The following is a 72089-nucleotide window of genomic DNA, read 5'->3' on the forward strand; positions in this document are numbered from 1 at the left end:
ATCTTCCCCATCTCTGATTTTCTTTTATATTTATGCTGGAATATTTAATTGTAGACAAAAGGTTACTCGAGCTGCATTCACTGCACACAGGCAGAATAATCTGCTTTAAAAGGCTTGACATTTCAGGCTTTTCAAAAAGGCTGAAAAAATTATATCCCTGCTTTTGTTAATCAATGAAGTAGAACTCTCCTGAACAAAAGAATTAAATTGCTCGGTTGGTTTAATAAAACCAACAGAAATAGCTGCTTCCTCTGGGCTTTTTGTGTGGAGACGTAGCACACGCGCCCGCCACTGTAATTCCATATGATTTGGGGGCAAAACTCTCATTTTTTTGGACACTGTTGGCTTTTCAAATCCTATTGAACCTCTAGTCGGCGTGCCAGTAGCTTGCAGGGGATGCATTTGTCATTAAACCTGACTTTTACTGACTGCAGCCCCGTCCATAACAATTTACAATTTCTATACTGCCCTTGCATGTGAACAAACTGTGTAATTATGCAAATGATGGGGGCAATAATTAGGACCTTCAACTGTTCATTGTGTTCCTGGAGTGAAATCTATCCCAATGGGAAGAAGCCAGTATTCTGCCATGTGTTTCCTCTGACTGCACGTTTAGCCCGGCCAAAAACTTGCACCAAAGTCATGCATTTCAAAGACCATTATAAGATATCTATGTATTTATATGATTATTTAATGTACAGTAATTAAATGTATACATATAAATTTAAGGTTGACAGGACATTAACCCAAATTAGAGGAATTGCTATATTTTTTTAATTATTTTATAGATTTACTTTTAGAAACTGCAGAGTCAGAATAGGAGCATAGTTATTAGGAAACAAAAATGGCCCAGATCTGCCTTCATTTACACAGCAATGGAAAAAATAAAACAAATATCAAACCAGTAGAAATGGTATGGTACCTAATAAATCTCTATAAAACTATAATGTACAGTGAGTAGCCTATATATAAAATGTGTATCACTTACCTGAATTGAACAGAGTGTGGGTTGTATTGTGTTCACTCGTTATCTAAGAATTTGTTACAGAAATATAATGTTAGATATTTTGTCTAAATAAAACTTCAATCTTTTGATGTTGAACTTTAAGTTAAAATTAACACACTTTTATATTCAGCCCATTGTAGAAAGCACAGTGTATTATATTCTCATGCAAGCTGATGTTGTTTACAATTTGTCAATTTACTTATAAAACAAATTAATTTCCTCATTAAACATAATTAGACTAGATATCATATTATGGTACAAATTATGCATATTATAAATATAAAAATATGTATATTATATGTACGGGTAGTGTAGCCTATACGTATACCGTGCGACTGATGCCAAATATGTAACTAACTTGCGTCACAAGTCTCTGTACTTTTTTATGTTTTACGACAGTTGGCAACGATTTGCCGGTTTTGCGACAGGTCGCTGTCTGAAGTTCAGAAGTCACCATAACAAAACCACATGATATTGACATTCAGCATGGATTTATGACGAAAGATGTGATTTCAGTCCAAAACACAGATTTGTAGAAGAAAAAATGGTATGTGTCCTTTCTTTCAGTTTAACTCACTGTGTCTTGTTATAACTGTGCTCTGTTAGTAATTTTACAAGCAAAACAGAGCTAGCATTAGCATGTGGCTAACTCACACAGTGACATTTAGTGCAATTTCTGACTGACTGTATTAGGAAATCACGCGTTTACCATTATTAAATTGTCATACGTTTAAAATCTATAATTATTATTATTATTTTAAACTATTGAAACTGAATTAAATGCATCTCATATTCACACTGCATACATTTATAAACAAACTGCAGGTCAAACTCCAGTCTGGAAAACCATGGTTTATAAAATAGTGCCAGATGTTCGTAATTTTACTTTATTAATATTATATTTACAACATCTTATAAAATATCCTCCACAGCATCTGCTCAGAGATTTGCTCAATTCAGTAATGTACTGTTATATACATGTAATCAATGCAGTGGATTAGACAATGTGTGTGTGTGTGTGTGTGTGTAAGACATGTTTTATGATTGACATGTCTGATGTGTAGTTACATTGAATAATGCAAATTGCCTCTCAATTAATGCTAATTGCACAATCAAGGGTTATTGTTTTATTGTGTGTTTTAGGCTAGTTCCATGGTGGCTGTGGGCCTTACCCTGGCAGCAGCAGGGCTTGCAGGTAGGACTCCAGAAGATATGATGGTGATTTAAATCCATAAAGAAACATACATTTTCATTTGATTATTAATTAAGCCTGATTGTTTTTCTTTAATTGACCCATTGTCACAGGGCGCTATGCAATGCAAGCCATGAAACATATGGAGCCACAAGTGAAACAGGCTTTGGAAGCATCCAAATCTGCAAGTGGTATTTTTTATAATAATTACTTTATCTTGATTCAACTATTCAAATAATTTATTTCATAAGTCTTTAATATTTTCATAGGCCTTTGGTAGCGGATATTACAGAGGTGGTTTTGAACCAAAGATGAACAGGAGAGAAGCTTCCCTTATTCTTGGCATCAGGTAGATTGTTTTTTATAAACTATGTAGTCTCTGCTTATTCAATGTCTGGATCATTCTCTGTATTTGGAAAGTCATGTCTCTTTATTTCAGTGGTTCTCACTTTTATTTGGAAAGTCAACTTTTTGGCGTCCCCCAAATTCATGAAATAAAACAATCTCAGACATAGGATTTGAATTAACCAAAACATTAAATTAGAGATGCAGCGATACCGATACTGGTATCGGGTATCGGCCTCGATACCACATTTTCTAAAGTACTCGTACTCGTTAAAAGTCCCCCGATACCAGGGATCGATACCACGGTCTGAGAAATGTCTATGTTTGAGCGGCGTGTAAGGGGTTAATGCCTCTTGTGTTGTCCAAAGAGGCAGAGTTTACAACAAACTGGAAAACGAGTCCCTTGTTTTTTTGTTAAATTATATGACTAAAGCTGTTACCTGTAAATTTAAATCATGTTTTTTATTAAGTACTCGGTATCGGTATCGGCAAGTACTGAAATGCAAGTACTCGTACTCGTACTCGTATTCCAAAAAAGTGGTATCGGCGCATCCCTACATTAAATGATACAATTTAAGTGCTGTTGGTTAGTAGCCGTGTTTTTCTGAGGTTTAATTACACTGAAACAGTGTATATAAATTAGGGGTGGACTGATACAGATATCTGATTACTTGGAGAATAACATCTTCCAATACCAATAGATGCCTATAGTTTTACTTTTATAACTCCTCGATTCAAATTATTATGTTTTGCATTCCTAGTAGTGCAGAGCGTACAAACTGCAGTCTGTTGTCATTTTCACCCATTCAAAATAATAAGTTTAAGTAAGTAATAAGCATAAGTTTTTAATCAATCGGCCAATGTCCAATAGGAAAAATTGCTTTTATATTCCGATACTGGATTTTAAGGCTGATAATGGTGCATCTCTGATATAATGGATATGTGAATTTTATGTTGTTCTTGTCTTTCCACTAGCCCTACTGCTAACAAAAACAAGATCAGAGAGGCACACAGAAAACTAATGATTTTAAACCATCCTGATCGAGGTGAGAGGTGTCTCTAGTGCTTATTTATAATATGACCATGCATATATAAAACAAAGTGTGTGATGTGTTTGCTTCTTGGGCAGGTGGATCACCATATATTGCAGCAAAAATAAACGAGGCTAAAGATTTACTTGATGGACAAACAAGGCAATAGAACTTCATCCGATGTCTGTATGAGTCCTGTCTGATACACTTGAATTCTTGCAAGATTAATAAATACACTATGTTGTTATATTGACCTGATCTCCTTTTGTTTGACAAACGTGGCTAGAATCAGATAATTATTTTGACAAATTATCTTGGGACACTGTAGGATGAACATTATCAGTTTCCTTCACATAACATCTATACTTTATACTAGTGATGCACCGATGTATCGGTCGCCGATATGTATTCAAATAATTCTTCCCAAAATAAAATGTGTACAAATGATAGTTTATCAGATGTGCAATGGGGGATAATAGAAAAACATGTAGTAAATCACGTGAGAGTTGCTCAGTCAAGAGTATTTCGGTCTGGGACTTTCGTTCGAAATCTCGGATAAAGCACAAAATCAGCAAAAATTCTTACTGTGTACCTCTCTTATTATGTTGGTCAGTTGAATGTTAAATAGATCCAATCCATGTTCAGTAAAAAACAAATATCTGATGCAGAAATAAACTAGCTTATAGGCCAACTATAGTATTGTATACTGTTTAATATCGGTATCGGTCAATAGTTGTTTGTTTAAATGGGTATCGGTCCAAAAAAGTCCTATCGGTGCATCCACTGATTATTACATGTGGCTGAAAACTATACAAAATGAGGATTTAAAACAAATGTAAATACTCTCAGGATTACACCTGAGGTTGTTGTCTGTTTTTTTTCAAAGCATAAGTGACAAAGCAGTGGAAAGGTAAAGTTGAAAGATTTTGCATTAACAAACCTTTTAGACAAGAAAAGATTGAAATCTTGAATACAACCATTTTGAAAGGTTGGCTGGAAGATCAAATGTTTATTTATGAACTACCTGCATACAAAACATATTGCACATCAAACAACCAGAATGATCCTTAAAAAACCCATAAGGACTAACAAACAGAGTTTATAGAACAGAACATCTGGAAATTGATCTTTCAGTAGTCCAAATTTGACACCTGCGTGCTATGAAGTTCAGGCAGTTTAGTGTTAAAAATGACTGCAAAGTTAATTTTAAATACTGTACATTTTAAAATAAATAAACAAAATTTTCAAAACAGTTTCTGTTGCCACCATTTCAACCTAACAGGCAAAAGATGAAAAGCCAATTTTATCTTACGGATTCTGAAAGGTAGTGTTTCACATACAGCATTTAAAATGGACAGAGTTAATAGACCAGTTTCCAGACTAAGATTATTTTTAAAGGTCAAGAAATGACTATTCAGTGCAAAACATCCTTTTCCCATAACCCTTCCCCAACGTGAAGTGGTTGCATATTAAAACGTAACAAAAAGCAGCTAAGGATGTCTTGGGAGTCTTTCTGTAATCACTGTTTCAGACCAGTTTGTTTTTATTTTTCTATAGCCAGCCAACATAATGTTGAAACTACGCTCTGAAGGCACAACATCTGATCAGGAACATACTTAGATGTAACTTTTTTGTCTCATAATTTTTTTTTTAATTCTCATTTTAATTCTGTCCCATTGTGAAGGAACTGAAAAGTGCAATTGAGAATGTGGAAGTCCATTTGTCTATCTTTGGCAAGCTCATACAAGCACTATTGTAAAATTGTAAAGGTTATGAGTTTTGAGTAATAAACCGAACTGATTAGGAGACTCCGTTGACAACAGCTGGCTTGGCATTTGGAGTCTTGTCGGTGAAGGCTTGGGAAGCATCGTTCGACTCTTCATCTTTGGTGCTGGGGCCGTTGCTCACAGCTTTAGTGGGGCTGTGCTCAGGAATAAACTCTACTTGACCCTGCAGATAAACCGATACAGATAAATATCAAAGATCTTACACTGTAGATTTACACAACAAAGCATTTTCAAAATCTAGGGTTTTGACACTTTTTGACCAGTTTCTCCTTCTATTACAGTGTTTGTGACAAATTTAGGAAAAGGTTGAAAATTGCTTATCCAAAGATAATACTGCACTTACAAGGAGGAATAATATTTAGCAATGAAATATTTTAGATCACTATTTTCAGATTCCAGTCTGTGAAAACCCAGCTAAAGTCATTTATTTGTGATTTACCATTTTCTACATAAAATCATCTTATATAATGTTAAGAACATATACATACAAAATAAAATCTTGATATCTTTAATACTGACTGAGTAATGTCATGTCAAATATTGAAATCAATGACTGAAATCAAACTATTGTTTTAATTGAATAACTTCAACTTCAACACTTTCCAGATTAAATGCGTGTTCTTCGGCTCAGATTCTGTGAAATAATTTTCTAAACGTGACGTATAGTCCACTGTGACTTATATATGTGACCAGTCACGGAAAGTAGGGACACAAGTCGGATCTGGGGCATTTTGAGTTATTCATATATTCTGAAAGGGCAGTTTCTAAGCTTTCTAACGATGTGTAACACATGGAAATCTGATAAGATTTGGAGAAGTTGTGGCCATTTGAATGTAACACATTCAAGAAAGAGAATGCTGAGAAATTTGAGAAAGAAAAAAGTTAACACTTTTCCTTTTCCCTGGCTGGAGAGACAATAGGGCTCATTTACATCTCATTTAGCTAAGCCATATCCCCTGTAAAGCCGTTTTGAGATACAGATGTTCTAGCATCATATGTAGTATTTTATTACAGAAGTCCGAATGAACAACATGCAAAAATAAACAGGACTTTTACCTTTGTGGGGATCACAAGTCGAATCCAGTCTGTTTCAGATTATTTTAGTCCACAAATGCGTATAATCCGTGAAATATAGATATATAGTCTATTGTTTACATCAGATTTCGCATGAACTTCTGGTAATACAATATAATACACAATCTGAGGACTATTTACATCGTAACATGATTACATTCCAGTATTTATATTTCGTTAAACACATGAACCCGTCTTCAAATTTTGTATTTAGGGAGGTAGTATAATCCAAAAACAGCACCGTCGAAAACGTGACGTCCTTTAGAGATGTTACCAATCGCTCGCTCGTTCCTTCATCAGCCAATGACTTCATGGAAAATATTAAGACAAAACATGTAGCCAATTATATAAAGAGTTTAGCGATCTCTGTGTAACTTATATGTGTTTGACTTCATGCTGTGCTGCAAGAACTGACACACAGATGACGTCAAAGTACAGTACGGAGAGCGAGTCGAAATTAAACTGCTCCGTAAGATTTCTTGAAGAGCTCTCGCGGTGCTTTGACGTCATCCGACTGCGGCGCCCCATAAAGTCAGTACTGACTGTTATTTGTTCCGCCCCAGCTTCTTTTATTTTTCTTTTGTTTTGTGCGCCTGAGCTTCATTTACAGTCTGGGGAGACGCAAGCTATAAGTTTGAAAAAAATAAATAAAACTAAGCAAACATGTCTGAGGAACAGGGCAGCCGCGTCACTACAATCACGTGACTTCACGCTCGAGCCGGAAGAGAAGACAATGCTGAATAAAGTCGTAATTCTTGATATTTTTGGACCAAACTGTATTTCCGATGCTTCAACACAATCTTATCGACCCACTGATGTCCCATGGACTACTTTGATCATGTTTTTAATACCTTTCTGGACATGGAAACCGTACATAGAATTTCAATGGAGGAGACAGAAAGCTCTCGGACTAAATCTAAAGTTAAAACATCTTAAGCTGTGTTCCGAAGATGAACGGAGGTCTTCCGAGTTTAGAACGACATATGGGTAAGTCATTAATGACATAACTTTCAGTTTTGGGCGAACTATCCTTATTCAGTAGTCACGCTGTTCCCTTTGGGGGCGGAGGCGAAAACACAAGCTTATCCAGTATGTAAATATAAACACAGACAATGACGCCCCCCGCTGCACGCTAGAATCTCCGGAAAAACAAGCCTATTTCAACCGCAAAATGTACGCTTTTAAATATATATAAACTGCTATCTCAAACATGGAGAGGCTTCTTTGTGACCTCAACTAACAGATTCTGCAATAAAACGAAAATCACAAATTTTGAAAAAAAAAACGTTGATTCTCATTTTCTCGAAACTTGTGCTGCCGACTTGTGTCCCTGGTTTCCGTGATGGGTCACATTTGTTATTTCGTCTTAATGACACATTTTTGAATGATGCGGCTTATACTCCGGTGTGGTTTATAGTCCGGAAAGTACGGTATTCAAATTATTGTCATCACTAATAAAAAAAAATGAATGTACAATAAACTCAATTGTTTTTGTTAACACTAATAAAGTTTATTAAGTTATCTTGAACTTTTTTTGCAAAATTATTGTTTAAATTACTTAAATAGCATGGAACCTGTTGACACATTTTTTTTAGTAAATCTAACATTTACTAACATTAACTTATAGCCTGAGCAACACATGGTCTTAGTAAAAAAGGAACTTTAGGAGATTTAGGTTGTTGTGTTCACCCTTGTAGTTCAGTTCTCAGTCCGGAACAAAAAATATTTGTTCCCAGCTCGCTTAGTGTTTACACTGGCATTTTTAACAGAGAACCGAACAAGGGCATAATGATGAGGTCAAAACCTGATTGATCAACATTTAACTGTTTTTTCGACCGAGTTTAGCAGACCAGGTAATGAACAATACAGCCTGTGTACTAAATGTGTTTTAGTAAATAGCAAAATGTAAACAGGATCAATTTCAAATTATGCTGATTGATTTCAAAACTGAAAAAGATAGTTACCATGTCCTTTTTATTCTTCCTCAGATCTCTTGGGATTTTCTGCCTGCTTTGAGAGTCGGCACGTGATATGTAGTCAGCAACAGTAACTGCAGCACATAAATGATTTAATTTGCAAATTAACTTTGTAATTCCAGCTAAAAACAACTGATGTGTGCTGTACTTGCTATGACAATGTCAGCATATAAGCTGTGTTATATTAAAAACAAATTGGTATCAAGAAGCTATTTCACCAAAACAAGGGTTAGACAAAAATGTTTTTATTTACTCAACCTGATGTCATTCAAAAACCCATGGCTAACAACATCCACAGCTATATGAAGAAAATGGAAAGATACTTTCCCATTTCAAAACATTTCCAAATATAAAAAATATGTATAATAATTGTGATGTTGCATGTGATTTTAAACTGATACTCAATAAGGAAACTTCCCTTTTGTTATAGATCTAAAATATTGGGCACACATTGCCAACAGTCCCATTCAGTTCATCTCAGTGAATTTAATTACTATGAAGGTGGAAGATTTTTAGGAAAAAAGCTTAATCAATCTGTTGACATTTAAGAAAGTCAGTCACATGGGTTTAAATTGAGTGACAGAAATTTCACTATAATCTGTACCTCTGAAGTAAGACAATGTCATGCGATTACAAAAACATGCAAAACTGGACAGCTTTATAAAACTGCTGTTAATGCTAATAATTTGCACTAATGTGCAACTAATTAGAATTGAATGTCAAAGTTCAGATCCACTTTCCTAAATAAAAAACCTGTTCAGATTGCCTGGAAATATATTTTTCATTTATTAATCCATTGTGACTCTTCTGTAATGATCCATTTGAAGGCCTGATTTTAGTCAAAACAGGCAGAAAGTGCCATGCAGCTTGGATTAACACCCGGTGTTAATTCATACTTGTTACCTGGCTGCCTCTCTTCAGGAGGGTGAAAACGACGGCGGCGGCTACGATTACGCCGCTGTGGTTTAACTTCAGCATCATCTATAAAAGATTGGTGGAAAACCTAACCTTAAATATGAATGAAAAGCCATTTCTGATTTGTTGTTGCTGAATGTGTGAATTATTTTTTATCAGTAAAATTTAGTTTTGTCCAGATTTTTTTCTGTCTCTACTGTTCTGTGCTATAGAAATAAAACTAAATTTAATTCAGAACTTATTTTCCTCACGCAGGCTTACCAAGACCGTTCTCGCTGAGAGAGGCGTTGTCCGACTCACTCATGCCATCTATAACTGTGGTGTCTTCGTCAGTGCGACGGCGACGAGAGCGTCTGCGACGGTTGGTGTTCATCTGAGAGTCGCTGGCGTCAGTGTCTGCTGTCTGATCCGTCTCGGTGTTGTCCAGCAGACTGTATGGGTTTCCATCCGGATCTTTCAGAACTGACAAAAAAGTCTGAATGCTTAGAAAAGAAGTAACACAACAGTAGTCTATCCACAGAATCTGACAACTGTAGCACAAACACCCTTTAAAACTTTTTTAAATAATAAAAAATTATTATCAAACTTCTCTTTCTTCAGCTGAACAAAAAGATGATTTTATCAGACGCACACGCATTGTCACGGTTATATAATAATGTCATATAATATTATGTCATGAGACACAAGATCATCGATTCTGTATTCATCTTACCTCATACATCTGGGATGGATTGAAGGTCAGTGAAATATAAAAGTATTTTAATTGTTGTTTAAACTATTGTTTTAATGTTATAGAAGAGATTCCGACATACTTGATCCTGCTTACAGTAATCACACATCCAAACAAAGCTTTACAGTTACATTACCTTGAAAACCTGGATTATTTTAAGGCCTATTACAGCTTATTACGACTTTATGTTTTACATTAAATGTGTTTACTTTTATTTCTTTAATAAATGTGTTATTGCTTAAAGGGTGGATGCTCTTTTAGTTTACCTGAGCTAATAGAGTTGGACAGCCCTCTTCCTGAGCCACGGCCTCTGCCCCCGGGTCCTCCACGTCCCCGGCCCCTTCCCTCTCCAGGCCTCCTCCTGCTGTCTCTCTGCTGTCTGGGGCCCCGGTCAGACTCCTCTCCTGCCTGGGACCAGTCGCTTAATTCTTCTTTACGCTCAGAATCGGTCCCAGAGGCATACGAGTGCTCAGAGTTAGTGCCTGTCAACCACATAAAAACAAAGCTACTTTACTAACCCTTACACCAACCATAATTTAGGACCATTAAGATTTTAGTTTTGTAACAATTTACATTAAATTAAGCAAATTATCAGATCTATTTTGATAAAAAAAACTTGAGACTAAGACCTCTACCGTAGCCAGATGTGTATGCAGGACCCCGCCGGCCACGGCCCCTGCCGGTGTACGAGCGGTTTACATGGAGCGAGGTGTTAGACGTGCTCTCATCAGTGGTGTAGCCCTTGTCCTTGTCGGTGGGTCGGTTCGAGACAGGCCTGTAACCCATCCCGATTTGACGTAGCTGCTCGTCAATCTGTAGTCGTTCCAAACGCAGCTGTTCAACTTCCTATGCACACACATAAGTGCTTCAGTTTCTCAAAACAATCACAGGTCTATTACTACACCACAGCTGGTGTGTATAGTTTCTAATACTCACATTCAGGTAGGCAATATGGTATTCTAGTAGGACTTGTACATTTCCAATATTCTCTTTTGTTCCAACAAATGTAAATGGAACCATTCCCTATAAAAACGAAAGATAATACATTACTGTGTGTAGGATGTTCTGGTAAGTTGAAAGTAGGGGAGGGCGGTATGACCAAAAATCAATTTCTTGGAATGAGACATTTTATTTCTCGGTAACAGTATATTTCACGGTACATATGTTTTTCAGTTTATATTGTTTTGAAACATCAAAATTTGCCACTCACTATTGCTTTTAACTTAATGCTCACCACGGTTTTAAAATATGGGCAAGTTAACGTTAGTTTTAAAATAAAAAAAGTCCCAGAAGATAACATAACATATGAAATTGCAAAATAACTCTTTCCTTGTTATGAGTGGATTATTTTATATTACCTTCACTCTCAGTTTAACATGAGGGAGTGCCGAGTTAGCCACAGCCACTTATTTACATTCCGCAAAAAATATGTTACGTCTGACATTTTTTTTTCACGAATATACCATCATAACGCCCACCCCTAGTTAAAAGTGTCAAAAATTTTCTTACTTCTTGTCGAGGAAGTTTGTTGTCATTGTCGCCTTCAATGCGCACTCTTACCACTCCAGATTTGTCAACAATCTCCTGGATAACTTTGCCATTTTTGCCGATAACCTTTCCTACAAAGAGAAGATTTATGATTAAATTATTTCATAATCAGAAAATTCCAGCAATATAGGCATGGCATTAATGGCCGGTTTCCCAGACAGGGTTTATGGCCCAATCCCATTTCTCTGTTTTAACCCTTAGTTTTGCATGTTCACATGAAAGTAGGGCCCAGCTAAGGTGTATGGGTAAGGGGTAAAACAGAGAAATGGGATTGGGCATAAATCTAGTCCCAGACTACAATGTATGTTTGAGCTGTCTTAACTGAAAACAGCTTGCACTGACATATCTTAAATAAATATCACTGCCATTGTCTTAAAAGGGACATTTCACAAGACTTATTTAAGATGTCAAATAAATCTTTGGTGTCCCAGAGTACATATGTGAAGTTTTAGCTCAAAATATAATATAGATAATTTATTATAGCAAGTTAAAATTATCACTTTGTAGGTGTGTGCAAAAATGTGCCGTTTTGGGTGTGTCATTTAACATGCAAATGAGTTGATTTCTGTAATAAATGGCAGTAGCATGGTTGGATAGTGCAGATTAAGGGGCTGTATTATCCTTGACATCACAAGGGGAGCCAAATTACAATTACAATGATTTTTTCACATGCTTGTGGATAATGGTTTACCATTTTTCTAGGTTGATAAAAGCATGGGGGACACAATTATAGCACATGAACATGGAAAAAGTCTTATTGTCATGGTATGTCATCTTTAATATGCACACCGGTACGTTTTTTTGCAAGGTATGTCTTTAAAAACTTAAATGTCCTAATATAACTAAAGCCTAGTCCTGGCTTTATCTAAACCCTGTCCAGCAAACCGCCCCTAACATTTTAAACATGATATGTAAATTCTCAGAGATGTTCAAAGTGCTATACATTTGTACAATTTCTTTAATCTAATCGTAGACAAAAGACAGCAGCAAATTTTAGAAGTTTAATTTCAGTTTAAATCAGGAAATATACTTAATTATGGAGGTAAAATAAATTATTTTACTTTCTAAATCTAAAAAGTTTAGATAGCAAATGTAAGTATAGTATGAAAAAACACCCTTATAACTCACTTTCTTCGAAATTAAGTAATATTTACTAATAATTTGCTGATCAACGTAACAGACAAAAATTAGTTCTGATTTCAGTTATTGATTTGACATCATTTTAATCTTTGACATGACCTTACTCAAAGATATCAAGGTTATGTTCACAGAATGTTCTTTACGTTACGTAAGATGATTTAATGTAGAAAATTGTAAATCACAAAATGACTTTAAACTGGATCACATATTATGCACACTTGGGTATAGTTCAACCAAAATTTTTTCAATCCATGATTTTCCAAATTAGTATGATTTTTTTTCATTTTATTTTTTATAATAAAATTTGTTTCAAAGACATGAAACAGAATCCAGAAGCACTGTGCAATTAACAGACGCAACAGAAAAGTGATCTGAATGATCCTTGGTAATGGCAGCAAGCATAATTTTACTGGGTTTTTACTGAATTGTTTATCTTGGTAATCTTTCAATAAAATTTAGCAACTTCCTTCTTAAAGCATTTCCATTTTAAACTCCTCCCTTCTAACCACTTCTCACCAATCAAAATAGATCAGATTGAAAAAATATATCAATATTTAACAGAAATATCTTTTTGATGTTGACCTGAAGCATGACTGGCAAATAAAGAGGAAATAAAATAACATACCAACAAGATTCCGAGGAATTTGAACAGAATCTTCCAGAAACTCAAGATAATTTCTTGCTTTCTGTACCGCCTCAACTGTCTGAAAGGCAAAGTTTAAGAATGCAATTTCATTTGACTTATAAAAAAATAATCACTGCAATTAACATTAAGGATTGAAAGCTGACGTACTTCTCCATAAACCCTAAAGGTTCCAGTCTCCTCATCCAATTCGATGGCAGTCACTCCAGGCACCTTCCTGGCCTGCTGGATGTTACTGCCGTGACTTCCGATTGCGAGTCCCATGAGGTCTTCTCTAACAGTAAACTCCTCTTGAAATGCAGAGGCCAACTGCTTTGTACTCTAAATTAAACACCAACAATTTATTAACCTCTATTGAAGCATAATATTGAAAATGCATTGCAGAAATACAAAAAAATGCATTGCAATCAGTATTTTATTAAAATGTGCCAAAATATGGCGAATATATAGAGGACCACATTTATAAAGGGTCTCAAATGAATAACGCTTCATTAAATCAAAGAAACAGATCATGAGTTGATATGAGAGCTGTTTTACCTCGAGATGTTTGTTGGCCTCCTCATTTCTGGACATAAGCATGAGTTTTGTGCGAATGCTGCGTAAATGCATGTCACTTAGCAGGGAGACACGCTTGACAGTGGCTTCGCTCATGGACTAGAGGTGTTAAGAAAGTACAATAAGTTTTTGTCAAAATCAGACCTACTTACAACAAGTGTTAAGGAAACAAGGGACTTACCAGAACAATCAGTTGGTTTTGCTCTGTGCTGTAGACAATCCGAATGGCTCCGACTGCTTTTTTGAAATCCTTGTGAGCTTGTTCGTTCTCACATCTAACAGTGTAAAAAAGGAATTCTGTGAAATCTTTCACCAGTACCATTGTAACAGAGCAGTATTAGAATTTGTATAGGTAAAGCTCATGAAACTTGTCCACGCCACATCACACCAAAATCTAAGAAGCTTTTAGTCTGTAATTTCATAATCAGCCCAAATTAATCAGATTTCCCACATCTCTTTCTGTCTCGCTGAGCCTAAGAGCAGGGAGTTGTTGCGGCATGAAAACAAAGCTTGTTCTCGCATATTTCTAAACTTAAATGCAACATGTATACATAAATATGAAGAACTCAGATGCAAAACCCTTTAAGTGCGTCTGAAATTAGTATTTTGTATCAATACTCTTACAAAAACAAAGTGGTATTTCTAAATGGCCTGAGGTCAGAATTAAGTGAGAATTAAAATATCGTTCTCTCATTTTTGACAGATGTGTCGTTTAGCAGATTTTGCATCTAGGCTCCTCATTTGTAAATCGGTTAATAGTTGACTGCACTTTAGTTGAGCCAAGGCAAAGTAATTCCTTGCATTTAAAAATCAATTAAGCCCACAAAGCGATGCAGTTTCGAAGTGCCACTCACTTATAACATAATATCCATCTTAAGAAGTCAAGATGGATCTGCAGCAGTTTTAAGTTTAATAGTAAGTAAAAAGCAACAGAGTTACATGATTAGCACCTTATAGTGTAGCACCTTTAACATTAATAATCTGATTTCCTTAAAACTTCCCATACAACTATATTAAGCAATGACGCTCTACTAAACTCTACTAAGATCTAAACTAACTGCTGATTAATTATAATTGGCAAATATTATGGATTTATATTCAAAAACAACAATATAAACATAAATCAGCACAAGATTTTATCACTTTGGTGGGAAACTTATGGAGGGTTTTTAAACCAAAGGAGGTTTGTAGTTTCTAGCTTGACATGCACTTGTAAAAAGTAATGGTTTCATGAATCATCCCTGAAATTGTTTAGCAAAACAGATTTGCTTTCATTGGTTGACCTAATATAACTAGATCTGCCTGGTCAAAATCTCATTACATGAGATGGCTTAAATACAGCTGTGTTTAGATTCACATCACTCAAAACACACCCTCTTATACATATAACATGGAGAGATTTTATGAGTTTGACCCATTTCCTTCATTGTTATGCCATTACTCACGCTGCTCTGAGATCTTCAGGGACGGGAACAGTGCACTTAAAAAACGTATTCTTTGTCACAGCTTTATTGCGGTTCACTGGGCGGAGACGCTCAAATGTGACTATTTCGTTGTAGGTGGCATCACATGCTGCATATTCAATCACATAAAACTGCAAGAAACAAAAGTGAAAGTAAATTAGAGCTCAACTTTGAGATGTGATATGAAAGTGCAGTAAACAAGCAAGAAATACTTACATCTCCTTTCATCATGCGTACTTTAGCAAGCCACCAGCCGCACGGCTCCTGCTCATTTGCTCTGGAGTATATCTGAGAAGAGAAAGCTACCGGTTACTAAACAGAAGCCCTATGAAAGTGACATTGTGGAGGTAAAAGTGAAACTTTAGTGATAATACCAAACACATTACTCACCTCCACTTCTTCCCCTTCACCGATGTCCTTTTTTGCATCGGCGGGAGGTGGCAACCGCACATCTGCGAAAGGGACTTGTCTTTCTGGCTGCCAGCTAAAATAATTTTAAAAAAATGTTGCTCATTTGCCAGCTGTTGCTTTGAAACCATTACTGTCAAATAATTACAAATGATTTGCTTAAACTCACTTATTTTCAAATGAAATGGAGAGCGAGTCGTCGTGAACATCTTTGACAAAGCCCTGAAATGAAAAGATTTAAGAAAACACATTTGTCCGACTAAAACTGATAAAAACACAAGCATATTCACACCAAACTCAGAGGTTATAGAACACATAGGGCCAGTTTCAGGGTTAAAATGAATCCAGTACTAGGCCTTATAGTATATTAGCTTAATTAGTTTAGTTTTTACAAACAAACAAAAATCAAAACTGGTATGCATATTGAGACAAATATGTTAAGATATGTCAGGGCAAGATATTTTTAAATTAAGGCAGCTCAAACATGCATTTTAGTCTAGGACTAGGATAAGCCCTGCCCAAGAAACCCCTTAAAGTTGAAATTGCTGGTCAGCACACAATTAGTTTAGCCAAGCAGCTGCTGCATTCAAAATTACGTACTTTAAAAGTGTGTACCAAATTAGATTAGGTATCAGTACTGCTTTATTGTAAAAACAGTACATTCATATGTTTGGGTGTGCAGACATACTGTTTTCATTGACATGCGACCTCTATGCCCCTACCTGATGCCTGGTTCATACTGTAGATCAGATTTGCTGTATTTATTATATTTATTTTTATTACTTTGGTGATAACTCCGCTCGCATGCCCTTGTGGGATAGTAAAGTATCCATCGAATCCACACTTAAAAATCTAGCCAAAAGTTGTAAGTCATCCTTTTCGCCTACTGTATTTCAAATTTTACAAATTCAGAAATACTACTTGCATACTGATTTTCTATACTACATAGTACAGATTGAAGTAGGTGTTTTTGAACACAACCAGTGTCTCTGAAAGTTGACTCCAAAATGGGAGTTAGTGTCTCTTAAACATCATCTCAAAATAGAGCTGGTGGTAAAATAACAGCCGGGCCGGATGACAGCTGCAGATGGACAGTGAACAGCTGACATACACTGAGATAAGCAAGGGACAAAATGACTTCACAAAATAGGCACAGGGTGATACCGTGATCACAACTTTAATCAGACTTTTCAACTTGGCCTTACCTCATACGCTAAATAAAAATGTATTCACTTCATAGTTTTTATGAATCACAAACATCAGTACATATAACCATATTCTATTTTAACCTGACTAAAAAAGCCATCTTGAACTACGCAAATAGAGAGATTATGGCAACATTATTAATCCCTGGCATTTAATGCACATCTACTTTAAGTCCATTGTAATGAAAACAAATCTAGACTTGAAAATCTAAGATTTTTGACAGGTGAATATTATAATAAACATTTGAACTCAATGCTGTTTCTAATCCATTTTCAGACCACACCTTAAAAAAAAAACGAGCTTCCTGACTTCTTTACAGCTTATAACTAAATCTTTATATAAAGTAACCCAATCAGATCTTTAACTAGGGCTTATTAATCATATAACTGATGGATTAAAACTGTAGTTTGACGTGCTTTAATATGACATTACATCAGAACCTTATAAATATAAACGATGAGCATTTAAGAGGCTTTGTAACGCTACATTATTGACTTAATAAAAATATTTAGGCATCTTAACATGTATACATTTTGATTACATGTATCATTACTCATTCCTATAATAGAAAACCTGACTGAAGAATGTTAAGAACATTCAACAACTCGCATGTTTACAAACCAATAACCAGACAACACATGTAAGTTATGTTGATTTGACTTCACGATTCTGTTTCTCCTTCTTGGTGCAAAACTTTTTGAATAAACGTATCGCGTTAAAATTACAACTATTGTGTTATATGTTGAGTTTTTTTTTATTCAAATATTATCCGCGCGGGGTTGCTAATCGGCTAAAGGCTAACAGTGACACTGAGCTGAGCACTACTTAAACGCGCAAAAAGTACACAAAGCAAGGCGTTTTGCACAATTTCCTTATATGCTATACAATTTTTTGGTCTTAAGAGACAAATACAAACCAAATTTAAAAAAAGAAACGAAGTAAAATTATGAGTTTACCTTATAATAAGCTCCATTGGAGCCACGGACCTCCACCGTAAGTTCCTCCATGTTGAGCGCGCAGGGGATGCTGGGTAAAGTTCCAGAACTCAACAGGGCTGAGCAGTGAACTACTCTGAACTACACATTCTTTCTTCTTCTTCTTCTTTCGTTTTCTACACATTCTTTGACACTACAGATGTAAAGAGTACCTGAAAACTATAATTTACTTGTTAAAGTTTTTTAACAGTTTATTTAGGCTCAGTGATGTAGGCTACTACACTGTGTTCACAATTATTAGGCAAGTTGTATTTTTGAGGATTACTTTTGTTATTGTAAAACTACAGTGCTCTTGGTCAATTCAAAATGTTAACAAACCCTCAAACCTGAACATTTAAGTAAAAGAGAAGTTTTGGCTTTCTGACGAGAATATTTATATGTATACCATTATTAGGCAACTATTAGTGTGCAGAATTATTATGCAACTAAATGAAAAACAAAGATTTTCCCATCTCACTTTTATTTTCACCTTTTCTAAATTTACAAATATACAAATACTTGTGCAGTCGCAACCACAGCCTTCCAGACACTGTTCAGAGAGGTGTACTGTAAATGTCCTGCTTAAGAAGGTCCTTAAAGTTCTCAACAGGGTTTAAGTCAGGTGAAGAAGGGGGCCATGTCATTAGTTTTTCATCTTTAAGGCCTTTACTGGCCAGTACTTTAATGTATGTGATGGAGTGTTGTCTTGCAAATTCTTCTTGAAAGATGCAGACTTTTTCCTGTACTGTCCCACTGCATGTCTTCTATACTGCAGGCAGGCACTGACATGTATTATTAAAGATGGAGCTTTTGGGGTTGAAAACGGAAATAAAAAACAACTCTCACACCTAATAATAATGCTGTATTTTCATAAACAATCAATTGTACACTTAATATTTTGTATATTTAAAAAATTACTAATTAAATTCTTTCTTGGTTTATTTACTACAAAATTCATAAACCTAAAAAAATTAAAGTGTAATGAACTTATCATTACAAGATGTTGTGAGGTATACCATTAGCATTTGCATATGAAAATGTTGATTATTTATGGCTTGATTACAGAATAAAAACTAATTAGAACTTTATAAATATTCTGTGAAAATGACGTCATAGAGGTTTAAGCTCGTAGTATAATTGATGTTGTTTAAATGATATAAATCACTGTTCATGTGGTTATAATGTTTGCTTTGGTATACACAGACCCTGTTCAGCATGTTGTATTTCTCTCCACAATAATGAAAATACATGACAAAAATGCCGTTTTCTTTGTATTTTTGTGGATAATTTCTGAAGTTCATTATATGATTGACAAAGAATCAGTAATTAGTTTTTGTATTACGTTTATTATCATGAACACTAAAGTAAAATTAAAGTCAATTAAGTGAAGAAGTTGGACGGAGCAAAATAATATTACATTTTTTTTATGTTAAATTAACTGGAAATACAACTCATTGACCTTTATTTGTTGTAAGAGCTAAAAAAATTCAAATTTAATTTACTCAAGCTTTTGTAGGCTACACATTACTTCTTTACTAAACATTACATTTTTTTTTACAAACAATAAAACATAAGAGTTACAGGTTGAATATCTAAACTTCCATGTTATAAATCAGTATTTATTTACCATTTACTGTAGGTCAATATTTAAAACCAATATTTTCCGAATTAATTATGTTTGAAGAAAGGCAAATAAACATGCTTTAGTGCAAAATATACTTTATTTAAATTTAATTCAATACAAACAATTGTTTTGGTTATCATGTTTTTTATGGATTTAACACGAGACACATTTCTTAATGTAAACTCCAAGTGTAGATTATTTCATTACCATTATGTAACTGTAAATCAAAATAAGCCTTTTCCCTTTCATCTTTCTAATTTAACATAAAAATTTTTAGGTATTTTGCAATCTGCAGAAAAAAACTTCAGGGGTGAATCTAGGGATAAAACAGAAAACAATTTAAACAAATCAAACTAATTAATTGATTTTAGGCTTGCACTTTGACACTGATAAACTGCAAATACAGTGCAAGAGAGCTGCTCCTGACATCTAGTGGTGAAATACCAATATTTTAATTTTAGATGCTCTCTCGCAGACAATATTTGATAAAAAAGAATGTCTTACAAAAAGTGTTTATTGTTTATTATTATTTAAAGCAAATAAAAGTGGCCTTAATAGAGTTATATGATTAGAAAGAGAAATCTGTATTCATAGTCACCATTACATATGCAGTATCTTAGAAATATAAGCTATTGTTGTTACATAATCATAATTAAATCTAATATATATTGTGTTTGTGTGTCAAAATTGCAAAAAAATATAAAGACAAAAAGACAGATAGATACTTTATTGATCCCACATAGACAATAAACTGAAACATTACAGACCCCAATATACAAATACCACAATTTACAAGTTAAAAAAGCTAGATTTACAATTTAAAAATTAAACACAACATTTCTGTATGTTGATAAAACAACAGCGACAAGAATCTGACAGTATTTGCACAGTATATAACAGAATAATGAAAAAGGATGTTTGATAAAAACTGTGGAATAGGTGAAGTAAAAGAGTTGAACAATAAAATAACTCTAGAATATGGTGATGGGTTAATGACAACTCTGCACAAGGCAGATGAGTTATAATGATCTCCTGTATCGTTATCTGTTGCACTGGGGCTGGATCAGTTGATTGCTGATGTGCTTCTCATTTCAGCAAGCATGTCATAAAGGAAAGTGTAAGGTGTTGTCCATAGATGATGGTGAGCAATTTGGCTATAATTCTCCTCTCTGCCACAGCCTCCAGCAAGTCCAAATCCATTCCAATGATAGAGCCTGTCTTCCTAATAAGCTTGTTCAGTATATTGGCATCTCTGACTTTAAACCCTGAGCTCCAGCACACTACAGCATAGAACAAAGCACTGGGTGGGAACAACAGACTGATAGAACATGTGAAGCATTTTGCTTCACACATTGAAAGGCATGTCAGAATTAATAAAATAATATAATCTGTTCATAAACACTTATCAGTCACAGTATAGTCCCAAAACACTAAAGTGATCTTTACATCTTTCAATTATTGTAATTCACTCATCCAGTTTAGATTCATATTTGAAATGCATTCAATATTGACATGCTTAGCGTGTTTGTTCCTTGGTTTGCCACTTGATGGTAATACTCATGCAAATGTTATTCAATAACATACAACAAGGAATCCTGCAACATTCTGGGAATATATATTTGGGCCAAGGTCCCTGCAATCAGCCTCATCCCATATGTGTGTAAAATCTTGAGGCAAATAACTTAAAGTGCAGTGAAAATGTTTGACTGGGTTCACCAGCGTATCGCCATATAAGCATTTGTGGTCTGGCTGATAGTAAACCCCCATGTTCAGACTTAAACCAGTTTACGAATTCCATTATGCTAAGCCTGAGCGCTCTCACCGCTGATGAATGATTATAAAAATACATAATCTCCCGTGGTACCATCATTGCACTTTGACAGGAAAATTTCATTCATACTATCCAATTTTTCCCTTATTTAAAAAAGAAATTACTGGCGCCAGTAATCAGATATACAGGCTGGCTGTTTTTTGAGTTAAGCCCAACTTCTATTAGGATTTCACCCTCTCTCATTTTCAAAAGCATGCATACGTACCACGATACTTGAGGGCTCATTTGGACAACCCCCTTACAAAGCTGCAATGTTTTTATTTCATTTATCTGTAAAATTCCAACTTCAATGGTGTTTGATGAATTCTGTCAGAGATTGTTTTTGGTGTGCTGTTGCAGACTCTCATTTTAAATAAAAATCTCTTGTTATGGTAAGATGATCAATGTTGTACACTTTCAGAAAAATGTTAAAAGAAAAAATGGTTGCAAGCTGTCACTGTGGCAGTACCCTTTAGGTACCAATATATGCAGGGGCGTCATGCACCAATTTTTTTTAAGGGGGCACAGTGTCAACAGCTCACAGAAATTTGTGCATATACAGACATCAAACGAAATATTATAGAGCTTTCAGTCTTTTCCATGGCACTTACATTTCTAACAATCTGAAAACCCCTGCTTTCATGCAAAAACCTCCAAAATAAAAGTGATGACTAACTTTCATATCAAATACTATTCAATCGGAATAATGACACATTTGCATCATATTCACATCTGAAACGGCATGTTTTATTTAAGTCTTAATGGCTTGTTTAATTGTGTAATTAATGCATTTTGCACAACAACTACATTATCATATAAAATTAATGTAATTTTAAATCCATAAAGTATATAAACAACGAAAATTACATAAGCTATAGCCACGTGATTGATTTTAATGTTCAATAATGATTTTAAAAAATATGTTTAGATAAAATTATTAGAGGAACGGATTTTTGCATTAAATTTTACCTCATGTGAGCATGTGAGATTCCGCGCCCGCGTGAACTTTGGCGAACTTTGGCGTTGTGCCAAGAAGATGAATCTCTGCTAATATAACGTTGAGACGGTCACATTTAAAACCATACATTTTCTACACAGAGAAGGTTAACTGCACATTACCGTACTGGGGTTTGGAAATGTTGTGTGCGTTTCTAACACGTTTTAATTCCTCAGATAGCCAAATGCAGCAGCAAGCCAGCAACAGCAGAGAGCTCGTGAGCGCGCCCAGACACTGATGACGTCTGCGGCTGCGCTCTGACTGCAGCGCCAGCTGCCGCCAGAATAAAAGTAATGTAACATGATCAAAACACGATCAAAACGGCGAAAATCTCCGAAAAGTGACAAGGATGCAGCACAGAATGTATAATATTGTGCATATTAACAGATTAAAAGTCAAATAACAGATTAATGGACGTTTATTTGATTTTGAGGTTGGATGCAAAATCCATTGGCTCAAAAAAACCAAGGGGGCAGGTGCCCCCTCAGTTTGAATGGGCATGACGCCTCTGAATATATGTACTTTTGTGGAACTTATGTATTTTTGAGGTATACATGCACTGTCAGACAAAAAGGTTAAAACTGTACCTTTACTGTCACTAGGGTGATACCCTTAAAGGTTTTTTTGTACATTTATGAGTATAAACCGTTTCAGCAATAACAACATAAACAAACGGCTTTCGTGGAACAAACTTAACTTCTGGTAAACTTCTGCTAAGAATCAATAACAACATAGTCATTTTAGAGTACTTTATTTCTGATAACAAGCAAAATACAAAATAAAGTTGATTATCTTAGTTCAAATAATAGCTAAAGTGTATAAAAACACTGAGATAACGTTAATGTAAAATGTACTATGTAATGTATACAATGTTTACTACAGATCAGCTGCCAAACCTCCCTTCACATAGCTGTGATCCATGATCGTCGTCTCCCTTCGGCTTTAAGAAGCACAATTTTTTTCAAGGTATTTGTTCCAGCATTCAGTTTATCCAGACCATTAAACAAATAGAGACCAGAAGTTAAACGCGTAACCACGACAACGCACATGCGTCAGATGAAACCGTCTATACAACACATTGATCTGGTTTACCTTTAAGGACCAATTTTGTACCATTTAAATGTTAGGGGTACAAAACATTTACCTGTACCTGTAAAGGTACACAATAGGTCCTTAGGGTACTGTAACCAAAAAGTAATGTACCCAAAAAAGTTATAACATTATATTATGTTCTGTATCCCTGTACAAAGGTACAAATGCAACCTTACCACCTCAGCGACAGAAAGGTACAGTTTTAAACCTTTTTTCTTATAGTGTGTGCCTCTGAGGTGCCAATAGGCCCCTTTGGTACCAGTATACCTTTGAGGTACTAATATGCACTATTTTGTACACTCTTTGTTTTTTTAACCCAGAGTGGGGTCAAATATGGAAAAAAAACAACAGTTGGATTATTTCAACCCAAAGTTGGCCAAATAAAGATGAACCCAACTTAAATTATCACAGCTTAATTTGTTATAATCTATAGCAATAACTCACAATAAATCTTTGCCGCCTTAATATTTTTGTTGAATCAACTCAGATTTGCAAGTCATGTCAACTTACCATTATTTATCTTGACAAGAGATAAGTTGCCTTTTACCTATATTTTATAAGTAATAACAACTTATCTGTAGTTATAACAACTAATCTCTAGTCAAGATAAATAATAGTAAGTTAAAATTACTTTTAAATCTAAGTTGATTTAACAAAAACGAATGTAATGCAGCAAAGATTTTTTTACAGTGAAGGAATTTTACAATGTAGGTTTATTTATAACCTAATAGATGGGTTTATCCATATTTGACCCAACTATGGCTTAAACATTTTTGAGAGTGTACTAATATGTACCTGAGGTGTGTATACTTATTATATAAACTTGTATTTCTCAAAATGTTCATTCTTTAAACTCCAGTATTGCAAATATCAGACAGATATAGTTTGTTGTAAGTCTGATTGTTTTATTGTAAAATGCAAATCCTTGTCATGCTAAAACACATTTTTATTAGTATTAGCTAAGCTGAAATTAGATTTTTTTTATTGCATAAAACATTTTTTTTTTAATCTGAATAAAAAAAGATAATTATTTTCTCATAATCAGACAAAACTGGAGAGGGTGACGGAGAAGAGGAGTGAGCATATTAGTTTGTGCTCCACATGTCCAATTTGTCTCCAATCTGTGATGCATTTTTTAGCTATAATTGAAAATTAGCTGTACATCTTTTTTTAGGGGAAGGGTAATTTATCACAGCCCATTGTTCCTCAGTGACACTTTAGCCCTGCCGCTAACAAGGCTTTGGGAGCCGAGGGCTTGAGCCACGGCGAGCAATCCTGGTGTAAGGATGCATTTTCGCTGCTTTGTTGCTAATTGTGGCCTCCTTTCTATTGAATTGTGAGTCGAGTAAAAGAGCTTGTTGGCTCGATGCAGTAGAGCGACCAGGCCCTCTCCGGCTATTATCAAAGATACTCTTGATCTTTTCAAAAGCAGGAAATAGATTTTTTTCCCTCCTGTACAGGAAAAAAGTAATTTGCAATGCATCCATTAGTTTTTCATTAAAGCAAGATTAAATTGCACTGCAAATCACATCTGCTTTTGGATGATTAAAGGGTGGCATTTTAGAGGCCAAACCTAATTACTAGTCCAAATGAATGAGAGTAAAAAACAGGCATGTTTTTACATTAGATAGTGTGGTTTGTAATTAGATTGAAGCTAATTCCACTATTTCATCTCTTTTAATAAGATGAGAGTGTCCTCATCTTTCCCCTCGTTTTTGTGAAGCTGTACTATAACAGCTCCAAATGTATAATTTCGATAATGCCAAGAGTTTATAATAATGAAATTTCAAAGTAACCTGCTACAAGTGACTATTCTGCCTGGTATTGAATTTGTATGCATGGGGAATGAAGGAGGAACAGTTTAAGTTTTTAAACTAAGGTTTCAAGTTAAAATATGTCTGTTTTGCTGGAGAATTCAGATGTTTTCAGATATGTTCTTTTAACCCCTTATTGGTCGGAAAGTTTGTTAGTTATTATTTGTGTTCCAGTATAGCTCAACTGGTAGAGCATTGTGTTGGTAGCATAAGGGTCTTGCTCCAATCAAAATGATCACACATATTGATAAAATATATAGCTTGAATGCCCTGCCAGTCACTTTAAAAATAGATAAATGCAATGGGATTCATGTTAACATAATAAAGCATTGGTTAAGCAGCTCTGGGTGGTTGTGAGGGTGTTGCTAAGGTACTCATAAATGCTATGAGGGCATTGCTAAGTGGTTGCTATAAAGATGCTGAGGGTGTTGCTATGTGGCTGCCAAGGCATTCTGTGCAGTTGCTAGTAAAAGTGTGAATGTGTTTCAGGCCATTCTATATTTTAGTCCTATTATGAACAGGCCACCTGTCCAATGTGTTTTTCCTACCTGTGCTCTTTAACCAGCAGCCATATAACCCTGTAGCCCAAGACTGGTTACCCATTGAAGCTAAGTAGGGTTGAGCCTGGTCAGGACTGGGATGGGAGACGTCTTGGGGAAACCAGGTTGCTGCTGGTTGAGGTGTTATGGCGCTTTTCCATTGCATAGTACCCCATGGTTTAGTTTGGGTCGGGTCAGCTCACCTCACTTTGGCGTGGTTAGCTTTGCCATCGAGTTTAGTATCACTTCGCCGTGGGAGGCGTGTCGTTATATTTGTGCTGCATACTGCTGTGACAACATACAAGTGAGAGCGTCCTTGTACATTCCCATTCATTTATTTATTTATCAGCCCCCACAAAATTAAAATTGGCCACCACAAATAGATGTTTGCACATCGCGTTTATCACTAAGGTTACCTCTATCTCTCTTGACCGTTTCGGTTTAAACACCCGTGGCGTTATTAGTTGACACACTCCGCTGAGCCTTATTGAAGTTGCTTTTAAGCATAATACTGACGTGCTCGTTGTGAATGTTCCACCACAAACTGCAAGTTTGGAAAAAACTGTTATGGTGTCCCTGATTCTCAGCCTGTGGATGTTTTTCATCGTTAAATGGGAATTTGGGAACTTACTGTATAGCAGAGCACAGATGACAAAATTTTTGACGATTGACCAATCAGTGATCTACTGTGTTTTCGCGTCACGTTTGGTATCAGCTTGGGTCGCTTGGAACCCCAACCGAGGTGGTACGAAAAAAAGTATTGGGTACTACGTACTGCACCCAATGGAAAAGCTCCCAAAAGTAAGCTGACCCAACCCAAACCAAACCGTGGGGTACTATGCAATGGAAAAGTGTCATTAGTGAGAGCAGGGGGTCTTCACCCTGTGGTCTGTTTGGGTCCTACCACCCCAGTATAGCGACTGGGACACTATACTGTCAAAAAAGCAACATCCTTCAGATGAGACGTTAAACCGAGGCTCTCTGTGGTCAGTAAAAATCCAAGGATGTCTTTCAAAAAAAAAAAAAAGAGTAGGAGTGTGCCCCGGCATCCTGGTCAAACTTGCCATTGGCCAACTAATCATCCCCATATATTGTTTGGCTATATCACTCTGTCTCCTCTCCACAAATAAGCTGGTGTGTGGTGGCCGTTCTGGCGCAATATGACTATTGTCGCATCATCTAGGTGGATGCTGCACATTGGTGGTTGAGAAGTTGGAGGTTCTTCAGGGTGACGCCATTGAACCATTTTTGGTTCCATAAAGAATATTTTAGTTAGAGATTCTTTTAAGCACCATTTTTTTTTTTTACATTTTTAAAATGTAGAAAATATCTTTATACTATATTAGCCAATATATGAAGTAAGAGTACCTCTTTATACTATTAAAACTAAAGGTGCTTAAAAGGTTTTTCAGTCAAATGTTTGTAGAAGAACCATTTCTTTAATACCTTTTTTCACTACAAAGAACTTTTTTGAAACAGAAAGGTTCTTAATGGAACCATTTAACCAAAAATGTTTTTTCTATCACATTGTGAAGCATCTTTATTTTTAAGAGTGGACATAGCAGATAAGCTGTAAGTGAAATCATAAACAATAATGATGAGATTAGGAGCATCAAAGTTTGATTTTACTCATTGATTTCAATCTTTGACATGACCACTCAGTCAATATAAAGATATCACGATTAAATTTAGTTCTTTACATTAGATTAGAGAATCATTTTATGTAAAAAACAGAAAATAAAAAAATATTACCTTTGCTGGGCTTTCACAGACTGGGTCATATGTAATTACATTGATAGATGCTAATTTTCGCTGAAATGCGGATGTAAGTTTAATGAAAAATCTAGCACTGCAAGATGTGGAAAACATTTAGACTTATCAAAATGTGTAAACATGGCATTTTTTCCGCAATGCCCAAACTACCTTTCCTTGCAAAAAAATATATGCAGTAGCACTAATTTTTAGGGTGAAAATCGTGCCATTTCTGCTGAAGTGAGATTCTGCGCCTCAGAATTCAAAACCCATAAGGTTTCAGCCAAAGCTTATGCTAAGCTTGTTAGTGTCTCTGATGCCACATGCGATAGAGCCACAGAATTACCATAAATCAGCAGAATTAACTATGATCTTCAACGGCGTGTTTAAACTGGCCAACACAACTTTGCAATATGCTGTGCAGAATATTATGATAACAAACCATTCTAAATGCTCATAATCTGCTTATGTCCATGGTTCATATATATTCTGCATTAATACTTTTCCCCTATATTCCACACATGTTCTGACACGGTCATAACAGATGAACACATGCACATTTGTTATAAAAAAAGTTTTAAAAGTGTACAGTTTTGAAATTCACACATTGCACAGCGTAATGAGAATGCTTCAAGCGCCTGTAATTGTATAGTAGAATGGAATTCGTGGTGTCTTCCGGTGATAGTAAAGGGGGTGTGCGACTAATGATATAAAGGAAAGCCTGCATTTCATCAGATCTGAATCCTAATGTCACTTTAACGCAGAGCAAATGAATCTGTGCTGTAATAAGAAGCTTCAGAATTAGGTTGGGGTGGCAGAAAATTGCAAGCGGCAGGCACTTTTATCTTTGAATTTCACTTGTGCGCGAGCCAAAAAAAAAAAGACTTCATACATTATTTGGTTACATTCCATCAGTAGAAGAAATAATGCTGTGCAAATTGTATGCATGCTAATGATAAATAGAAATCCACCTGCTTTACGATAAAATGAGTTTAATTTTCCCATGCCCATTGCTGGCTGGGCTTTCAGAAATTACTTATGCACAGCTATTATTAAAATAGGTGGGAAGCAAATTAGAAAGTGTTCATATCTCTTCACTGGATTTAGCCAAGGCCCAGTCCCAGCCCCAGCAACTGGAGTCAGCAATTTCCTTCCCCATCCTCTCGGAAATTCTGCTCTCTCTCTCTTGAAATACCCATCCTAGTTTCTCTGCCGTATTTCTAAAGCACGCTTGTAGAAGCCGAGGCTCTGTGTTTACCAAATTAACCCAAATCTTTTCTAGGCTACAAATGTAATGGAATTCAAAGACTTTTCAAAACATGTATATTCAAATGTGTCTGAATAAGTTGGATGGGGCTGTATGAAAAAGATGCTCAGAAAAGCGTGTTCGGCACTAATCGTGTTGCATCATCGATTATTACCACAACAACAAACTAGGGACGCTGCATGCACAAACAGAGCAGTATCTGCATATTTTCTCTACATAGTGATTTGCTGGAAGCATATTTGCTTACTTAAATATTTCTTTAGTTTGACTGGACGCTTTCTGTATGTGGTTACTAAAAGTTTTGAAGTTATTTTTTATTTATTAAATTTTTTACAACAAACTATGAAAGCATATAAACACATACCACTCTACCTAGCCCACCCTTCCTCACCTCCAACCATAACATTTTGAATTTACTATTGAAGTGTGAACAGTGTTTGCAGTTATAAAAATATAGGAAATTGACATTTTTAAAAAGTACATCATCAACATTTTTTACAATCTTATTTAAAACTCTGCCATAAAAGTTTGTTGGTACAGCCAAAAGTCATCTCTTAAAAGACTGAGTTGGATGTAAGCTACTATATTTGTGTGTATATATTTTTCCTGAATGGCCTGAAGTATTTGATGAACGTATAGTACATGTTGAGAGCATTCAGTTACAATCTAATCATCATTTAATTTTTGTTTAGCTGCTTTTGGATCTGAACTCTTCATATACATATAGTATACACTACGGGGTGTTTTTTTCCAGACAGAGATTAGGCCTTAGTTTAATAAGGAAATATAACTAGTTTAAACAAATATGCCTTTTTGAGGCAAAACAAAGGGCACTAATGTATTTTAAGATATGTCAGTGAAAGTTGTTTTCAGTTTGGACAGCTTTTACATTTATCTTAGTCTAGGACTAGACTAATCTCTCTCTGTGAAACCACCATATTATAGCTTACATCCAACTCTTTGAAAGATGACTTGTGAATCTTAGAAGTCTATGCGGCAAAGCATTCGTTGGGGGATTTAAAGCAAATGTAAGCCTGCGTAGAAACAAATAATGGTTTTCAGAACAAAGATATATATAAAGTAAAAAATATAAATCAGTTTTTAAAGGTTGGACTGCTTCTCTAGGTGGATGAAGTTGACTATAACATCTGTTCATAACCCCAATTAAGAAAAACAGTTTGTCACCAAAACAAACTCACAGGTACTGTACTAATACCTCATGAATTCAAAACTTCTATATAGTTTTACAGAGCTGACAGAACAAAATTAGTCTTCCTTGATATAAAAAAAAAATATATTTTGTTCAAGACATTTAAAGTTCCTAAACTTAAGACACAGTAAGATTTTACTTTTCCCCCTCAAACATGAAGTCATGGTCCAAAAATTCAATAGGTACTTCCCTTAGTTTAACCAAATGTCTTTTACTATTTCAGCTTCATTTGAATGCCTCACCATAGTCAGCATGTTCCTCTTTACGATTAATACCTCCAGAGAATAGTTTTATGCAGACCAAATTTTTCCTTCTGAAAGAGCCCATCCAGTTTCCCATCACTGAGTGTTAGAAGGGCATTATGGGTAATTCCTAGACTGAGAATCTGTCATTTCATCAAACGCAATCATGTCTGTCCTAAACCCAGAGCCATTGTTACCACCTAATTAGGTACTAAAAGACCTTATTCAGCAGTGTATTCTGCTGTATTGGTATGTATGACTTTTTATACATTACATACAGTGGCACAAATAGTATTAAGACACTTAAAACACATTTGAACACTTTTGCAATATTAACCAAATATATATTTAATCATATTAACTGTTACAGCCACAGTGTGTCAAAATATGAAAAAAATATATTTATGCACACTATACTTTTTAAAGTAAATAAAGTAAAACAAAACCATTGTTGAACCAATTTTCACCAGTGCACCACTTTGACACTAAAAACTATACACTGTAAAAAATGTCTGTAGAAATTACAGTATTATTGGGTATTACTGGCAACTAGCTGCCAGTAACTTACTGTAGATTTTACATTTATGTTATTTACAGAAAGCAGTTTGTTCAAAGTTAAATGAACATGAAACATTTTCAGTCTTTATCTTCTACAGTTAGTTACTGGCAACCAGCTGCACAATTACAGCAAATTTTTTACTGATAAGTCAGGTTTGCTATATGCTAACTATAAAGAATCATATGGTTATAGTTTTAGTTATGCATTTTATTGTTTTGTTTACTTTTCTTATTGTGGCCCAGTCAGAACAAACCTGTGACCTATGATTCATATGTGTCATGACATGACTCATTGATTTTCAGTTGCCTAACCCTTATAGGATATGCTGATTTTCATATTCTTGGTGCAGAAAGGTTAAAACAATGACCAAGTCTTACTGTACCTGTAAGTCAGATTCCCTGAATGATTTTTATTTATGTTATATATCCTAACTCCTTATGGGGCGGTTTCCCGGACAGGGATTAGACTAGTCCTAGACTTAAACACTTTTAAGAGCTCTCCAAACTGAAAACAACTTTCACTTACAGATCTTAAAATACATCAGGGCCCTTTGTTTTACTTCAAGATGCACACAGGTAATGTTTTTAGTAAGGCATGTTGTTTTAAAACTAGTTATATTTCCTAATTAAACTAAGGCCTAGTCCTGGATTAAGCTAATCCTGGTCCGGGAAACCGCCCCTAAATGAATCAATAAGGGTCATAAGCACATAAATATAGCCTTAATAAAAACAACATTCAGATATTAAGGAAAAGCTATAGGTTTGAGCAGACAAAGAACACATTTCTTCATGTTAAACGAACTGTATTGCATTTTAAAACAAATGTTTATATTAACATAAGGCTATTTCAATAGTTAAGACAGTGGTTTTCAAATGAAATGATGCCAAGGACCCCCCCCCAAAAAAAATAACCCTATGTAACCCCTTCCTAATATATATCTATTTCAATTCATTTTTATGTATAAATGAAACAATTTATTTATTAAGAAAAAAATAAACGCTGTTTGACCAATAGTAATTGTGATATTATAAAGTAGAAACGTTGGCTACATTTACAGTACTATTGGATGTATAAAGCTGCAGCAACACATAAATCACAATAAATCTTTATTTTCAGCAGATTTATAAAGAATACTGCCAAAATCGTGAGAAAACGGGGACTATATGCGAAAAAAAAAAAAACCAAGAAAAGGGAGATACACTTATTATAAATAAAAGTTCAGCAAAAACAGGGCGTGACTTCCGACGCTATATAATGTGCCGTCTTGCGCTGCATAATTCAAATTTTCTGAAGACCCCTTAAAACTTCTACAGTTCCCAGTTTGAAAGCCCTTTTTAAGAAACCAAAAATACATATGGACATTCGAAAAGCCCTAGTGTTACACTGCCCTCTGATGGACTGCGCACAATATCTGAAAAAAGTTACATTTTAAAGTAATAGCTTTCATTCTTTATTCTTCATGCCATTCCATGGCTATATTCATGGCAAGAACTGGTTAATCCATACACAGGTTGATCCACACACAGGTTTGAGGAGCAATTTGGTATCTCAATTCACCTAACTTTTGGGTATCCAGAATAAATGTGTCACATATGAACATTTATGTATTCTTTCCTAATCAAAATCCCTGTATATAAAAACTTAAATGATCACACACAGTAAACAAATAGATCTGAGATTTAAAGGCAGTCTAATAGATTGTTTAAGAGGCTCCTGTTCACCTTTTCCCTGGAGAAAGACACCTTTGCATACCATAACGCCTGTTGACAAGTTTCACTCTGTTTAAACTTTAAACACTCAAATAAAAGCCATGTCTAGCCAGTTAAACATTTAATAGCAGCAGCAAATGGTATCTTAGCTATACACTCTAGTATCCCCCAGTATCATAGGCAAGGCTTAGGGCGCACTAACATTATCCAAAACAAAACAAACCATGCCCCAGCGCGATAGGCTAGCCCCAAGACGCATGTTGGAGCTATCTCTAGGGAAAATAACTTGCACTGACATATTTAAAAAACAAAACTTTACCTGCCCTGTAGACACAAAGTGCTCGAAACAGTATTAGAAATATATTTACCAATGATTTTTCTCAAATAAGATTTAACATGTATAAAGAGGTCATATGATGAGATTTTTTTTAAAGATGTAAAATAATTGTTTGCCGTCCCCAGGGTGCGTATGGAAAGTTTAAGCTCTAAATACATGTTATAACATGTTAAAATTTCTACGTTGTACACCACAACAAAAATGTGCAGTTTTTGGGTGTCTTTTAAATGCAAATGAGCTGATGAAATGCAAACATTCTCAATGATCTCAATGATGGTGGTTTGTTGAAATTGAAACTCAATTGTGATGTCAATTATTCATTCTCTCTCTTTCTCTCTGTACTAAATGGCAGTGCCATGGTTGGATCTTGCAGATTAAGGGGTGGTATTACTGTAATTAGACTTGCTACACATAACAGATGAAATCTGAACTACCTAATTTTTCAAATGCTTGCAGAGAATGGTTTACCAAAACAAAGTTACTGAGTTGTTCTTTTTCACACTTTGATAGAAGCACTGGAGACCAAATTATAGCATTTTTAAAGGAAAAAGTCAGATTTACACGCTATGACCCCTTTAAATAAAAAAGTTATTTGTATAATATTTTGCTACATGCACAATTAAAAAAGTGGTTTAGAAGTGTAAAGGCATAATGGATGGGTTTTTTAAGATTGCATATTATATGCAAAAACAAGCACAACAAAACAACGCATAGCATATCACATGCATTACATTTGTTTATTTGGACATAAACGGGACAATGACAGAAATTTATAACACTGTGGCATCATTACAAGCACAAATTATGACTGTTTCTTATAGTTTTGAGAGAAAAGGTTCCTTTAAACCCAAAGCTAAGAAAAATAAGGCAAAATCTTACAGGAAATTATAAAAATAACAAAAAAAAACTGAAACAGTTTTGAAATCACTATACTTGAGGCTTCAATCCACTATTAATACTAATAGTATTTTAACTCTTCTTCTTACTCAAGAACAATTCCACTGAATGCTAAAGAGCCACTCTTATTTTTTCAGCTTTTTTTCCTTCTCAAATTCAGCAATTTTACTGAAAATATCTAACAAATTTGAAGGAAGACTCTTATTTTGGGCTTCACTTTTCCTACCGCCAACTAGATCTTGGTTATTTCTCACATCTTTATCTATCCTCTCTAGCCTGCCTCTATCCGATTCACTGTGCCTCCTGTCTTGTGAGGAAAATTCCTTTGACTGCCTGTGTGAATGCTCTGAGCGAGATGAAGAAGAGGAATCCCTCCTGTTTCTAGCTTGTTTCGAGGTGCTCGAACATTCCCATCTTTCCTCCGATATCTTGCGGCCCATGTGCCGTTCTCTAACCTCACCGTTTAAACCGGGACAGCTGAGTCTATCTGAGTTTCCTGCAGTAGCACTGCCCTCTAACCTACCTCCGCTGTCCTCATGCTGGCCTTTGGAAAAAGTCTGTTCACCTTCCCTGATGAGTTTAGTAATGGATTTCTGGTTAATAAATGAAGCTGAGGTGTTAGCAGGTGCAGGAAACCACTCATCCTCTGCGGTTTTATCACTACAAGATGATACTCTCCGCTTGTGTTTCTTACTACTGCGAGATGAATGCCTGCGTTTGCGCTTTCGTTTCTTTGATTTCTTGTGTCTGGTGGAGGGAGAATCTTCCTCAGAGGTTGAAGATGAGCTTGAAGATGTAGAGGAGGAGTTTGATCTTTTTCTTTTCCTCTTCATTCTGTGTTGAAGCAAAAACATGCTAGCATTTACAGAGAACCACAGGTTACAACCAGACCATGAGTCATGTAAAATGATTAAAGAGTTAACCCTAACCTTGTCGAGAAGAATTTCAATTGGCCATGTACACAGTGCGTAGTTTCAGAAGGTGATAGGTTAGAGATAACGTAGAGGCAGTCGGTTGTTATCAAAGAAATTAACGAAATAAGCCCCAACAGTGTGATCAGGACGGGAAGCGAAGTAATAATCCTTCTTATTACATGGCTATTTACTTCATAAGTAAGGTAAGGAACATTAAACATTGATTTGAAATATGTAGATTTAACACATGTAGACCTTCCGTGAGGAAAACACATTTACTTCGGTTTTACGATAAGACAAGATGTTCAAATGTCACAAACACACTATTTGGTTTAATCATTTGTAAATGTGTGTTATTGAAAGACCTTTAAATTTAATTTTTGTTTAATATTAAACTGTACCCATCAAAATGATTTGCAGTATCCAAATAACTGGAACTTTTGTGTTGTTATAATGGGCAACAGAAGTCAACCCTCTACTTTACTTGCATGGGTCGTCGTAACCAAAGCGACGGATGTAAATATTAAAGATTGAGCCAATCTGGTCAACAAAAAGTAGGGATTCACTGATATATCGGCATGTAATCGGTAGTGGCAAATAAAAGCGTTTTATCCAACCACTGGCCAGTGGCTGATTGTTTAGAAACAGCCAATGATCAGGTAAAGTTACATCCTGGCAATAAAAAAGGATGTAAAAACGCATCAGATCTCATGCTGTGTTTATTTTGAATTGGGTGACAATTACTACAGTATGTTTTCCACCTATTTTATGTGCATTTTGGAGTATTGCACACACAAAAAAACACTTTTTGAAATTCCAAGATGGGCATGAATTCTAAAAATGCATGCCCAAATTCAAAAGTCGAATACATTTCTTATCTTATAAGAAAATGTGCATGGACTACGATGAAAAAGTTTTAACTGAACAAATCCCTAGATGCGCATCAAAAGTGTCATGTGACTAACATAACATAACGGCATAACTGGACAGCTTACAGAACATATTGCACAGCATCTAAATATGCAGTTTTGGAAGTTCTAAAAATTAATAGGTACAGTCTCAATGGTTCGGTAATATTAATTTACAGGATTGTCACCTCAAACAGCAGGAATCCACACCCCAAAACCTGTGCGTTCTGGCATAATTATACAAGGAATTTGTTAGATTAAGTGGCTTTACGCTTTTCTTACTGATATTTGGCGCCAGTTTATCAGGCAGTGGCAATTTTGCTCTCTTTAAGCTCACTGGATGGAAATTCTGCTTTATTTGCGAATGTTTCATGCAATATTCCCATTATGCACATATTAGGTTTAAATATGGATTTTGGATGGAACCATAGTTAATAAAAATGTGGTTGCAGTTTAAACACTCTGCGCTTTGCATCACATAATAAAAACAAGGAGTAAAAAGCAAAACTATGAGTATCGGTAGATATCATTCTAAGTAAATGAACATCATTATTGGCACATCAATTTTGTAATGTGCATCCCTAACAAAAAGTATTATTTTCGCATTGACATCCAGGATGGGGAGCTCTGTGAATGTCTAAACAGACTCAATCATTGGCAGTGTGAATTAACAAAATCAAAGATCCCTGGACAAATCCCGGGCAGATTTGCTTTGTATTTTCTGTAATCTGTGTATGAAAATGGCTACACATTAAAACTGAATCAAGTGAATTGTTTTGTATTCTTCAAAGAACCATCATTGCACTGCTGTATTATGGGGTTAAGCAAGAAACATGAGTCTAAAAACGTCCAACACTCCTATGATCAGGAAAATGATTACATCATGGTACTAATATCAGCATCAACAAGCAAACTAGTATTTTGCCTTATTTGGATGTTATAAAAACAAGAAATGAAGGGTCAAGTGCCAAGCTTAAGTCTAGTTTAGTATGGTTCTACATACATTACACGATTTTAAAGGATTTAATTTGGTTTACTCAACCTAAATTATTTAAGAGTGAATTAGACAGCAAGTGGGCCTATCAACCCAATTAACAGATCAAACAATCAAGTAACAACCATATTGCAGTGTGTACATGTCCAATATGTGCCTCACATGAAATGAAAACATGGAAATGAATATTGTGGTGCTGACATTACCTTTTCTCCTCTTTTAGAATCTTACGCAATTTCTCTGCACTCGTCTCCACAGTCTTAGCGTTTTCCTGCTCTTTGGCAGCTTCCAGTTCTTTCAATTTCAGTGATTTCTTTAAAGCAGTTCATTGGGAGGGTAATTTTGAAATAATTTTTCCAAGATTAATTAAGAAGCACAGGATGCAATCGTGTGGCATTTAAATTGCACCATGTGAAACAAGAAACAATTTTGTTTTCAAAAAACAGAAAATGTATTCAGCATCAGGGTATTAAGCAATGACAAAATTCGGGAAACATTTCATAACATTTAGCAATGATCATAAGATGTAGTTACCAGTTGTGCCAGGAACAAAATACAAACCAATGGTGTTGGGTTATTTTGTCCACATGGGGCATTTTGTCAACCCAGTGCAATGAGGGTTAAAGGTTCCATCAGTCAGGTTTCACAGATCCAAGATCAGATACATAAGTGACAAAAACACCTTATCAGTACTTCAATAATCTAGAGTAGTACAAACATTCCTATAGTTTCAATATTTAGTACAATCAATATAAATCCGATTATATCTGCAATAGCAGAAAACGTTGTGTTTGATAGGCAGGTTCACCCAGCTCACCTGGATCCTAATCTGAAGTTTCTCCAAAGCCTCTGTTGCCTCTTGAAATGTGTCATCTAATGCGATGGCTCTCTTGTAAAGACCCTCAGCAGTGACCAACTTTTCTTCCTCCTCAACTCTACAAAAAATAACACAATAAAGATTATTAGTATACTTTTAGAGCATGAAAAAGTGGCAAATGTTGCCCGCCAACTGAGGCAACACATATATGACATGACATACTGTCCGCCTCGCTCCACTAGTGTCTGGCAGAGGTACTTCTTAGCATTTCTGTGCGTCGGGCAGTTTTCCAAAGCCAGCTCAAAGTCATCGATCGCTTTCACCAAACTTCCTTTGGTTGCATATCTTAAATGAAATATAAAACGGTTTAACCTTCTGGGAAGCGTGACATATAAACATTCGCTTATATCTGTAAAATACTTACAGTGCTCCACGTGCTACAAGAGCCTCAACATTATTAGTGTCGATCTCTAAGGCTTTGTTGTACTCATTCATTGCGTCCACGTACCGACCAGATTTGAAATGGTCGACACCAGATTTGACACTACAGTGAAAAAGAAAGAAACATTCACTACCAGTCATTTAATCTTATGACACATGCAGGCAATTTCAACCCAAAATAATAAAATACTACTTTTATATCCCCAAATTCTCAGTAGTGTTATGTTACTTTCAAGTTTGATTATAAATGTTACACTTTATGCAACATTTATTGTCATTATCGCAATACAAATAATTAAATGACAACCAATTAATGGCTGTATAATAAAAATTACTATGGTTTATTAATATTTTATTTTAATAAAAAATATTATTTTGTAATAAAATGTAACCTAGAAAGGTTCTTAACAGGTTCAGACTTCATTTGATTCTGCAGGAACTGAATGTGGAAAGTCACATTCATAATTCTTCAAAGACTCAAAGTTTGAAAAGACAAACTTTGTCTTGTTGGAAATACGTGAATGATGCATTAATAAGAAATGTTATTTCTAAAACTAAATAGGATGTGAAATTAACATGGATTTCATATGGGTGATTATATAATTGCATGTACACTTGGTGTCTAAAGTCATAATTTTTTCATCGTTTCTCAAATGGTTATTTATATACATATATATATACCATTTGAAAAAAAGATGAAAAAATTATGTACGATGTCGCTTTCTTCAATTGTAATGAATTGAAAACAAAATGTCCGACCATGTAGTTAACTCCAGACCAGTCTCATAGAGAATGAGAGTGGTCTGGGAACCACATATTCATTTTCTTGTATTTGAGGCATGGTTTACGAATGCCCAGAGCCGTTTATTGGGCGCTACAAATGTCTATCGAATGCGTCTGTACATAGCTCATAGCCAATCTGTGTGTTGCATAGACGTCGTCATCGTCTTGCTGCCCCCTCCCCATTCTGTGATTGGTTCCCTATTTCAGGGGAAAAATAGGTCCATAGTTTCCATGCTAGACTTGCAGCGTGAATAAATTTGCACGCAAGGCAGCATGGGGAAACCCAGGCTACCGACCATGGGCCCTACCATGTTACACAAAAACTGTCAGTTTGGAGCTGCGGTATCAAACTTCCGCCCAAACGCTTGCCACCAGGAGCCATCAAAGAGCCAGCAGCTTCACTTTTCAAGATGTATGAGGCACACCTGCTTCTAACACCTTAACTACACGTCCTCCAAGTTGATGTGTTAGAAGCAGGAAAAATTTGCAAGCGTAAGGATCTGAGCGAAGGTCTAGTGGAGTCCATGCCTCGATGAAGTCAGGACTGTTTTGGTTAATTATATGGTTGATCAGTGTATATACATATATACACACACACACACACACACATAAAAAATGACTTAGGACACCAAATGTACCTGTAATTATATAATCCCCAATATATATATCAACTAAGGGAATATGAGGGAAAAGCTGGTCAATTCAAACCATTTAAGGGCCCACGATACAGACTGCTTCTTCCTTATAACAGTTGCAAAATCATCTTCCTTAAAGCGTTTGCTGTGTAAACAAATAAACAATGCAATTAAGCAAATACCATGAAGGCCTTAAATCACATGAAACCATATAAGATGTACTAATGGCTATATACCTTTGTAAGCCCCTCATTAATGAAAGAGTTTGTGTATCATCTATTCCAAGCTTTCCCAAGAGATAGTCCACATTTAAAGGGTTGGAAAAACCGAGTGATCTTCCCAAAAGCTTCTTAAAGGTCTCATTGCTATCTGTGGGCACCATTTCACCCCGACTGAAAGTGTAAAAGACCTGATTAGCACATGAAAGTCTAAGACAGAGTGATGTTTTTTTTTCTCTTTATACTCTGTGATGTGTTTACGTACGTGTAATGAAGAGGCAGATCTTCTTTGCTTATGACACCCAGTTTCACTTTTTCCAAGTGTGGAGCCAGTGAGGATGAGAACAGTGAGATTGTCAGCTTCTCATGATAGCGGTCAATATCCTTTACACCAGCTGTGCCGCAATACATCGTTGTAAAATTATGTGCATGTTAATTTTAAAATAATGAGAAAAATGAACATTAACAAACCTCTAATCAAATCCCCAATTTGGTAGTAAGACAGAGGATCATCATGGTTTCCAGTTGATGGCACATCTCGTAATGGACAGAGGGCCTTCAAAACAAATAACATTGAAAGTGCATTATTCTCTTGTTGACATGGGATTTGATGTAAAATATTTAATTGTGTTTTTTAAGATTTTTGTTTAAAATGTCTCCTATCCGAGTTTGGATCTAATTATGGTCTGATTATAATCCTGCTGACAAATATTTTTACTGTTAGTATAATAAATTTACAACTCAGATGACAATCTTAAAAATCTGTGTGCCTTGAACTGAGAGTGGGGAATATACACCAGTGGAGCAGTTACTATTGAGTTAAATAACAATATTAACAGATGAAAAATGACACTTAAGTAGTAAGCATTGCAGATCAATGATTGGTCAGAAAAAAATTATCACTTCCAGCTCGTGCACCATCGTGCAAACCAAGTGATGTTGTCATCTATATTAAAAACATCAACATGTGTCAAAAACATCCACATGCCGAGAATCAAGAACACCATACCATTAATATGCTCCATTGCTCCTGTGTTGTGTGTTTGTTTATATCATTAATTAAAGTGATGTCACAACAGTAAAAGCGCCACAAGTATAACGATTAGTCTATAATCCCACCCACTTTGTTTTGTTCATAAACTGCAGTGGAAAAGCAAACCAAGTCGAAGTAAAGCGAAACAGGTCGTGCTAACCCTAGTTATACCACACAGTGGAGAAGCGTCATTAGAGTGAAGGTCCTAATTTTGCTTTTCTGTTTTGTGCAACAGTACCTTTATCTCAAGATCTTCAATATCCCTTTCCAGTTCACCAGCAGTACAAAGGAGAGTTACAAATAAACCGAAGTCTCGCACTGAATTGATTCTTCCGATAACAATGTCTCCACGCTCCACATCCCTGTAGAAGATCTCCCTCCTCTCCTCATATGACACCTCCATGAACTGCTCCAATGGAGGCATAATAGCGTACGCCTCTGCAATACCAACATAATTATTATGAACTTTAATGGAATAGTAAACTGAATAAACATGTTGCTCAAAAATGTCTCTCTCTTCATTAATAAAATACACATGGATTTATTTTCATAAAAAACATCTTCTCTTTTTCTATATAATTCCATGTCTTCTTAAGCCATACATATATCTGGGAAACCTACCAATATTGAATTGACTTTTGCCTTTATATGATATATAGTATGTAATGAGAGGACAGAAAAGTACAGGGTGGAGAGGGATACGGGATCGGCAAAGGACCTCGAGCCGGTATTTCGAACTCAGGTTGCCGTGCACTATGCTGTATGTCGGAGCACTGCCCACGACTACACCATCGGCTTTGACGAAAAGTCATTTATTTAACAGAAATATTATTTTGTGTTTGATTATGAATTTGTGACAGGTTACCTCCTGATTCCTCCTGCCATTCCTCAGCTGGTTTAGAGGATTTCCATGATGATGCAAACAGAAGATCTGCTTTTCTTGCTATAAACTGTTCAAGAACAGGACTCTCATCTTCTTTTTCCGTGCTGCAATGTCAGAAATTAAAATTCTTACAAACAATTGCACAGACTTAATAATGGCCTGTCCCCCATTTCTCCCACTCCCATTGTGTGTTCACGACTAGCAGTGTGTGCGTTCATAACTCAATGGATGGGTTAAACGCAGAGGTCCTATTCCATATGGGTTACGGTACATTGGTGCATACATCACTTTCACATAACTTTATAATGTAAAATAATAATTCCTTAAATTCTTACTTTCTTAACACACATCAAAATAAGCAAAGTCATGTAGCATTAACAATAACATGGTGTTGGTAAAGAAACTGTTTAAAGGAAAGTTATGTCATTATTTACTGAAATCTCTATGCTTTTTCAACAAAAAACTAAATAAAAAATTATAAATTATAAAAAAGTGTGAAATTATCATTTCCTTTAATTATGATTATAAGCGATTTGGACATACAGGTAAACCGAAATGAAACAAGTTTAAAGTGATCATTTAGTAGCAAACACATCTCTTACCTTTGGTTTAGAGCTTTGGTGAGATCTGCAGTCACATGTTTAAAGTCTGGATTTTCACTCTGCTCACATTTTAAAAGTGACAGCAGATTTTGGCCATGATACGAAACACACTGTCTAAGTAAATCTTTATCCATGTTCAGTGTTTGTCACACAACATATTTACAACACTGCTAATAAATGCGTTTATCATCTCAGCGTTAATATAGATTTGAGATGGAGAAGGGCTTAAAACAAAATCGATTTAACAAATCATCAGATTATTTGATAAACTTCCAGCTATTAGTTAAAAACCTGATCTCTGGCTTCTAAAAGTAACATAGTAAAGTCTCTTGTAGCACAAGCAACTGCAGAGCTGTAAATATTTGCTGACGCCAATGTAAAACAAGAAACCGGAAGAAGTAGCTAGGAAATAAGTTTTAACTTCTAACTTTTTAGCTATTTACAGACATATCTAAAGAATGAATGTTTTATATTTGTCCACTTTTTTGCGCTACGAAACACATTTCACGTGAGCTGGACCACTAGCGAACAGACGAAGAGACGTTTACCCTTCATTACTTCAAAATTAAAGTCCCACCTTTTAGGATAAAAACACAAAAGTCCGAGGTCTGTTTTTTTTTTCAAAATAAAAGTAATCTGTTCGTTATTCATAGTAAAAGTTCCCATGCTTAACAATATATATATCTGCCTTAGCCCCCTTATATTTTAGGAAGTTATAGCTGTGTCTTTTTTTAATTAAATTCAAAATACACAATAAAATATGTATACAATCTAATAACGCCTTAAAGTCGCAATGAAATTGAAATGAAAAACTGTATATGTATTTTTAATAGTGTGGTATTATTAACAAATGACTTATCTGTGAGCTTCATTATTTTTTAAAAATTCGTGTGTGCTCATAATCTTTAATCAAAAATGCAAATCTCCTCCCCTCCTCAAAACGATCTCTCTTCACTTCCGGTCAAAAGTATGGCAGCTGGGCGGGGTCCGGGAGAAGATCGCAGTGATTAGCAATTAGCAACACGACCCAACTTCAAACGATCCAATCAGATCTCGATGGACAAATTCAAATCCAGCCCTGCCTTATTTCATCTCAAAAGCCGTTTCATTCGGATATACGTCACCACGGGGAAAATAAGGCAATCGCTACTTCCGTTTCATGGCGACTTTAACTATATAGCTAAAATAGTCACTAAACAGTAAATTGTTTATCTGTTTAATTCAAATATAACAATACATACTGACAAAAAGTAATATCACCCAGCATAATTTTCTCTCCCGTTGACATTTTAAATCATATCTTAAAAAATACTGAGTGTGCTGTGGTAACATCAAATATACATTTAGTTAAATAAAAACATTTTCCACAATTATTTAAAAATAGAGCTTGTATATACAAATATAGATATGTTTATTTTGGGGAAAATTGTGCTTACTGATTAAATATAAATGCTTTGTAAAGGTTTGCAGCCCTTTTATAGCTAGAAATCAATACAGTTTACTAGTACTACTGGAAGAAAGAGCTCATTTCAGTATGGGTAAACATATTGAGTTTTGTTTATCCATAAAAAACAAAGACAATGTTATTGATCTACAAACTTCAATTTCTACAGAGCTCCCAGTAAATAAACCAGACAGATGGACTTCAGGGTAGTTTGTTTCTTCAACACTTTACATTCTTACCAGCAGATGGCATCAAATGTGTTTTGTTTACAATGTGAACATTAGTTAAAGACGTTTGAGTGAGTCTTGTGTAGGGTTTCGTCCATTGAAATCATATTCCCTGCTGAAAAAACCAGCATACCAGCAAGACCAGCATATGTTGTGTTTTGGTGCTGGTTTGCTAGTGAACACCAGCTAAACCAGCATCAGCACCAGCATTAGCACCAGCTAACCAGCAACAAACCAGCATTAGCACCAGCTAAACCAGCATTAGCACCAGCATCCCATGCTGGTCATACCAGCATATGTTGTGTTTTGGTGCTGGTATGCTGTGACCACCAGCTAAACCAGCATAGAGCATAATTCCCATGCTGGTTTGATGCTGTTTTTTTTCAGCAGAGATGGAGAGTTCTACTTTGACGTCATTCGCCACAAGAAGTTGAAAAAGCCTATTGTTAATCACCGTCACCTGACCCTCATCACCTGATCACTATAAAAGACTCCTGCATTCTCCGTTCTGGCTAATGTTTTGATTTATGGCTGTATGTGTAAAGGCTGATCTGTTTATTTAAGTTATTGTTTATTTTACATTCATTGTCGTCTTCATCCTTGGTCAACACCCTAAACCGTAACACAATGTTTGCCTGCACTTAAAGGTGAAGTGTGTTGATTTTAGCAGCATCTAGCAGCGAGATTGTGAATTGCAACCAACGGCTCAGTCCAGCATTCATCGAAACGCATAGAGAAGCTACGGTAGCTGCCACATGACAAACATGTTTTTTAAGACAAAATAAAGTAGTGCCGTTTTAACCAGTAATGCAATGTTTTTAAGTGCATACCTCAGGTTACATTTTTTTTAGATGAATATATAACCTTGTATGAAAATTCCAGACAAAAAGTTAATGAAAAATAAAAAATAAAATATTTTAAAGTGTTGAATCATCAGCATTTGAAAAAGTTAGAACAAAAATTAAAACCACCTTGACAAAAAATGTATTTCAGAACTCTATTATCTTGGTGTACCCTAACCCTATCAAATACAAAATACAAGATGTGTACATTAACTGATAGATGATATCTGCATCTGTGGAGTTCTTAACTCCCATGAAATGCATACATATATACGTACATAAATAAACAAACAAACAGAACAAATCTATGACCTCTAGACTCGCATTCCCAAAAATTGTCTACTTTACTGCGCAGCACCAAATGCTCCCAACATAAGTACATATGCTATGTTGCAATTCGAAATTACTAAAAAAATTAAGACCTGTTATGCCACAATGTGTCATGATCCTGTCAGCCCTGTATGTCTTTTTATGTGTTTCATGTGACAGGGTCATGGCAGCCCTCAATGTTGTCTTGTTTTGTGTGGAGAGTCATGTGGCCTGTGTTTGTTTTGTCTTTCTCTCCTGTCTTTAGTCTTGACCCTGTCCTCTTGTTTCCTTGTTAATTATTAATTATTAGTTTATGCCCTTACCTGTGTGTCCTCGTTCCCTAGTTTTGTTTTCCCCTATTTAATGTCATTGTATGTCTTGCCCTGCCATGTTTATTGTTTAATTTTTATTGTCCTTGTTTGCCCTCTCAAGGTTTTTTTTCAAGTATTTTGTCATGAGCTGTTTGCATTTGCATTTCTGTCCTTCCCAACACGACACAATGGGTGTCCCATGACATTAGGTGAATGACTTGAACAGAGCAATATGAATTATCTCAAATCAATACAAAACATTTTAGTTATAAAAAATATTCTAACCTGGTCAATGGTTTTAATAAAAAGTGAGGAGCTATGAGGTGAAATAACAGATTATTTTACTCTTTTGATTTGAGAAGCGTAATAGCAAATAATAATATCTTTAATATCTTTAAATGGCAAAAAAGTATAGATTTTCTTTAAAGGCACACCGCAGAACTTTTTGGCCACTAGGGGGCGCTAGACATGTATTTTTCACGCCTAGCGCCCCTAGAGGCCACAAGCGCCGCAGCACTGTCACAAAGGAAAAGAACTGGAAAAAATAAAACTAAACTAAAAACTAAAACTTTAAAACGCTAAACGATCATCATTTTGAGGCATCAGGGAGAAACGCAGTGATATTACAACTTTCTGATGAGGAACTCGTGGCAGAAGCCCAGGGGCGGAGTGGGACCCAAAAATCTACTGGGAAATTTCATAGACCACCAGCCCTCCATGGTCAAAAAAAATAAGCAAATGCTGAAAATTACAATAAAATGACTGCACAACAACATGAAATACCAAGTGTAATAACTATTATTTAAAAGATCTTAAAGTCAACAACAGTTCCCTAGGTTTAGGTAAGATTAAGCTTACTATGGTTGCAAAGCAGTTGCTTATAAAATTATTAAGCCTGTTTGGAGAGAGATGTTTTATGTGACAAAATGTCAGTCATCGTGTGATAACGAAAATATAATGCAACTTACATGTTCTGAGCAGGTGTTGTCAGTGAACAGGCTGTAAACTGTTGGCTAAGTTACATACACTCGTGAAAAACTGATGCTGATTATCTGGGAAACATTCTCTAAAGTTGTCATTGTTTGTGTCAAAGTTGTGCATTTGTTGTAACATTAAAACAGGAGATCAGACTTAGGCTACTCTGTGCTGCTCAAAGTGATGCTCGGAGCTCCATTCCTCGATGGGTGTGCGAGGCTATGCTTTTTTATTGGTTGTTGCGTTAAATCTTACCCAGATACAACAGTGCTATTTTCTGATTGGCTATTGTGAAGCCTCTTTCTTTTCTTTTTTTTGATTGGCTGATAGAACTCCAGGGGAGACGGGCTTGATAGAGAGAGCGGTGCGGCCAGATACATTTTGAGCGCTGAAGCATATTAAATATATGATAAATAGTTTTTAGTGTGGCCGGAGTGCACGACTAAGGACTGAAAGCACGGCTATTATCAGACCGGCCTTCGCGGCCTTAAAACACTACCGGCCCACCGGGAAAAGTCCTGACTCTCCCGATGGCCACTCCGCCCCTGCAGAAGCCATTTCTCAATCTGAAGGTTGCAGCCTCAGGATGTCGTTTTTTTTAAGCTGCATACGTCATCAAGACCAGGCACGTGCACACATAGGCCCTGTCCCAAATGGCGCACTTCATGTGGACTTTCGGTCTCGTGGCCTTAAATTGCGCGTTCTCGAGTCTATGTCTGTAGGGTGTCCCATCTGTAATTTTTACGCTTTGAAGTGTGCTCATCAGCGCCTCCTTTGCCCCCTTGATGCGGTCTTCAGCAAAGCCCGCACTGCAGCAGGCTTGCGCACTTTGCCAACCCAGAAGTCCTTGCGAAAGGGCAATCAGACCAATCAGACGACGGAAGGGAGGAGTTCACACTGACAACTTCTCTACCTATTTCCGGTGTGATGCTCGAGTCTGTCCCAAAATACGACTCCGGTGCACCCACGTGGACTCGCATCAAGGGTCCCTAAAGTCTGGACTACGTGATGTCATCAAAGTGTGGACTCTGAGGAGGACCACAAGTCCGGAGTGTGCCATTTGGGACAGGGCGAAAGACATCAAAGGGGGCTTGAGCACCTGCCCTTTTTATTCCTGGAGAGAAAGTGCCCTTTTTTTCTTGGGTGCTTTAAAAAAAAAAAAAAAAGATCTTTATTCATATAACAACTGATGTCTGTCTGTTTCTTGTGTTTTTTACTTGTTGCTTATTTTAATTTAACATGAATTCATTCAGGAATAATATAAATGAGATTTAAACTCTTATATAGAAAAATAGCGCTATTTGTGGCACACAAACGGTTAACAGATGAGTCCCGCCTCCAAAAATCACATCGCTAATATGATTGGCTTTACCTTTCCTTAGTCCCGCCTCTCTAACTTACTGCGCTTTATGATTGGTTTGTCTACACTCGTGCTGCATCATTCGCGCTTCAAGCGCCAAAGCTCAGCCTGAACGAGACGCGATCATGTGCATGATTATGCAGGCAGGCTATCGGTAAGTGTTTGAGGATGAAAGCATTCTTGTTAACAGTTTTATGCACAAAATATGGGACACGTTGTTACACATATTGATTCAGGGACATTGTTTTGCATGGCAATCCCATATTAAGCTGAGGAGTTGCAAACTTGTAACAGTGTAGTGTAGTTTAAACAGACTGCTCAGAAAATAATAAAGCACAAACAATGAAATAATTGCTAACTGCAGTAGTAAGCTTTTTTGTTTGCGTTTTTTTTTTTGTAATGGCTGTTAAATAAGTATAATGTGTTATACTGGATTGCTGGAGTAGATTGGGAAGAAATCTGATGGTTCAGTATTTTACTTGCGCAGTCTGAATTTTCACTGACATCACAAAAAAGTAAAATATAAAATACAAATAAAATAGGCCTAATCTATATTTGTTGTTTCTGACATGTGTAACCCTAATAAATATGAAACCTATATTAAAGGTGCCATAGGATGTGTTGTTACAGTGTTTCCCACAGGATTTTGAGAGACTTGTGGCGGTGATGACGTCACACTCTAATTTGCATATATATGACGTCATCACGTGTTTGCGTTTGATCCGGTTTGATCGAGTGTTGGCACCTGAAATATGTTTCACTTCTACTCTTTGATCTGTCACGTTCAGTGATGGGAATAACGTCGTTATAAGTAATTGGCGTTAGTAACTGCGTTATTTTTTTCAGTAACGAGTAATCAAATAAATTACTGTTTCCCCCGTTATAACGCCGTTATCGTTACTGACATTAAAATGCTGCGCGTTACTAAAATTGATCTTACTGTAGTGATTTTCATCCGCGTATGCTGCTCACTCTCTCAGCCAAACACTATTTTTCTCTTGTGTGTGTTGTGAGAAACATAACGGATGATGATTGGCTTAATTTCCATCGGTAGCCAACCAGAGGCAGAGTTCACAAAAAGGCCCGCCCACACGCGCAGTCCAAGTCCGAGGAGCGAGCAGCAGTGTTAAAAAGTCTGAGCAACTTGACTACTTTGTCGCTAGATTTAGCAACTTTCTATCACTTTAGCGACTTTATAGGACAAATCTAGCTATCTTTTCTGGCGTGGTTGGAGACTTTTGTAGACTGACATGAAAATACGCGTAGTTTTTTCTTCTCAACGAGCAGTGGTGCTGCTGCTGACTGTGCCCCATCTCAAAGCACTGACATGCAGCCCGGTCATCGCGCATCAATCACTCCGAAAACACCGGGGACAGGGCGATGGCAAGTACAACAAGCTCAAAGGTAGCGGTCGCAAACACGAAGTATAAAGCACTACTTTTCCATTGTTGAGATGAAAGGCAGGAATGTTTGTGTAATGTGCAACTTATGACCATGAAGAAAAAGTCTCTCCACGTCTGTGGCAAGTAATTCTGATCTAATAAAGCACCTCACAGCGTCACATGCTGCCACAAAATTAGTGTTTCTCTTTAGTATACATTTTAGTCATTTAACATATTTAATTTTGTAAGGGGCATTCAAGTTATTTGAAATATTAAATTTTTTTAAAGTAATGGAGTAATTACTTTTCCTGGTAATTAATTACTTTTATAATAATGTAACGCAGTTACTAACTCAGTTACTATTTGTGATAAGTAATTAGTAACTATAACTAATTACTTTTTTAAAGTAACGTTCCCAACACTGGTCACGTTATATTGCATTTTAACACAACTGATTGCTATTATTTACATATTATCAGTTCTGTTGTCAGACATAAAATGAGCAGACTATAGCCCTATTCGGATGGGATTAGTTTTACGGTTGTAGATGGCGTAATGTAATTTTACCACAGGACGTCTGTAATATTGATGGTCAATTCGGACGGGATTAGAAATCTCAGTTAAACATTCAGAAGTGGGAGGGGTAACTCGATTGCGCAGCAGGTCACCTCTCTCTTCGTCATGTGCACGTTGCTTCTTGATATCAACATGACACAGACGAGAAAAACTCGAAACACTGTGTTTAATTTCAGTTTGAGGAGAACGTCAGTTTCAGGAACAGTTCTGTGCCTCTGAGAAGTGAATTTGACTTTTTAAAGTTTCTGTCGTGTTATTCAGGAACTGACTTGCCACTGACTTGTTTTTTTCGCCTATACAAGTAAATGCTTAAGCGCTTTTATATTTGAAAGAAACCCGCAAAATAACAGGAAATTACGAAACGTACGTGTATGTTTACAGCTGGTTTATAAATCACCATACATTTACATTGCTCTTCTCATCAATGTCTTGTTATGAGCCCCTTTTTATTTAAATGCGAGTTTTATTGTCGCGTATAGCGCAGACAATTGGGTGCAAATTCAGAAATATGAGCGGATACACAGTAACTGTTACACAAAGTTACTACAAAACACGTGCGCAGGCATATCGCATTATAGAGAGGGAGAGAACGGGTGTGTGTGGGAAACACTAATGCTAACCTTTCGTCAAGTCATCGCCGTCTTCTCTGTCAGTAAAATCTGTGACTGTTGACGTTTACGCGAAAAAGAAAGTATACGGAGGAACGGACATTGAAACACCGCCACATTTTCACGCTCATGAGAGAGAGAGAGAGAGAGAGAGAGAGAGAGAGAGAGAGAGAGAGAGAGAGAGAGAGAGAGAGAGAGAGAGAGAGAGAGAGAGAGAGAGAGAGAGAGGGCGCGCGCTGCATGCAACATAGAAAGGGAGGGCGTGCTGGGTGCTTGTGTGGTAGGGTAAGTTCCCTCCCAATTAATTATTAGTAGCCTATCAGCATTTAATGCTGGTCTATTTAAAGACTGTGTTTATGCCACCTGGATATGCGTCACTGGTGACTCCGCCCTTTTGTGTGCATGCGAGTGTTTTTCCGTCAAAGGTATGTTTAGCTAAGAGGCTAATGTTGCAGTGCTCGTTTTGGCATCTTTGTAAATCAATTATTTTATTATAGCTGGAATAACACGTTGTTGAGACATTGCGGTGGGTCCAGGCTGTCATTAATCCTCAGGTATGTCAAACTGAATTTTTCTTTCTTTAGGCCGTTACGTTAAATCGTGTTTTTGTTTTAGCTGCGAGGTTTAGCTGGTTCACTCAGGCGTGTTAGCTGTGGTGGCATATACTGTGAGCTACGGTACAATGTGTGGTTCTGTGATCATTATCTGGTACGTATAGTTTTCTGTTTTATTTTGATGAACATTTAAATCAGTTTAGTTAACGGAGTTTCTTTTATTAACAGTCAGTGATTGCGTTGTGTGGGTCTCATTGGAACCACCGGACGATTGATTTGCTGAATGAGCGCTCTTAAGACAATACTGCGGTGGCTGGTTGCTGCTTAAATGCCTTAGGACGGCGCTGCTGTCTTGCTGCTTCTCTGCTTCGCTTCTTTGCTTCGCTCCTCTGCTGGTGGCTCTGCTTTGCCGTGCTCTTTGGCTGCATTGCTCTGCTGCATGTGTGCAGATTTTCCTTTTTTTGTTTTGTTTGTTTTGTTGTTTTATACCACAGCTGGTGGCTGGAGTAGGACTGCCTTAAATCTATTCCTTGTCGCATGTGTGACGTAGTTACCGCCACTGGCTGTTTGTAAGTGTGTGTGTGTGTGTGGTTTTGCCTATGATAATTACTCTTGCTAGCCTGCCCGGCTACGGTAAAGCCTTGGTTGCCTTAAAGTTTGTTTTGTGTGTTTGTTTGGAAAATTGTGATGCAGTGTTGCTTCTAGAGCAATATTTTATAATTGACACTCTTGAACATTTTTATCCATTTTGTGTGATTAAATAAAATATATTTTTGTACCGTCATCCACGTCTCTCTGCCCTCCATGGTAATGAACCTGTGTGCCCTATTTCTGGGTTGTCATTGTCCCCTGTAAACAGGGGTGGCGTAGTCTGCTTCTATTACATATTAAAATTGAGTATTAAGAGCTTTAATTCTTCAGTTTTTCCCCACTGCCTCGCCACAAACTGTCGTAGTCGGCAGGGCCCCGTGTTCGGCAGAGACGTGGGTACAGGTGTTTAGTGTTAGTTTTGTTTTTTTGTTGTGTTTTTTTTTGTGTATGTTGTTTCAGGAGAAGTAGCAGCAGGACAGCAGCGTGCGTCTCGTGGATTGATTCTTGGCTTCACTGTGGGCCTACTTATTGGTAAGTGTTATCTGGGTTGACACAATGGAAGAGGAGCTAAAGGAACTGCGGGAAATGGTGGCTCAACTGCGGGCTGATAACGAGAGGCTGCGTCAGGAGCGCGTACCTGCACTACCTAGCTCTAGTGATGCTGGGCCTGGGCCTTCTGTGGCTACCCCTCAATTCAATAGTAAGAGTGCTGCCCTGCCAGAGAGATTTGTTTTTGTACCACAAGATCGGAAGTGCCCAAAGTTTGGTGGCAGGGTTGGCATTGGTATTGAGGAGTGGGTGGAGGAGGTCCAGGCTTGTATGCAGGCTCGTCACATGTCCATTTCCGATAAGGCTTTCTTTTTTTTTTGATCATTTAGAAGGCAAAGCGCGTGATGAGATTAAGTACCGCTCAGATGATGAACGTAATGATCCAGCTAAAATTATTGCTGTGTTAAAGGAATTGTATGGTTGCTCACAGTCATATGTCTCTCTTCAGGAAGCTTTCTTTTCTAGGCGACAACAGGAGGGTGAATCGCTGTTGGAGTTCTCCCACGCTTTGATGGGCCTGCTTGATAGAGTAAAGCAGCAATCGCCTTATGCAATGCCGAATTCACAAGTTTTGTTACGCGATCAGTTTATAGAGCATGTTTCTGATGCTGCTCTTCGTCGCGAAATAAAGCAGTTGATACGTCGTCAACCTACGTTAACCTTGTTAGAGGTCCGAAGCGAAGCCCTTAGATGGGAAAGAGAGGGTATGCCAGGGAGTATGAGGGCCCGTAGTCATTCCGTTCCATCTGCTTATGGCATTCAGTATGGGGTGCACAGTGAATCCTCCTTAGAGGATGGTAGGCCCTTACAAAAGACTGAATTGGGTGAGTTGAGGGAAATGTTGAAATTACAGCAGGAACAGCTAAGTAAGCTAACCCAAAGTGTTGCCCTTTTGCAGGCCCCTCCGCCACGCAGTCACCTCTCTTATAGAGGTCCTATTATATGTAGGAGATGTCAAAAACCTGGCCACTTTGCTAGAGAATGTGAAGAGGACCGTGTCTCCCCTCGCCATCAACCACCTTCGCGTAGTTCGTCATTAGCTTGGGGTGGGCAGCCTGGCCCATCTGTGTTGTCGGGAAACTAATCCCCACCGCGCCGCCGAGCCAAAGCGCGGTTGGGCAAGTGACCGGCTCTAATTACTTAAGTAACCAGTCAAGTATGTCTCATTTAATGTCGTCTTGTCCACATCTGATTGTACAAGTGGGTGGGGTTCCAGTGCCATGTTTGGTCGATACTGGCTCCATGGTATCTACAATTACTGAAAGTTGTTTTCGTCAACATTTTGAACCATGGGGCCAGGATCGACTTAAGTCATGCCAGTGGTTGCAGCTGCGGGCTGCTAACGGCCTTTCAATTCCATATATAGGTTATATGGAATTGGACGTGGAATTATGTGGTCGTGTCGTTTCAAAATGTGGAGTGCTTGTTGTCAGGGACCCTCCCGGTGGCATTCGTACCCAAGTTCCAGGGGTGCTGGGAATGAATGTCCTTAGTCGGTGTTACCGGGAGCTCTTTGGACAACATGGTCTGGCCCTTTTCGACCCCTCCTTAAATACTGAGGTCCCTAGTTTCGTGATTCAGGCACTGCAACATTGCCATCGCATAGATGACGGAGCTGTGGGGAGTCAAGTAGGCAGTGTTAAGTTGCGAGACCGCCAGCCATGCCGCATTCCAGGTGGCATGATGAAGTTTGTTGCGGCAACTTGTTCAGGGCAGTATGCAGGGAGTGTAGTACTATTTGAACCTCCAAAGTTTGGGTTACCAGCTGGGTTGCTGGCTTCTCCTGCATTAGTGCAGGTCATACGAGGTACTGTTTATTTACCTGTGGTTAATGTAGGCACTGTGGATGTTATGCTTTACGCTAATACTGTCCTTGGAACTCTTAATGATGTTTGTGTTGTAAGTTTGCCTGCTGGGATCACTGAGGTTAAATCTGCAACTGCTACAGTGAACTCCCATGCTGTGGAGGTGTCCCCTTCCCTTCAAGAACAGATTGAAGCCATTGATTTGTCTGTTCTTTCTGAGACTGAACAGGGTCAAGTCAGGGCTCTGCTCCACAAGTACCAGACAGTATTTTCATCTCACGAGGGCGATCTAGGATGCACAAATTTGATATCTCATGATATTCCCCTTTTAGACTCTGCTCCTGTTAGGCAACGATACAGGAGGATTCCTCCATCAGAGTATGAGGTTGTCAAGTCTCACATAAATCAGTTATTGGAGACAAACATTATTAAGGAGAGTTGCAGCCCCTATGCTTCCCCTCTTGTTCTTGTTAAAAAGAAGGACGGTGGTCTACGCATGTGCGTAGACTACCGTCAGTTAAATACAAGGACGAGAAAGGACGCCTTCCCTTTGCCACGCATTGAGGAGTCCTTAGACTTTTTGACGGGGGCCTGTTGGTTTTCCACTATGGATTTGGCTAGCGGATACAATCAGGTCCTCGTCACTGAAGGAGATCGGCCAAAGACTGCTTTTTGCACCCCTTTTGGTTTATTCGAATGGAATCGAATGCCATTTGGGCTCTGCAATGCCCCAAGCACCTTCCAGCGTTTAATGGAACGGATGTTTGGGGACCAGCAAGGTAGGTCTCTTCTCCTCTACCTGGATGATATCGTAGTTTTCTCATCCTTTGTGTCTCAACATGTAGAACGGCTGGGGGTTGTGTTGGATCGCTTGGGGCGTGAGGGCTTAAAAGCCAAATTGAGCAAATGCGCTTTCTTTAAGCCACAGGTAAGATATCTCGGACATGTGATTTCAGCACAGGGAGTCTCTACAGATCCTAGTAAAATCGAAGCTGTAGCTGAATGGAGATGCCCCACTAGTGTGTCAGAGTTGCGCTCATTCTTGGGCTTTGCCAGCTACTATCGTCGCTTTGTGGAGGGGTTCGCAAAAATGGCGGCTCCCCTCCACAGGGTGGTGGCTGAGTGTGCAGCTGCTGGGCCCAAGGTAAGAGCAAGGCAGGAGTTTTCTTATGTTTGGACTGAGGAGTGTCAAAGGAGTTTTGACGAGTTAAAAGGTAGGCTTATTAAATCTCCAGTGCTTGCTTACGCTGATTTCTCCCTCCCCTTTGTCCTGGAAGTTGACGCCAGTCATGGTGGTTTAGGAGCAGTTTTATCCCAGGAACAAGGGGGTAGGGTGTGGCCCATTGCTTACGCCAGCCGCAGTCTTCGGCCCACTGAGCGCAATATGTCTAACTACAGCTCCATGAAGTTGGAGTTTCTTGCGCTCAAGTGGGCCATGACTGAGAAATTCAGAGAATATCTATTGGGCCATCGATGTGTTGTCTTTACAGACAACAACCCTCTCAGTCATTTAAATACTGCCAAGCTTGGGGCCACTGAGCAGCGTTGGGCTGCTCAGCTTGCAGTCTTTGATTTTGAGATCAGGTATTGGTCCGGTGTTTTGCGAAGTGAGGTCCTTACGCAAATGCATCAAGGACATGGGCACCAAGGTGTCGATCGTACCACAGCGTTATTGAGGCAACGCTGCTATTGGCCTGGCTTGACTTCTGATGTAGTTCAGTGGTGTCGGGATTGCGAGAGGTGCCAGGCCGCTAAGGACACCCAGCCTGTTGCCCAGAGTTTTATGGGCCACCTGCTAGCCAGTAGACCAAATGAAATCTTGGCCATAGATTTTACTTTGCTTGAGCCTTCACGTTCTGGGCTGGAGAACATCTTGGTGATGACTGATGTCTTCACCAAGTACACGGTGGCAGTTCCCACTCGGGACCAGCGGGCCGAGACGGTGGCTCAAGTCCTGGTTACCGAGTGGTTTTATAAATTTGGTGTCCCTGCTCGCATTCATTCGGACCAGGGCCGTAGTTTTGAGTCCTTTCTGGTTCAGCAACTTTGCAGTCTTTATCAGATCGGGAAGTCCCATACTACACCATACCATCCTGCAGGCAATGGGCAATGCGAGCGGTTTAACAGAACCTTGCACAATCTCCTCCGCACTCTACCGCACTCTCGGAAAGTAGACTGGCCTTCTGCACTCCCACAAATGCTTTTTTGCTACAATACCACCCCTCATCAAACAACTGGTGAATCTCCTTATTTTTTAATGTTTGGCCAAGAGCCAAGACTCCCAATTGACTTTCTGCTGGGTGGAGGTCAGGAGATGGGGCATGGTAGCATAAACGAGTGGGTCTTAGAGCACCAAACCAGGTTGCAGGTGGCTTTCGAAGGGGCCCGAGAGCATGTGAAGGCAGCTTCTGATCGGCGTAAGGCGCATCATGATTTGCATGTGCGGGATACACCACTGGGGGAGGGCCAGCTGGTCTACCTACGCAATTATGGGGTGAGAGGTCGTCATAAGATCCAGGACCTTTGGAGCCTGGTGGTGTATCAGGTTGTAAAGGCGCCTAAGATGGGAGGTTCTGTTTACACTATCGCACCAGTAGATGATTTGAATAAGGTGAAGCATGTCCATCGCTCCCTGCATAAAATCAGAGTTCAAGGAGAGTCCCCGGTCTTACCTTCTGACAGGGTGCCTGAGGTGATGGAGGCACCACCATTGGAGGAGTCCACATTTGCGGAAGAGGTGGACTTGTGGGTTTCGATACCTGAAGTTCAACCGATGAGTGATCGGATGATTGTCCAGGGCCCTGTGTCAGGGGTTCCCTCGGTTTCATCAGAGTGTGTAGGGCATAGTGAAGGGGTAGTACCTGTGTCTTCTGAACTGCCAGGTGTGATGCCAGTAACGGAGCCTGTGGTTGTAGACCCCTTGTTGGAAAGTCAGTCCAGCGCTGGGGATGCCATGGTGCGACGTACTGGGAGAGTTAATGCTGGCCAGCATTCTAACCGTTACCATCTCCCTCGGGCAGCAGGAGAGATGGTAAGGGAAGGGACTAGAGGTCCCATGTCAAATTCTGTTTCTGCCTTGTTTAGGCCTTGGCATGCGCGCGCTGCATGCAACATAGAAAGGGAGGGCGCGCTGGGTGCTTGTGTGGTAGGGTAAGTTCCCTCCCAATTAATTATTAGTAGCCTATCAGCATTTAATGCTGGTCTATTTAAAGACTGCGTTTATGCCACCTGGATATGCGTCACTGGTGACTCCGCCCTTTTGTGTGCATGCGAGTGTTTTTCCGTCAAAGGTATGTTTAGCTAAGAGGCTAATGTTGCAGTGCTCGTTTTGGCATCTTTGTAAATCAATTATTTTATTATAGCTGGAATAACACGTTATTGAGACATTGCGGTGGGTCCAGGCTGTCATTAATCCTCAGGTATGTCAAACTGAATTTTTCTTTCTTTAGGCCGTTACATTAAATCGTGTTTTTGTTTTAGCTGCGAGGTTTCACTCAGGCGTGTTAGCTGTGGTGGCATATACTGTGAGCTACGGTACAATGTGTGGTTCTGTGATCATTATCTGGTACGTATAGTTTTCTGTTTTATTTTGATGAACATTTAAATCAGTTTAGTTAACGGAGTTTCTTTTATTAACAGTCAGTGATTGCGTTGTGTGGGTCTCATTGGAACCACCGGACGATTGATTTGCTGAATGAGCGCTCTTAAGACAATACTGCGGTGGCTGGTTGCTGCTTAAATACCTTAGGACGGCGCTGCTGTCTTGCTGCTTCTCTGCTTCGCTTCTTTGCTTCGCTCCTCTGCTGGTGGCTCTGCTTTGCCGTGCTCTTTGGCTGCATTGCTCTGCTGCATGTGTGCAGATTTTCCTTTTTTTGTTTTGTTTGTTTTGTTGTTTTATACCACAGCTGGTGGCTGGAGTAGGACTGCCTTAAATCTATTCCTTGTCGCATGTGTGACGTACTGTAGTTACCGTTTGTAAGTGTGTGTGTGTGTGTGTGTGGTTTTGCCTATGATAATTACTCTTGCTAGCCTGCCCGGCTACGGTAAAGCCTTGGTTGCCTTAAAGTTTGTTTTGTGTGTTTGTTTGGAAAATTGTGATGCAGTGTGGCTTCTAGAGCAATATTTTATAATTGACACTCTTGAACATTTTTATCCATTTTGTGTGATTAAATAAAATATATTTTTGTACCGTCATCCACGTCTCTCTGCCCTCCATGGTAATGAACCTGTGTGCCCTATTTCTGGGTTGTCATTGTCCCCTGTAAACAGGGGTGGCATAGTCTGCTTCTATTACATATTAAAATTGAGTATTAAGAGCTTTAATTCTTCAGTTTTTCCCCACTGCCTCGCCACACTTGCAACAATGAATTAAGACGTTTTTAAACAGTAAAATATAAATGTAAATGAGGATCATGAAAAATCTATTTGTGGCGGCCAGCGCTGATTCTGTGGCGGTGCGCCACGAATAAATCAACGTATGGGAAACACTGTGTTATAATATGTTAAATTGTTCTTTGACAATTACATAGAAGGTATGTTGCTTTATTAAGTGCAAAAATTATCCAGAAACGTTTTTACATGTCCATTTACAACCCTAGAATTTGTCATTTGAATGAAATGGTCTATTTTTGCCCTATTTGAAAGGGTCATGAATAATAATGTTGAGCTCTGCTCTGAGGCTCATGCCAGAAGCTCAAATTAGTAAACAGACCTTATATTTTGAGCCCTTATCAGACAAAAATACATTTTGATTAACAACTAACAACTAATCAGCTAAACGCTAGCATATGATATAGCATTTATTGGCATGTAGCGCTAACTCAGCAGTCACAACTTTGTTTTTAGCATTTTAACAAATTTGTAATTAATTTGTAATTTAATGTTTTCAAAACATGCACATTGTGTAATGGCTTCCTTTGCTGCTCTATAAACCTACTACTAAGGAGACCATGGTGTCTGTGTGAACTGATTATTTTGTAGACATCTTTTGAAAATTAAACAATTGTGTGAGTTTGAGGAAGATAAAATTAATTAACGTTTTTAATAATTTTTTTAAAAAAGGAAGTCAGAATTGCGTTAATATATATACTTTTGTTTAAAAAAAAGAAAAAAATATGCATAATTATGAGAAGTGCCCTTTATTTCACTTGAGCCCCTGCCCCTCAAAATGTCTGTGCACGTCCCTGATCAAGACTGTCTTATTTCAGAATATAAACAATTGGTAACACTTTATTTTACGACCCGCAAAGTACCGCATAATTAAACTGAATTTACAGCGTACCTATTTGTAACAACAGAGTACCTCTACAGTACGTACTTGTAGGTATAAGGGAACAATATTTTAAGTTTGGGGTAATAAGGGGGTAAGAATAAATGGAAAATTATTCGCTAAGTTTTTCATAACTACAGGGTACCTATTGTAATATTACGTGGTATGTATGACTTACGTCTATGGGTAATATGGTCTATGTGTAATATGTTTTTTTTTTTTCATATATGCTACTTACCTGATGAAGTGTATTGTTTAGCCTACAGTTGATGTCTACAAGCCACGTCGGCAAATAAAATATAACACACAATAAAAATAATAGCAACTTGTACCTCTTTGATCTGTATGTATACATGAGTTACAAGGTAACTCTTATATTTGCGGGCTGTAAATTAAAGTGGGTCTTATTCCCCACTTGTTCTGTGTATTTACCGGGTAACTCACATATTTGCGGGCTGTAAATTAAAGTGGTGCTTTGTTCACCTCTTGTTATAAATGTTATAGGGTAAATACCATAAACATACAGAATGTTATTTTTATTTTAAAATAACTTATTTCAAAACATCTTTAAAACACTATAATTAAGCCAACACTTAATGTTTATTATCACATAACTTTTATTTCAAATAAAGTCATGACAATTATTCGTTGTTTTTGCGGCTTGGCTTCCTCTGTTGGTGTTCTTGTCCACTCGGATGTTGAGTTGATGTCGTCTCACAAATGCTGTTCTGCATTACATATAAAAAACATAAATGAAAGCCTTCAGTAAATGTTTCTTCACTGTGACTTGACAAAAAACTGAGTTTTCTGAGCCAGTTATAAACTTTAGGCTAATTTATGTGCTAGCTAGCTGCTACTGTTAAACTGTCTTGAAAAACATTGTTTGAAATGCGTGAGTCATGTATTAACAAAACAAGTCACCTTAACCAGCATGCGGATCCTGCTCACATCACTCGCAGCCGTACTCCACAGGGTAGAACGTTTTTAAAACCTCTTAAATAAATTTCACCTCAGGATCGCGTTCCAGCAAACCTCCTGCAGACGGCCGCGCGCTCTACACCTGCGCAGTAGCCTACGCATGTAGTCGTCTTTTGCTTTAGCGGGAGCTGATATCTGCTGTTTCATTCTGGTTTGCCATTGCATAAATTATATTTGGCTGAAATACTTGTGTTTACACATGTTGCAAAGTTTTATTCTACCAATGATAACACCTATTAAAAATAAACAAATAGCGTGCTGCTTTGTGGTCATTATTGTGTCATTTGAAATAAAAGTAAATAAATTGCAAAGCACCACTTCAAATATGTCCGCAAATGTAAGAGTTTCCTGGTAAAAAGGGAATAAGTTGCTATTTTTATTGTACTTACCTTAAAAGAAAGATAACCACATTAAATCAGTTGGACTTTTGTTATTAAAAGCAAGTAATATAGGCTACTAAAATAAAAGTGAGGTGCTGTTATATTTATTTGCCGATGTGGCTCGTAGACATCGACTGTATATCAGTAGTCAATATGAAAAATTCACAATAAAATAAAATAAAGAAATAAAACATAATTTCCCCATAGACTTGACTAAGTCATACATACCACATAATATTACAATAGGTACCATGTAGTTATAAAATACTTTGAGTATAAATCATTTATAATTCTTCATATTCTTACCCCCTTATTACCCCAAACTTAAAATATTATTCCCTTATAGCTACAAGTATGTACTGTAGAGGTACCCTGTTGTTACAAATAGGTACGCTGTAAATTCGGTTTAACCTGATAAGGAACACTGTGCCGTACACGGCACACCCCCTCCCTTGCACTTGAGGCTGCATTACGTCATTGTAACTTTGAAGCATTAAATCTTCAAAATATACGGTCATGCGGCACATCGTTGTAAAGCTTAGACTTTCGGGATTCCATTAAGCGCACACAGAAAGCATAATATGATTTTTAGCAGTCATAAAACTGTAATCTAGTTGTTACCTGAACCGGGCGGCGCCGATTTAGGATATTTACTTACCTTCAAGATCTTTCCTTTATCCGCTTCGGTGAAATAGTCCAAAACAAATTGTTCATAAATCCCCCAAAGTCCAAGGAAATGGAATATCCAAGCCTTTTAATCCAAAACGATTTGTTCATCTCACAATCTTGACGTTTCTGACCGAATTACGATATAAATAGTGTATACAATAAGTTCACTAACAGACATTCGTTCGAATCTCACTTTTCATTCATGATTTATAATGAATATATTCGGATGTCATGTTTATTGTGCAACGTCTGAGGAACAAATGCGCCCCCTTGTGGAATTTCAGCCGTTCCATAGAGGCTACTTACCCGGTACTTTGCGGGTCGTAAAATAAAGTGTTACCTACAATTCACTACAAAAAACAACAACACCTCAATTATACGCTCAAAGAAATCCAAGACTCAATTCATAATAATCAATTCTGGGAAAAAAATGGAATAGCCTAAACAAAAAACAAAACGAGGACATACCCATACAAAATGGAGAACTATGGAAAGACTATTTTAAAAACCTATTCAGGGAAATCTCCTCAGATAATCCTACAAACTGGACACTTTCCTGAAACCTGGAGTACAGGTTTAATACACCCGCTATATAAGAGCAGGGAGACAAATTTGACCCCAATAACTACAGAGGCATTTGTGTAAATAGTAATCTAGGGAAGACTTTCTGTGGTATCTTAAATGCTCGGATTCAGACCTTCCTTAACAAACACAACGTTTTAAGTAAAAGTCAGATTGGATTTTTAACAAACCACCGCACCGCGGACCACATTTACACACGCTAGTCAATCAACACGTTCATCATAAAAACAAAGGCAAAGTTTATGCATGTTTTGTTGACTTTAAAAAAAGCATTCGACTCGATATGGCACGACGGCTTATACTATAAAATTCTTCAATCAGGCATAGGAGGAAAAGTATATGACATCATTAAATCCATGTACTCAGAAAACAAGTGCGGAGTTAAAATCGGTGACAAAAGAACTGAATTTTTCAGTCAAGGGCGTGGGGTGAGACAGGGCTGTAACTTGAGTCCAACTCTGTTTAACTTATATATTAATGAGTTAGCAGTGTTACTGGAACAATCCAGCACACCCGGTCTCATCCTAAACAACTCAGAGATTAAAGCTCTTCTGTATGCAGATGATCTGGTGCTATTGTCAGACACTGCACAAGGTTTACAGCAACACCTGGACCTGCTGGAGAAATACTGTCAAAACTGGGCCCTGACGTCAATCTGAAAAAAACTAAAATTATGATTTTCCAGAAAAAAGCCAGATTACAGGATAACAGATACACATTTACTCTAGGAAACACTGCACTAAATAACACCTTACACTACGACTACCTCGGGTTAAAAATCAGCGCATCCGGCAGTTTTGGCCTCGCGGTAAATGCACTTAAAGAGAAAGCTAGACAAGCATTCTATGCCATCAAAGGCTAATTTAAACAAACAGACATTCCTGCTACAGTTTGGTGTAAAATATTTGATAGTGTAATAATGCCCATAGCTCTGTATGGTTGTGAGGTTTGGGGTCCACAATGCAACAGATTACTCCAAATGGGACAAACATCCAATGGAATCCCTGCATGCTGAATTCTGTAGAAATATTTTAAGAGTTCAGAGAAGAACACCTACTAATGCATGCAGGGCTGAATTAGGCAGATATCCCCTAATAATACACATCCAAAAACGCTCCCTTAAATTCTGGTCACACTAAAACTCAAGTCCCCCGAACACACTTCAGTATGAAGCCCTTAAAACCCAAGAGAAGAGACCTAAAACCAGTCCCATCTGTCGACTGGCTCTAAAACTTCAGACCAGCACTAATGAACGAAAACAAACCACAATAAACCAAATCATTAAAGAAAGTTAAACTTTATATTTGGATCATTGGGATAATGAAAGTAAAAACCAAAGTAAACTAGAATGTTATCGGGCACTTAACAGAAAATACAGTCTGTCAGAATATCTCTCCACTGTTAGAGATGTAAAGCAGAGACGAATCCTCACTAAATACAGACTCAGTGATCACAGTCTGACAATAGAGAAAGGCCGACATAGACAAACATGGCTCCCAAAAGAAGAGCGAATCTGTGTCCATTGTGACAGTGACGAGATCGAAACAGAGACCCACTTTCTCCTTTACTGTGGTAAATATAAAGCGCTTAGAGAAAAACACTTTGACAAAATCTCAAAGCTCATACCAGAGTTTCATAGCTCTTCAGATTCACATCAAATGAAGATGTTACTGGGGGAGGACAGACACCCATCAGCTGCTGCTAAATTCATTTATCAGTTACACACTATCAGAAATAATCCACAGCCCTGCTCTTGTACAGTACTTTTATTCTACCTCTCATGTGCCTCCATAAATGTACATTTGTGTTACAACCCAGGCTCTTGGGAGGCAACACAAAGGACACAAAACTAGAATAGCCAAACAAAATAACATTTATTGAATTACAAACAAGTTAAAACCAGAAAAAGTTAAACATCAGTGCTGCTCCAGTGCTGGTTGCCAGAGAGAGAGAGTGTGGAAAGCTGACCAGGGTTTAAATTGGCTTCTCTCAGGTGATGCCAATCAGCCAGTTGATTGTCAATGAGCAACCACTTAACTAAAACAAATCACAAATTAGAACAAAAACCAAAATACAAACCCAAGACATAACAATTTGTATACTTCAAATGTTTATATTTCAAAGTCTATATTGTAAATATCCTCTGATTCTATTTTATTTTATTTGCAGTAGTACTTCATCCATCACCCAGCACCTTAGCTTAATTGCACCTTAATGTTTGTTAATATTGTGTTATTGTATGTTTCTTGTTTTATGTATAATGCTTTGGCAATATTGTAAGTGACACAATCATGCCAATAAAGTTCTTTAAATTGAAATAAAAATAAATTGACAGAAAAACTGACCAATCATACTGTTCCTCTGAATGGGTGGGTTCTCTTATCACTAACTCTCATAGATATGTAATATGTATCTATCTATTATGACCAATTCTGCTCGCTCGCTCGCTCGGTTCGTGTTTTAAAGATAAGTGTGACTTTACTGCGGTCTTTTTCGGTTTATTTAGTTTTGTGTTAATTATATCCACAAAGTATTCGAATAAATTGGTAATGTAAAACTATTCTCCGCTGTAAATTAATTGTGTGCTCAATTGCGACGCCCTGTGTTGAATTTTCCCGCGGAAAACATGAACCATTGCTGACTGAATTGTTTGACAAAGGCCTCTTACTGGAGTACAGTATCATTACTGAGGGGAAATATAACATTATTCATTTAATTCCACAAAAGGTGAGTAAAATATTAAATGTATAAGTTGTCTTTTTAAAATGTTTAAGCTTTCTACATAATGCAAATTGAACATTTATTATTATTATTATTATTATTAATTTCGCGACCTATTATCTAAATTGTGTGTTCATGAAGGCTGTAGGTTACTGCAGTTTCCTGCAGGCAACGTGAAACATTGCTGATGGAGAACTTTATTCACAACAAAAGGTGAGGAATATTATTAAATAAATATTGTACATATTATATTGTGTATATAGTGTATGTGTGTGTATATACACATGTGAGTAACTTGGTTAACAAATAAATATGTGACTGTATCCTATCGTGTGACAGAAAAAATGTAGGGAAAAGATTTGCCCTAATTATAAATATAGATTATATATCTTTTCAAACATTTTTTGATAGTATTTGTAAATCCAATGAGAATTTATTATCAGTTTTCAATATTACTGCACATTTCAAACACACCTAATAAGCCACAAACTCAGATGAACTCCATTGCACATAACTTCCAGTATTCTTTAAAACAATTTAATATACAAGTTTAATGTGTGGGTTATTTCAATATTCAAGCTGTATACATTTATAAAGGTTTTAAGACATAATTGCTGTTTAATGTTGCAGGATTATGATGAAGAGGCGGGACTTGGGTAGCTTGTGATGGCTGTAATTGTAAAGAATGGATCTTCTAGGAGTGGAAGCCCAAAGGATGCTGGAATTGTTATCGAGGCCTTAAAGGTGTTCCCAGGGCAGGCTTTATTCTCATTGGATTGGATTGGATCTATGCATTGAATCGCCAGTATCCCAGGCATCTTTTCAGGTGTTTCAGAAACTTTTCTTGGAGCTGGATTCTTCAAAGTTTAACTGATTACAGTACAGTAAGTCTAAACTGCTGTCTGATGTTCTGGATGTGAATCAATGTAAAAGAACACAAACATGGAACTTTTCATCAGGAAATGTGGATGGTTTTCTTTAAAGACTGTAAAATACTTTTTGAAGTTTACACTGTTACAAATAAAAATGAGATGCTTTCCTGCTCTTTTGACTGCAATAAAATAAGAATTGATTAATCTTTGTCTGTCATTCTGAAATCAGATATAATACTCATTACTAATAATAATATTAATGGATGATGTTAAATTAAAATAGTATAATTGAATAGTATTTATTGTATAGTGCTAGGTCTTTGTCCTATATACCCAATATTTTGTTTAAATTGAAATTAATTTCTAATTGCAAATTGCAGTTAACCTTTTTGAATGGGTTACCATTAAGGAGTTTATGGAGTGATTCTAACTCAATTTTTATTTGTTGAATGTAATTAATGATATTTCTTGTAATCTGTTGCCACACTTTTATTGAGTAAATTGTCATGAGTTCGGTCTTATTGGCCGCTGTGTCTTTGTTTCACCATGTATTGTGTTGTGTTTATGTTTTGACAGCTCCACACGTGCGCGTCTTCCATCTGGTGACCTCATTATCTCCGACTCTTCTCACCGGCGTCCCACACCTGATCCTTATTATTTGCCCATCCGGTTTGATTTAAATTCCCCTCGTTTCCTCTGTTCCTTGCAAGTTCGTCTTTGTATGTACATGCCCGCTAGCTTGGCTAGTTCTAGTCCTGTCGTGTCGAGTGTCTGTGTGTAGTTTTGTCTGGATTATTTACCGTGCTCTCTGCTGCCTTACCTCTTCAGATTCCCCGCCCTGCTGCTGATCTCTCCCGTCTGGTGTGTCTCCGTCCAGCCTCAGCTAACACTCTGTCCGTGGATTCTCCCAGCGCCTGCCCACTCTTTGCGCTGTCCGGCCGCAGTGCGCTTTCGGGCGCGTAATTCTGCGCTTCTCACGGACTGCCAGAGCGCTGTCCAGCACGAACTCTGCTGAAGTCACTGACCGCCTCTCTCTCTCTCGCCGTGCCCCGCCTGGAACTCTCTCTGTGCCCCGTGACGGGTCGTTTCGAGTGTGGACGGATAGTGGATGTCCTACAGCCCTGGTGGGTTTCCCACTTCGAGTGTTCTGCCTTTTCCTGAAGACATAGAGTGTTTTGCTATTATACATACCCACAGACATTGAGTGTTTTGCTATTATACATACCCACAGACATTGAGTGTTTTGCTATTATACATACCAGTATCTTTCATTAAACCTTCTGCTTTGGGATTCCAGAATTGTGTCGTTTCTAACAGGACGAACTTGCCAAGATGGATCCCGCGGAGGTTGATGCTCTCCGGTCGGCACTCGCCCAGCAGGGCTCATGGTTAGGCCAACACTCGGCCCGTCTCACCACCACTTCACAGGAGGTCGAGGATTTATCCTCACGCATGTCCGACCTCTCCTCTCGCCTTGACCAGGTTCGGCAGAACACCTCGCAAACCAGTCAGCAGTCTGAGACGGAGCCTCACGCTTCAGCCCCACCACCGTATGATGGCAATCCAGCCTCCTGTCGAGCGCTTTTATCGCAATGCTCCCTTGTCTTTGCCCTCCAGCCTCGTCGATATGCATCTGAGCGCACCCGGGTAGCGTACGTTATTACACTGCTGATTGGCAAGGCTCGTGAATGGGCTACAGCCGTCTGGGATGCCGACGATCCTTGCTGCCGGTCCTTCGGTGAGTTTCGAGAAGAGATGGAAAAGCTTTTTGACCGCTCCGTTCGCGGGGACGCCGCTGCGGCTCGGTTGGCACACTTGATGCAAGGAAGACACTCTGTCACCGAGTACGCTATTGAGTTCAAGACCCTAGCGGCTGCCTGCCGCTGGAACGAAGCGGCACTTCGAGCTCAGTTTGTTGAGGGGTTGTCAGACGGGCTCCAAGATGAAATCGCCATTCACGATCTCCCTCCCACTCTCGATGCCATCATAGATCTGGCTCTCCGGATCGAGGCCCGGAGGATGCTTCGCAGCCAGCGCCGTTCTCTGCGCCAGCGGGTGTTTATGGATGAGGCCTCCATTCCTTCCTCTGCCCCTTTGTCACCATCTGTCGAGTCGGAGCCTATGCAACTAGGGCGCATGCGCCTGTCACAGAAGGAGAGAGAGAGGCGGTTGCAGAATGCCCTCTGTCTCTATTGTGGAAAGCCCGGACATTTCGCCAGGACCTGCCCGTTAAAAGCCGCCGCCCACCAGTGAATACGGGAGTCCTGGTGGGCGCCACTTCTTCAAAGCTCTCCCCTGCTTCTAGTACCCAACTTCCCGTCATGTTGTCCTTCGCCGGGCGTGACCATCCATCCACTGCCCTTCTCGACTCTGGCGCGGAGGGCAACTTCATTGATGAAGCGCTGGTGCGCGCCTGGGGTGTCCCGGTTGTTCCTCTCCAATCCCCTTTGGATGTCTGGTCCCTCAAGGGGCAGCAGATGGCGCGGATTACACATTGCACTTCTCCTGTGAGTCTCTCTGTGTCTGGTAATCATCGTGAGGAGATTGTGTTGCACGTCCTTCATGCGTCTCTATCTCCTATTATTTTAGGGCATGGATGGTTAGCGCAACACAATCCTCACGTTGATTGGCAGCATAGTATTATCTTGTCTTGGTCCCAATCTTGTCATGTGTCATGTCTTGGTTCTGCTGTTTCTGGTTCTGTTCTTTCTCTTCCTCAGGTTCCGGCGGTCGATTTGACCGGGGTCCCGGCGGAGTATGCGGATATCGCTCAGGTGTTTAGTAAAGCCCGGGCCACCTCCCTGCCTCCTCACCGGCCATATGATTGCGCTATTGATCTCCTCCCCGGCACTTCTCCGCCTAAGGGTAGACTTTATTCGTTATCGGGTCCTGAGAGAGAGGCTATGGACCAGTATATTAATGATGCCCTGCGTGCTGGTCTCATCCGTCCCTCCACCTCGCCCGCAGGGGCGGGGTTTTTCTTTGTTGGCAAGAAAGACGGCTCCCTGCGCCCTTGTATTGATTATAGGGGCTTAAATGACATTACTGTTAAGAATAGGTACCCCCTTCCCTTAATGTCTACTGCGTTTGAGCTCCTGCAGGGGGCGCAGTTCTTTACTAAGCTAGATTTACGCAACGCCTATCATCTGGTGCGAATAAGAGAGGGAGATGAATGGAAGACAGCCTTTAACACCCCTACCGGACACTTTGAGTACTGCGTTCTGCCGTTCGGCCTTTGTAACGCCCCCTCTGTCTTCCAAACTCTGGTCAATGATGTGCTGAGAGACATGGTTAACAAGTTTGTCTTTGTGTACATAGATGATATTCTCATCTTTTCTCCCTCTATGCAGGAACACACTCAGCATGTTCGCCGAGTCTTACGCCGGCTGTTAGAAAATAAGCTGTATGTCAAGGCGGAGAAGTGCGAATTCCATCGTTAGGGCTGTGACGATAACCGCGTCACCGCATCACCGCAGTAATGAGATGCCAACCGCAGTGCTGAGTTCATCATCGTCATCACCGCACTTTTTTATATTTTCTTTATTTTGCTGGTGAAAGTTTCAGAAGTCATATGGTGTATGATATGAACTATACACAAAAGTCATTGTTAATCATAATTTACTGTCTTCCATCCTGTGTTCAAGGGTTCTAGAGAAAAAACTGCTTTCCGCACAAGGGAGAGGGACGGTGCATTAAACATATATAGGGGTTTATTATGTGCGCATGTCTTATAATTGTTATTTAATTACTTAGTTTCAGTAATTAAATACACACAATAGCCTACTGTCACGGGCGCAATCTTCTTAAACATGAAGCCATTAATTTAAGCGCGTCATGCCCAGGTGCTCTGATATTTATTGCATGCCATGGAACTGTACCAACTCACTCACTGCGCGAATAACAAAATCTCAAGTGCAAGTGCATCTCACAGCCACGCGCATTACATTATTCAGGTGCAAGAAGGTCACCGGGCAGCACGAAATGCGCGTTGGTACTGATAATAATAGCATAATTATTTAAAACTATAATGGTCAAACATGCCAACTATAGTTATGAAGGCTAGCGCGGTCGGCTGTAGACCTATATGTCTGACTATCGTAGCGAGGAAATGTCACTATCTAAAATCACATCTTGTGATGATTAACTATCATGTGGCGTTTGTCGGACTTGGGAGCACCAAACATACCTTTAGTAAAGCATAAAACTTCAGCCCAGCAACGACAGTTGGAAATCTCCAAGACTTTTGCGAGAGGAGCAAAGTACCATAGTGACATCAGTCTGGCAGGTGAGGGCTTACTGACTGCGTGACCCGTTAATGCTGTAAACTAATTTCTCCAGCTCGGGATCAAAAAAGTTTTATTATCTTCTTGATTATGTAAATGGACAGCAGTAATTTAAAGCATTGATTTGGAGTATCCACAAGTTTTGCGCATTTATTTACGGGATGATGCAATACGTTATTTCGTTTCGTATCTGCTTTGAAAAATTATAATTAAACATATTAACTATAGTAACATGAAATAGTATTTATTTTCGTTTCTTTTGAGTTTAATATGAATTATGGAACAGTTTTTGTCATTGTTTGTAACCCATTTTATTGTGCAATAAATTATTTAACGTTCAACCCGTTGCGTTTGGAGGAGTGCGTTATATCCACGGAGTGTTACCCGAAAAACACTCTAAAAATGTCTAAAGAAATTGGAATCAAGGTTTTGCTTACAAGAAACAATGTTAAGCTCGGCATGTTCTTTCTAGTTTTTTTCAGGTTGCTATTGTATGAAATGTATTGTACAAAATAATTATAAAAAGGTTATAAACGATGACAAAAAATTATATAATTATTATATATATATTATATATAAAAATATATATATGTATTGCTATATATATATATTATACCTATGGAAATAAATATTATTTTATGTTGTTATTGCTAATATAATTTGTTGTTTTAATAATAAATAAGAAAACGTTTCCGATGCTTTGCGGGGGTGGGGGGTTGTGCTTTTGGGCTTTGGGGGTTACTGTTGTGCGGTTAACCGCATAACCGCATGATTTTTTTTATGCTTCACCGCGGTGAGAAAATATCCTAACCGTCACAGCCCTATCCATCGTAAGTCAGTTTCGTTCCTGGGTTTTGTTGTTGCCCCCGGTGAGATCCGTCCTGACCCAGCCAAGATCAAAGCGGTGGCCGAATGGCCAGTCCCCGACTCCCGTAAGGATTTATTAAGATTTCTGGGTTTCGCCAATTTTTACCGGCGATTTATCAGAAATTATGGTCAGATTGCTCAACCTCTTACTGCTCTCACTTCCACTAAGGATAGGTTTGTCTGGAATTCCAGTGCTCAGGAGGCCTTTGATATTTTAAAGTCCCGGTTTATCTCTGCTCCTGTTCTCTCTATTCCAGATCCGGCTGCTCAATTTATTGTGGAGGTGGATGCTTCGGTTGTCGGGGTAGGCGCCGTTTTGTCTCAGCGGTCTGCAAAGGATGGCAAGGTGCATCCCTGTGCCTTCTTCTCCCATCGGTTAAACCCAGCAGAGCGAAATTATGACATAGGCAATCGGGAGCTGCTGGCGGTCAGACTGGCTTTGGGTGAGTGGCGTCACTGGTTAGAGGGGACCTCGGAGCCCTTCCTGGTCTAGACGGATCATAAGAATCTCGAATATATCCGTTCAGCCAGGAGGTTATCTTCTCGTCAGGCTCGTTGGGCGCTTTTCTTTGACAGATTTAACTTCACCCTCTCGTACCGGCCCGGTTCCAAGAACACTAAGCCCGATGCTCTCTCTCGTTTGTTCGAAAGCCCCGGTTCCGCTGGGGACGAAACCATCCTCCCGGAGGGGCGGGTGGTGGGTGCCCTGCGCTGGGGAATAGAACAACGGGTGAGACGGGCCGGCCGGGAGGGGGAAGTGCCAGAGGGGTGCCCAGCGGGTCGATTGTGGGTTCCGAATGCGCTTCGCTCCGAGGTCATCCGGTGGGGTCACGAGTCCAAGTTTGTTTGCCATCCGGGGGTTCGGAGAACGTTGTCTACCGTACGTCAGCGTTTTTGGTGGCCCTCTATGGGCACCGATGTCAGACAGTTTGTGTTAGCCTGTCAGGTTTGTGCCCGTAATAAGGCCTCTCATCAAGCCCCTATTGGTCTGCTTAAACCACTACCCATTCCCTCTCGTCCTTGGTCACATATCGCCATCGATTTTGTAACCAATTTGCCTAGTTCTAAGGGAAACACTGTAGTTTTGACCATTGTCGACCGCTTCTCCAAAGCGGCTCACTTTGTCCCTTTGCCCAAGTTGCCCTCTGCCAAGGAAACTGCCCAGGTTATGATCGAACACGTCTTTCGCTTACATGGTCTGCCCACAGACGTTGTTTCAGATAGGGGTCCTCAGTTTATTTCTCGTTTCTGGCAGGAATTTTGTAGACAAATAGGTTCCACAGCTAGCTTGTCTTCAGGGTATCATCCTCAGACCAACGGGCAATGTGAACGGGCTAACCAAGATTTAGGTAGAGCTCTCCGCTGTCTGACATCGCAATATCCGAGCTCCTGGTGCCAACAGTTACCCTGGGTTGAATACGCCCATAATTCTCTCCCTGTTTCTTCCCTTAACATGTCCCCTTTTGAGGCGTCCATGGGGTTTCAGCCCCCTTTATTCCCATCACAGGAACCCGATGCGGTAGTTCCGTCTGCGCTGGCTTTTGTCCGTCGTTGCAGACGCACCTGGAGAAAGGCTAGATTTACTTTACGTCAGGTTTCCAGACGAACCAAAGCCGCGGCCGACCGTCACCGTAGAACTGCGCCCCGTTTTATTTGTGGGCAGAAAGTATGGCTTTCGTCCAAGGATTTACCTCTCCGTGAGCCTTCTCGCAAGCTGGCTCCACGATTCCTTGGGCCATACAGCATTGTTAAGGTCATTAATCCCGTGACGGTCAGGCTCAGATTGCCCCCAGCACTCGGTCGGGTTCATCCAGTTTTTCATGTGTCTAAACTGAAGCCTGTGTATTTTTCCCACCTTAACCCTG

General features: G+C 38.2%; 3 protein-coding genes across 5 annotated transcripts; 1 reads left to right on the top strand and 2 right to left on the bottom strand.

Moving 5' to 3' along the window:
* Positions 1-1405: 1405 nt before the first annotated feature.
* Positions 1406-3819, top strand: dnajc19 (DnaJ (Hsp40) homolog, subfamily C, member 19). The gene is made up of 6 exons (XM_065259377.2): positions 1406-1553; positions 2150-2201; positions 2312-2382; positions 2468-2547; positions 3519-3589; positions 3673-3819. Exons 1-6 carry the CDS (start codon positions 1551-1553, stop codon positions 3741-3743), a joined length of 348 nt encoding a protein of 115 aa, XP_065115449.1. The 5' UTR covers positions 1406-1550; the 3' UTR covers positions 3744-3819.
* A 719-nt stretch (positions 3820-4538) lies between these two features.
* fxr1 (FMR1 autosomal homolog 1) lies at positions 4539-18068 on the bottom strand. Of its 3 annotated transcripts, none has more exons than XM_065259375.1 (17): positions 17976-18068; positions 15983-16035; positions 15796-15889; positions 15622-15693; positions 15388-15536; positions 14124-14217; positions 13925-14041; positions 13538-13708; positions 13370-13448; positions 11566-11675; positions 10993-11079; positions 10692-10902; positions 10323-10538; positions 9588-9788; positions 9315-9392; positions 8400-8485; positions 4539-5524 (listed from the first exon to the last, which is right to left on the bottom strand). In XM_065259375.1, the coding sequence occupies exons 1-17, from the start codon at positions 18024-18026 to the stop codon at positions 5375-5377; spliced, it is 2019 nt and encodes a 672-aa protein (XP_065115447.1). In that variant the 5' UTR covers positions 18027-18068; the 3' UTR covers positions 4539-5374. The 3 variants fall into 3 exon arrangements, with proteins under 3 accessions (XP_065115447.1, XP_065115446.1, XP_065115448.1); XM_065259374.1 differs by having other exon boundaries at positions 10686-10902; XM_065259376.1 differs by lacking the exon at positions 9315-9392.
* A 15588-nt stretch (positions 18069-33656) lies between these two features.
* On the bottom strand, positions 33657-42616 carry ttc14 (tetratricopeptide repeat domain 14). The gene is made up of 12 exons (XM_065259379.2): positions 42071-42616; positions 41451-41572; positions 40824-41023; positions 40024-40108; positions 39818-39947; positions 39571-39726; positions 39408-39479; positions 37900-38019; positions 37698-37820; positions 37476-37593; positions 36865-36971; positions 33657-34676 (listed from the first exon to the last, which is right to left on the bottom strand). The coding sequence occupies exons 1-12, from the start codon at positions 42202-42204 to the stop codon at positions 33968-33970; spliced, it is 2076 nt and encodes a 691-aa protein (XP_065115451.1). The 5' UTR covers positions 42205-42616; the 3' UTR covers positions 33657-33967.
* Positions 42617-72089: the final 29473 nt, after the last annotated feature.

Source organism: Paramisgurnus dabryanus, chromosome 24 (assembly GCF_030506205.2).
Source record: "Paramisgurnus dabryanus chromosome 24, PD_genome_1.1, whole genome shotgun sequence".
Taxonomy (NCBI): Eukaryota; Metazoa; Chordata; class Actinopteri; order Cypriniformes; family Cobitidae; genus Paramisgurnus; species Paramisgurnus dabryanus.

Excerpts from the sequence above, each read along its gene's own strand:
- fxr1 (XM_065259374.1), bottom strand. The coding sequence starts at position 18,026 with ATGGAGGAACTTACGGTGGAGGTCCGTGGCTCCAATGGAGCTTATTAT. Across the intron at positions 15,694-15,795 it reads GTGAAGGGGAAGAAGTGGAG|ATATACTCCAGAGCAAATGA; the intron begins GTGAGTAATGTG and ends TTCTCTTCTCAG. Across the intron at positions 9,393-9,587 it reads TCTCAGCGAGAACGGTCTTG|ATGATGCTGAAGTTAAACCA; the intron begins GTAAGCCTGCGT and ends AATCTTTTATAG.
- dnajc19 (XM_065259377.2), top strand. Across the intron at positions 2,202-2,311 it reads GGCAGCAGCAGGGCTTGCAG|GGCGCTATGCAATGCAAGCC; the intron begins GTAGGACTCCAG and ends CCATTGTCACAG. Across the intron at positions 2,548-3,518 it reads TCCCTTATTCTTGGCATCAG|CCCTACTGCTAACAAAAACA; the intron begins GTAGATTGTTTT and ends TCTTTCCACTAG.
- ttc14 (XM_065259379.2), bottom strand. The coding sequence starts at position 42,204 with ATGGATAAAGATTTACTTAGACAGTGTGTTTCGTATCATGGCCAAAAT. Across the intron at positions 41,024-41,450 it reads ATGGCAGGAGGAATCAGGAG|AGGCGTACGCTATTATGCCT; the intron begins GTAACCTGTCAC and ends TTGGTATTGCAG. Across the intron at positions 39,948-40,023 it reads AATTGGGGATTTGATTAGAG|CTGGTGTAAAGGATATTGAC; the intron begins GTTTGTTAATGT and ends ATTGCGGCACAG.